Here is a 72,089-nt window from a genome sequence, read left to right on the forward strand (position 1 = left end):
CAGGGATCCCGATGTCTGAGTTTAAACCTCAGAATATTTTTTTAATAATAAATTTATTTTTTATTGGCGTTCAATTTGCCAACATACAGAATAACACCCAGTGCTCATCCCGTCAAGTGCCCCCTTTAGTGCCCGTCACCCCTCCACCCCCACCCCCCGCCCTCCTCCCCTTCCACCACCCCTAGTTCGATTCCCAGAGTTAGGAGTCTTTATGTTCTGTCTCCCTTTCTGATATTTCCTACCCATTTCTTCTCCCTTCCCTTCTATTCCCTTTCACTATTATTTATATTCCCCAAATGAATGAGAATATATAATGTTTGTCCTTCTCCAATTAACTCATTTCAGAATATTTTAAAGTTCATAGAGTTCTCTGTAAAACACAGCTTGGGAGTATCTTACTTTTTTAGGCTATATCAAGAAAAAGCTAGAAGGTGGGCATGTTAGGAAAATATTATAGGTTATCACATAGGCAGGAGTGTTTTTTAGAGTACAAGTACTTAGAAAATGTAGTCATCCAAGACATTTATGGCTTGTAAAATTATTCATCTTTATGCATGTATTTATAATCAGACCCAACTCCGACACACATACCCACTCACCTCTTCATGTATATGTCCTATCATAACAACTACTGATATTAAAAGCAAAGGTTTTAACTTTTTAAAGTCGTAGAGTTTTAGTATTCTTGGTTTTATCTTTTCATTGAACAAATATTAATAAAGGCCTACTCTGCTAGGTACCAGAGATGCAATGACAATTTAGTTTATGTTCTTCTTGTAGAAGATACAGAAAAGAAATCATGGAATTGTAATACTCAATAAATGCTACAATGGCAATTTGTTCTCTTGCTGAAGCAGAAACCTGAATACTGAGCTGTGAATTACTAAGATAGTGAAAAATGTTAGTCTATCAGATCTCAGTTCAGCTGGGTTGTTCGCTCCTTCTCCTTATGTACTTATAAATTCTCCTAAGGTTGTAAAAATGTTTTATTTATGAAATATTGCAGACAAGGGAAAGATAAGACTTTAGTAAATGTTGAAAACTGTGGTTAAAATTTGAAGCTATGCCATGGAACTCATTACACTCAACATAAATATAATTTGAGGTAAAAGAGAGAGCCTGAAAAATAATCTATAGCTATCTCCCACTTTTTGAAATTTTGTGTTACACCACTTTGATTTTATGAAAGACTTACCTTAGTATCTGTTTTTGCTAAATGAAAGAAATCCAAATAGGATATTCACTTTTATGTAAAAATGCAAGAAGCAAAGTAATGTTTAATGTTTGTTTTGTAGCTTGTCATTATACAGGCAGTGCACATGTGGAGCAGTAAGAATGGCACCACCAGGCTCCTTCCCTTGGAACTACACTCAGCCTCTTAGCATCAATCTGTCACAGCTTTCAACTGTCTGTGTGCACCTGTGCTTTATCTCAATTCATTATGTGTATCCACTAGCAAGATGTGTCCTAAGGATCAGAAAAGCCTAAGAGAAGTTATTCAAGGGATTTGGGAATGCTCAAAAATTTTACCATATGAATTAATAGTAAGTGCTTCTTCACTATAAGCCATTTGGCTTACAAAATATTTGATTGGAACACTCTGAGATAGCAGGGGAAACCTGTATTTATAAATTAATAAATTTATAAGGTTCTAAGGTATAAGTAGATATGAATTTCAAGATAGTGTTAAGGATCTACTGTAAGAAAGGCAAATAAAAAGCCACTGTTTTGAATCTTCTAAAAACAAGTCACACAAGAGATCACAGTGGAAATACCATAATAATGATGATGATGGTTTTACTCTTGAGGATATCTAGACACTACTGGCTTAAATATATGAGAATTTATTCTCTGGGTCTTGCTGGCTATTTGGACATTTACCCAAAGAAATGGGTATAGGTCTTTTCTGATATTAGTCATTGAGTTTTGAAAGATTTTGATACAAAGCAATAAGAAATTGAAATACATTTTTTAGTACAAATAATAGCTCCTGCTCTGATTCTGCTATTCACATGTGCCTGATTCTGGTTAAGCCAGTACACACTATTAGATCAACCTCTCCATAGATAATAAATATTAACTCTGGAAAAATATTTTTAAAAACAGAAAGAAAAATATGTAAGAGAATTGGAGAACAACCCAAAGCAGAGACATACTAGAGGGTGTCCACCGTTGGTGGAAGGGGCAGTATTGGGTGAATATCACATTTTTATGGCTTTCAGCCTGAAAGCATGTTTCAATTTTGTGCCATGTCAGGCAGTGAAAACCTACAGTCTTATTGGCATCAAAACCAGGCAGACTTTAGGGCAACCATAGCTAATAGAAAGTGAGGGGGATCCCAGAAAGGAGATAACTAGACGGGGTGACCACAATTTGTTGTTTAACCTATATAAATCCCTGGATGGCCCTTGAATCAGATCGTGTACAACAGACCCCAAGAATCTTAGTTTAGGCTAAAAGAACAATTGCCTGCAAAAAAGTAGACAGAGTATACAGTTTGAGGCCAGCCAAGTTAATTGGCTGCTAAAACACACACACACACACACACACACACACACACACACACACACCAACACTTCAGAAAATAGAACCAAAGCATATTGTTATTGTTTATAATTCATATTGTCATGATTACAGAATACAATATGAAACCACCTGACATATTAAAATGTAGCAAAATATTTATTCTGCATTGGAAAAAAAACCTCCGATCAGTGTTCTGAGATGAAACCCAGATGTTGTGATTAGCAGACATGGATTTCAAACCAGCTATTAAGGATTGAATTGCATTCCCTTCAAAAAGATATATTAAAGTCCTAATACCCAGAACTTCAAAATGTGACTTGTTTGGAAATAAAGTCATCTTAGAAGTAATCAATTTAAAATTAGATTGTGAATGTGAGCCCTAATCCAATATAACCAGTATCTTACAAGGGGGAAATTTGAACAAACGGGCATGCAAATGAAGAATACCATGTGAACATGAAGACTTATATCTATAAACCAAAGAATGCCAAATGCCAGCAACCCACCACAAACCAGGAGAGAGATACAGAGCAGATTCTTCCTCACAGCTCTTACAAGGAACTAAGCTGTTGACACCTTGAACTGTGAGACAATAAATTTTCATTGTTTAAGCCACTCAGTTTGTGATTCTTATAGCAGTTCTAGAAATCAAATACATCTGCTATTATCACTGTGCTCAGAGATGTAAAGGAAATGTTTGTTGAAAGAGAAATTCAGAAATTTCAGCAGAGAAACAAAAACTATCAAAAAAGAATGAAAGAGAAGAACTGAAAAATATAGTATCAGAAACAAAATGAAATCACTAGATGGGAATAACCAAAGAATGAGGTGGGAAAAATTCAGTGAATTTGAAGCTGTAATAAAAATATTTAATATAAAAAGCATAGCCAACAGTATTGAAAAGTAAATGAACAAAGCATTAGGAACACAAAAGAAATGTCTCCGCTTAAATGTAGATAAGTGTTCTAGAAAAAAAGGAGAGACTGGGACAGAAACAGTGTCTGAAGAAAGAACAGGTGATGATTTCCAATTCTTTTTTTAGTTTTTATTGAAGTTCAATTTGCCAACATATAGTATAACATCCATCCAATTCTTGATGGAAGGCATATAAGAAGCTCAGTGAATCTGTCATGGTTAATACAAAGAAAAATTCCTAGTCAAATCATATACGAATTGATGAAAATAAAATATAAAGAATATTTTGAAACGAACTAGAAAAAATGACATATTGCATACAGGGGAACAATGAATAAATGATGATGGACTGCTCATCAGTATCAATGAGTGCCATAAGGTATATCTATATATATCTATATATCTACCTCTGAATGTTTGAGAGAAAGAAAATAATAAAAGTCTTCCTAGAATATATCACTGATAATATTCTTAAGAATGAAGCAAATAACTACAAGTTCACATAAAAGAAAACTAAGAGAATTTTTGCCATGAGTCTAGCACTAGAGGAAATGATAGAAGAATTCCTTCAGACTGGAGGAAAATTATGGTCAATGGAAACACATGTCTTTAGGAAGGGATCATGCATATCAGAAATAGTAAATTTGTAAATAAATATCAAAGGCTTTTTAACTTCTTCTTTTTAACTTCTTGATATACAATTGCATAAAAATTTGATGCCATTATATTGTTGACATGTAAAGTATGTAAATGCAATACATATGAAAGCTAAAACATAAAAGATGAGTTATGTTATAAATTGAGTTATGAATTGAACTATATGTTTGAAATTTTCTACATTTGATGTAGAATGATACAAAATTAACACTAAGTGGACCGTAAAAAAATTGATGTATAATATAATTCCTTCAGCAACCATTATAAAATAGTGCAAAGACCTATAGCTAAAACCAATAGATATGTTAAAATTAAAAAATATTTAAATGCAAAATGAAGTAGCTCTTGCGGTGAGCATAGCATAATATATAGAGAAGCTGAGTTACTATGATGTATACCTGAAAGTAATGTAACATTTATGTCAGTTAAACTCAGATAAAATTTTTTTAAAATAAGTCAGCCAAGTAGGAACAGTAGAACAACAACAAAGAAAGCAAAATAAGCAAATAGAAAACAATGCATAAATCAAGTCATATCAAAATACATTGAGTAGTAGTGGACTGAACGCACTAATGAAATAGAGATCGTCAGTGTATATAAAAGCAAGACCTAATTATATGCTATCCACAAGAAATACATTTTAAATGCAAAGATATAATAGGTTAAAGTAAATAGAATAGAATAGATAGACCTTGAAAATAGTAAGTTTAAGAAGGCTGAAGTGGCTATGTTATCACATACAATAAACTCAAAATAACATATCGTACTGGAAACCAAGGGAGATATAAAAGGGAAATTTTATGTCAGGAAGACATAACAATTATAACAGTATATGTACCTACAACACAACTTTGAAATGTCTAAGGCAAAAATTTACCAAACTAAAAGGAAAAATAAATAATTTCATCCTTGCTGGAGATTTTAACATCCTATCCTCAGCAATTGATAGAATAATAGTATCAAAATAATCAGTGGTCTATACACCGAAAGGAACCTTATGATAGGCCATAAAAAAGTCTCAGTACAGGGGATCCCTGGGTGGCTCAGCAGTTTGGTGCCTGCCTTCGGCCCAGGGCATGATCCTGGGGTTCTGGGATGGAGTCCCATGTTTGGCTCCCTGCATGGGGTCTGCTTCTTCCTCTGCCTGTGTCTCTGCCTCTCTCTCTCTCTCTCTCTCTGTCTCCCATGAATCAATCAATCAATCTTTAAAAAAAGTCTCAGTACATTTAAAAATATTGAAAACTATGATGTAAAATAGATTACTATTAATTAGAACAAAATGGTTTAAAAAACCCTCAAATATTGGCAGATTAATGAATGCCTTTGTAAAATACGAATTAAAGAAGAAATCACAAGGGAAATAGAAAATAATTTCAACTGAATGTTAATAAAAATACAATGTATCAAGTTCTGTGGTACACAGCTAATTAGGCTTTAGAGGGCATTTTAGGTTTTGAGGGCTTATATTAGAAATTTGGAGAGAAATCTATATTTTTAGATGCTTACATGGCATAAAAAAGATATATAATAAATGACTTAAAGTTTTACCTAAGAAGTTAGAAATAAAAGGGCAAAGTAAACTCAAAATTGGTAGCAAGAAGGAAATAATGAAGAGCAGAAATACATGAAACCTAAAACAAACAATAGATAAAATTAATGAAGTTTAACCTTCTGCATTAGACTTCCATTATTAGAATTTAACAGTACAATCCTGTTGGCACTCTAATCTGGGAAGATAAATTTTCCAGGCTCCTGGAATCTGTGAACAAGGGAGAGTGTAGAGGTCAGAACTGGTGCTGAGTGCAAACAGTTAACATGTATCAAGAGAACAGCCATTTCAGTCACAAACGCTAATCTGGCACAAACTCCAGCAACACAGGGACTCTGTTTTGAAATTATAAAATTTTCACTCCTTAGTGCATTGTTAGAAACCACTGACTAGGGCAGCCTGGGTGGCTCTGCGGTTTAGTGCCGCCTTCAGTCCCAGGGCTGTGATCCTGGAGACCTGGGATGGAGTCCCACATCGGGCTCCCAGCATGGAGCCTGCTTCTCCCTCCTCCTGTGTCTCTGCCTCTCTCTCTCTCTCTCTCTCTCTCTCTCTCTCCCATAAATGAATAAATAAAATCCTTTAAAAAAAAAGAAATCACTGACTATTTAATGAATGGCTAGATAATAATAAATAGGATTGTTTCCCTTAGGTTCTCCTATTGGCTATGTCAGCTTGGGTGAAAGGAACAAGACAAACGACATGGTCTTGGGAAACCTGTGTGTGTGTGTGTGTGTGTGTGTGTGTGTGTGTGTGTGTAACTTTAACTGATTGTGAATTTCAAACTTTGATCTGTTCTCTCTTAATGTTCTTTGCCTTAACAGTGGTTTATATAATTTAACAAAAGATGTGACATTTCTATTATTACCAAGAAATGTTAAGTGGAAAGATATTCTGGGAAATAGACTCTCCATAGGTAATCAAAATTACATGAACCCAAAATGTCCAAGTCACTAATTATGAAAAAAGAATATAATTTGATTCAAATATATTACTTTGTAATTGGAAAATACAGACTGTGGTAAGTTTCAGACAGTCAAATCTTCCTACTTTTTTAGGTGATGTATCCATGGGACAGTCATTTGTAACAAGTTTCATTATGACTTTTTCATTTTCCAGAAAGCCACTTACTACAAAATAATAGGTTTTCATTTTCGTCAAGGAAATAATTCATTTGTGATAGGACATGTGTCATGTTGTATAAATTGAGGACATTGAGGGAAAGCAAAGTGATGTGATTTCAGACTTAAAAAATATTGACAGGAACACAAAATGAGTTCTATATTCTTAACTCTTCAAATGTATAATATAGTTAATTATAATTACAGTGTTGTACACCAGATCTCTAGAACTTAATCATCTTGCATAACTAAGACATCATGTCCTTTGGTTAGCAACTCCTCAGTCCTCCTCTATCCCCATGACATTAATCTTGGCAATAATTTAATTGGATGATTATGACACCAAAAACACAGGCAGGAAAAACAAAAATTTAGACAAGTGGGATTAATGCAAACTTAAAAGCTTCTGCAATAACAAAGGAAACAACGGAGTGAAAAGACAGTGTATGGAATGGAAGAAAATATTTGTAAACCACATCAGATAAGGGGTTAATTTCCAAAAGGTGTAAGAAACTATTAAAACTCAAAAGAAAAGAAGACAAAAAAACAAAACAAAACAAAACACTAATAACCTGATTTAAAAATGGGCTAAAGACTTGAGTACACATTTATCCAAAGAAGGAATACAAATAGTGAACAGATATATTGGAAGGATGCTCAATCAGTACTCATCAGAGAAGTGCAAATCAAAATTTTATACCTGTCAAGATGGTGATCATCTATAAAACCCCAAATGTACAACAAAGTACAACTACTGTTGGTGAGGATTTGGGGAAATTGGGATTCTTAAATACTGTTAGGAAAGCAAAATGGTCCAGTCATGGTGGAAAACAATGACAGATTCCTCAAAATAGTAAAAATAGAACTACCATATTATTTGGGCTTTTTTAAACTAATATTTTTATTTTGAGATAATTACAGATTCATATGCAGTTGCACAAAATTATGCAGTTTTTATATACTCTTTACCCAATTTCTTCCAATGGTAACAGCTTGCAGAACTATATTATAACATCACAACCAATGTATTGTTAATGATGCAATAAAGAAACGGAATATTTTTACCACCATAAGGATTTCTCATTCTGTTGTTTTATGGCTACACTTATTTCTCTCCAGTCCTTCACACTTTCACATACTGGTAACAATTGTTCATCATTTCTGAAATTTTGTCTTTTCAATAATTATAGAATAATATGTAATACAATATATAACCTTTTGGGATTGGATTTTTCACTCAGCTTGATTCTTCCGGGTTGTGGGTGTCAGTAGTTTATTTTATTTTATTGCTGAATAGTATTCCATGGTGTGAATATACAACTGTTTAACACTCATTTGAATGAAGGATATCTGAATTGTTTCCAGTTTTGAGCAATTATGGATAAATATGCTAAAAACATTTATGTACAAGTTGTTGTGTGAAGGTAATTTTTTTTTGTATTGATGTGTAGTTGATGAATAATGTTACATTAGTTTCACTTGTACAGCATAGTGATTTGACAATTCTATACCTTATACTGTGCTCACCACAAGTGTAGCTACTGGAGATAATTCTTAATTTCTATGGAATGAATATGCAAGAGTATAATTTCTGAGTTACCTGGTAGTTACATATTTAGATTTTTAAGAAAATGTTAAACTGTTTTCAAGAGTGGCTGTACCATTTCATATTCTCAAAAGCAATGTCTTATTGGTCTAGTTTCTCTGCATCCTCACCAGTGTTGGTTGTTGACATTTTTTATTCTAGCTATTCTGATATTTACATAGTAACATCTCATTGTGGCTTTAATTTGCATTTCCCTAATTGCTAATCATGTTGCATATTTTTCATATGCTTCTTTACTACATATGTCCTCTCTATTGAAATGTCTATAGATATCTTTTGCCCATTCTCTAATCTTTTTTTGATGAGTTTTGAGTGTTATTTGTATATTCTAGACCCTACTCCTTTTTAAATATGTGATTTTCAAGTATTATCTCATAGTCTAAGCTTGTTTTTTAAGCTTTTAACAATCTTTCACAGAGCAGAAGTTTTTAACTTTTATGATGTACAGTTATCATTTCCTTTTATAGATTGTGCTTTTGGTGTCAAGTATAAGAATTCTTTGCCTAGTACTTAGCACTAGATTCTGAAGATATTCTCTTATTATTTTTTTCTAAAAGTCCTTCATTTTTACATTTTCTATTTGTGTTCATGACCCATTTCGAGTTAATTTTTGGATAAAGCTTGAGATTTATACAAAGGCCTATTTTATCTTCCCAAAAGTAGAACTTACACTCAGACTTTTGAGAATGTATGGACAGAGAAAAAGCAGATGAGAGTGCTTACTTAGGAAACACGTCATCATGCAGAAAATGTAAGATCTTGATTTTGAAGGGCATTATCTGTGTCTGATGACTTTAAGTTCAATGGTTAAAGTAAAATTCATATAAAATTCCTTGCTTTGCTTTCTTTTTCAGGGTAATTTTGAGAATAAAATAATGTAATTGATGAAAGATTTGTAAATTGCAAATTCAGTGTTACTTAAAATTATTTTTTGATTGAGTGCAGCAGATCATAGGAAAGAAAGCTGCAATAGGTTAAGGAGTATAGATTTTATCGCAGTTACAGTTATGTTGCATACTTGCCCATCTGTCTATTTTGCAGGAGTCTATGTTTCTCATTCCACCTAATATCTGGCTCTGTGTATATCTGAAAAAATACTGAGTAAAATTTTTTACGAAATTTTTTTATATCTTGATCTGGCAATGTCCTGATCTTTGACACCTAGAATATATTACATTACATGGCTAGGGAGTTGAAGGTTGCTAATCAGTTGACCTTAAGGTAAAGTGATTAGCTTGAAATGTTCAGGTGTGACCAATGTAATTGCAAACATCTTTTAAAGTGAAAGAAGGAACCGGAAGAAGAAGTGGATTCACAGAGACATTTATTTAAAGATGTTATATTGCTTGATGGATGAAGGAGCAATTAATGCAATGCAAGCAATGAAGATACTTCCAAAAAGGCAAGTAATAGATTCTCTCCTTGGATCTTGAGAAGAAATTCAGCCTTCCTAATGTGGGACCCAGGAAATTTAACAAAAATCCCCTACCCCTGGACAAGCAGAGCAGGACTAACTCCATTTTGTGCTGCACCCGCCACCTCCTGTATGACCCCCACATGACCTGCTTATTGCTTAAGGCGCTACCCCACCCTAGTCAAGCTGCTGGGCATACCCTTATCGGAAATCGGCTCATAATAATGTAACCCCGCCTTGTGCCCGCCAAAACTGCCCGCCAATTCTGACCAAAGTAATAGGCCAGCTCAAATGGATACTATAGGGTAAAATGTGATTCAATCGGCCACCTGCATGTGGAACGACTTGACTGCAACTTTCTGTGTATGTTACAATCCCATTGGCCACTGGCCCCTATAAAGCTGGTACGCCTCTTAGTCTCGGGGTCCAAGTCCCTGCTCCGCCGTTTGGGGTATACTTGGACCCAAGCTCGAGCTTGTAAATAAACCCTTGTGTGTTTGCATCGGTGTAGGCTCCTTGGTGGTTTCTCGGATTTGCAATCTTGGGCACAACACCTAACACCTTGATTTTAGCCCAGTGAGACCCATTTTTTACTTCTTACTGCCAGAACTATAAGATAATGAATGTGTGCTGCTTTATGTAACTATGTTCGTGGTAATTTTTTATGATAACAATAGGAAACCAACTCAGTGCTGAATTGTTACTTAACTAAATCAAGTTAATAGGTTATATTTTTTTATTTCCGTGAACTCCCAGAGTACTTTATCTATCCATGTTTCTATCTTTTGTCTCTTGTTTAATGCTGGGTCTCCAACACTTGGTAGGATGCATAGAACATAGTATGTGCTCAAAAGTATGTTGATTGAGTGTATAGATAAATGAACATCTTTCTCATCTTAATTAAGTTCAACATGTTTATTGGGTATCTATTATGTGCCAACCACTGCAGTTTGGGGGTACTGGAGGATTAGAACATGGAATAAGGTACATAACATTCTAGTAAGGGGGATGGATATCAATGACTCTATAATGCAGAGTGGTGAGAAATATGACCAGAACTTTGAAAAATATGTATTGGGTAAATTAAATAGCTGATGATATTTTTTGCTGTCCAGAAGAGAGGAGTTGTATGAAGTTTTCAAGTAGAAAGGACATATGAAATGAATCCTGAAGGATAATTATGTGGCTTTCATAAAGCAGCAGAGGCTTGTTTAGGTAGAGGACACAGCATTTGCAAAGGCACAAAGATGTGAAACTTCAAGGCATATTCAGGAAAGGGTTGGTTGTTCTATGTGGGAGTGTGAGTATATATGTGGGGGAGAAAGACACTATGAAAGAGTTTTGTAAATAAGGTTGAATGCCATTCTGCATAATTTTGATTTTATTCTGAGGACCGTATAGAGAAAGTAATTGCAACATCAAGAGTGATGTAGACAGATTATCATTTTAGAAATATACCACTGACCGCTATGTGGAGGATGAATTGGAGGGGGGACAAGAGGCAGTTAGGGGGCTGTCACGGCAGTCAGGACTCCATGTGATGAGGGCTGAATTACAGCAGGTGCAAGATTGTCAGCGTTCTGCAAGTCCTTTTATTTTTTTATTTTTTTGCAAGTCCTTTTAGCAGTAAGTGTGAGAATTGAATTGAGGGCTGACTGGTTTGGGAGGAGGGTGGTGAGGGAAATGGAGATGTCAAATATGTTTTGAGTTGGGGTGGCTGGGCAGATAATAGAATTGTGATCTGTGATACACATAGTAGAAAGTATAGTTTAAAGGATCAGTACAAATTAATGCTGGAGATATTGAGGTTAACAGCAAGACATGCAGATAAAATATGAAATAGCTATATCTTAGGAATGATATTAAATCTAGGAATATTGATATGAAAATCTCAGATGTTATTATATTATTGTCTTCTAAGTCCATGGTAGTATGTAGAAAGTAAATAGCCTCTGAAACTAGATAGACTCAAACTTAGATACCACATTTACCTCTCATTACTTGGATAAACATAGGCAAATCAACCAACATTTTTATCTATGGAATAAGTACAACAATACTTATTTCAAATAATTTTTTAAATTAAAGCATGTAACATACTACATCAAGTGTATTATATACTCAGATATACTTACTTACTTCTTTTATTTAAAGTGTATTATATACTCAGATATACTTATTTACTTCTTTTACTTAAAGTGTATTATATACTCAGATATACTTATTTACTTCATTTCTAACCCCTTATCTCTTTTACTTAATGTTGAAGTTCTCGTTTAATGGGGTTAATATTTTTATTAACCTTTATATAAGATGAATTGCAGGTGCTCAATAAATGACAGTTGGACTTAATTATTTAAAATATTTTAAACTGGAAAAATCCATATTCACGAAAAATATTTTAAAAATCGAATTGTAAAAATTAGAAGTTAAAGTTTCATCTTCTCTAATCCCACTTCCTATAGGTGAAAATTGTCAATATTTTAGTATAAAAGCGTGCAGATTTTTACTCTGTATATATAAATAGATAATAGATACTTGGATTAGTAAAATGATATTATATTAAAAGGTTTCATCAATTTGCTTTTGTCAGTTAACAATGTATGTATGGTAGAGTTCATGTCAGTATACGCCCCATTCTTTTCATGGCTGGATGTGTTTTACTGTTTGAACATACTATCATTTTTTTTAAAACTATTCCCCTTCTGATGGACATTTGCATTGTTTCTGATTTTTGGATATTACAATGTTGCAATGTGTGGTCTTAAATATATTTCTTTAAACATCTGTGAAAATATTTTTATAGAATATTTTGTCACTTGTACTTATATAACAGTACATGTTCATGGGGTATGCATATAATTTATTTTAATAGAGACTGCTCACATTTCAGGATGGTGATATAAATACTCATTCTTCAATCTTATAATATAGTGCCTAGCTTTCCTCTTTCTTGCCAACAGTTTTATTTAAGAATTGGCCAAAATGTGAGGGACAAACTTGTTCAAATGAAATTTTAATTTACATATTTAAGATACCAGTGAGATTGGGCCTACTTTTCTATTTATTGGCAATTTGAATTTTTTTTTAATCTCTGAGCTTTTTCTTTTAGTTCTTGGTCTGTAATTCATGATTTCATGTTTATTGCTTTCTTAATGTGGCATAAGAGAAAGATTGAGAACGTCTGAGTGTTTCTTTAAAAGAATAGCTTACAACTGTTCTATGTGAAAATGAGCAACCTACTTTGTGATGTCCCATGTCAAGACCCTGAAAGTCACCATTAATAGTGGCATATGTGGCAGTCATTGGTCACTGCACAGAAAATAACCCTGTTGAGTTAAGAATATGCACTTGATTTCCGCTCTTTCTTCTTCACAAAATATTAAGACAAAAGGAAGAGTGATCTTACTGAGCAATTACTTAGTTCCATATTATTGTACACTTTATCTCATTAATATTCTCCTAACCTCATTATTCATAGCATTTTTTTCAGATGAATGGTCAGAGGTGCAGCAGGAGGTTAATTAAGTTTCTCAAATTCACGCATTTTTAATGGTATCTTTGAGCTTAAGTTCTAGGTATTGCCAAAGTCCATATTCTTTCCACCATGACATAGTGCTTCTTAATTAGACAAATTCTAATAATTCTTAGTAGCAATCTCCCTGTATATATATAGTATTGTGGAAACTGCTTAAAGGACAGTTTGATATTTAGCAAAATAAAGGCAGCATGTGGCAGTGAATGCTGCAAATAAGCAGTGCTGTTGTAGCTCAAAAGAGGAAGAGAAAGATTTTAGCAAAGTAGGGCTTTAGCTGAGCCTTGTTGTAGCTCAAAAGAGGAAGAGAAAGATTTTAGCAAAGGTAGGTCTTTAGCTGAGCCTTGGAGAAAGGGCAGGAGCTGGATATATGAAAAGGGGAGGCAAGGCCTTCTAGAGGGGAGTATTGGTTTAGGCAAATATGAGGTGGATCTTATATTATGGTTCCAGCAGTGGACAATGATGCTTTGCAGCTAGTTTTGACCAAAGAAAGCCATGGATGACAAGATCATTATTTTGTGGGTTTTCCTCAGGCATATGAGATATGTTGTGTGTTTAAGCATGCAGTGCTAGCTTTTACCTAGTTCTCAGAAATTCCCAGATGGTGATATTAAATATTACAAGTAGAAGGGGCATTACAAGTAAAACAAATAATTTTTCATGTAGTATCCAACAGAATGAAGAAAGGAAAAGATTTGCCCTACTGCTTTTTCATGTAACTGCCTGGAGGACAAACTTAAATATTTGACAGAAAAGCTGATGGGAAAAAAAAAGAAATTATTCAAAAGTAAATTGAGGACAATAAAACCAAGGTTGCTTCCTGTAGTCATTAGAAATGTGTGTAGAGAAAAGACTATTTCACAGAGATAAGAAAATGGCATTAATGTTTTCTGATACAGAGTCATCAAAATCTATTTAGTTTTTATGGCTAGATAAGTTTCTGACCTTTCAGGAGACTTCAAAGACAGATAAGTGGGTAGATAAAACACCCCAATGGAATTTAATTAAAACTATAATGAACATTGGTTTTGAGTTGTCTGGATGAATTCTCAGCCTCTTGCAGTTTGTGTAACATTGAGAGATTTTGCTTGAGGCAAGTTTGTACATTTGGCTGTGAGATATGTGCTGATTGTGTATTAAAGAAACAAAGTAAATATTCAGGTCTGTTTAGAAGTGAAGGCCCTCTATGTTCTTTGAGACCATAGTGGTAGAAAATGAACTAAAGACAAAGTTGACAGAGTTTCAAAGGTTAAAAATCATAAGATAGTAGTACTTTCATAATAGCTATAATTTTATTGTGTTTATTATGTGTCAGGGATATTATTTATATTCCTTAACTCATTTATCCTTCATAATAACATTATGAGGTAGATAGAGCTTATTATTAACTCTATTTTATAAATGGAGAAACTGAGGTCTAAAATAGTAAAAAGTTTATATAAGTAGTTCATATAAGTTCATATAAGTAGGTGGCCCTGCGGGGATTCCTTTCCAAGTTTGTGTGACTTTGTCATGTCACCCAAATCTTAACTACTTGCTATACTGGTCTTAAACTATGCTAGACATCATCTAGTTCCATTTGGTAGGAGCAGTGGTGTGGAAGATAGAGGACTGGACATAGAGTCATAAGACTTGCGTTTAAATTCTAGTTTGATACTTACTAGTTGTATAACTATCAGCCGAACTGGAATACATGTCCAAGATGATTCAAATATGTGTCTGGTGGTTGATACTGACTCTTAGCTAGGAACTCAACTAGAGCTTATTCATATAACTTTGAATTCAAACAGTTTGTTCCTGAAATGTCAATTACTTCTGTTTGCTTGACAAACTTCTTTTTTTCCCCCTTAAACCCTATATCCTAAGCCTTCATTCCAGAACTATCAGATTGACTTGATCTGATCATCCTTGTAGTCTTTGAATAAATTGTTCATCTCTCTGTTAGAATTCTCATTCTCTGATATTGTAGGTATTGAATTAGAAGTTAATCTATACCAATAGACTGCAATCCCAAGTGTTAAAGTCAAAACTTTCTATTTTTTTTTCTTCGGATAATAGACATTGTCTCCATAATAGGTGTCTGATGAGTGCTGATTTATTAGATCAATCTTCCACTACAGTATTACGAATGGTCAGAAGATTGTTTGTATAGCAGTTACCCTATTTATCCAAGTGAAATAACTGGGTGAAGTCAGAGGGTGAATCACAACATCACACAATTTCCTCATTAAAACAGGATAGAATTTTATACATCTCTATATTTTACTTTTTTCATTAAAGATACACTGACAATAACACTATTTGCTTGCATAAACTGTGAGGGCTTAAGAATTATTTCAAGTACACATTATTTGCTTTATCACACAGATGCAGCTCTATGAATAATGTAGGCAATTCAGTAGAATTTGCTATACCTAATATTGAATAGGAGGACTTCCAGGGAAAGTGGCAGGGTAAGAGGACATTAGGCTTACCTTGTCCCCCAGGTATGCCTAGATAATACCCACATCAGTGTAATATCAAATAGAAGTTGTAAGAATTATTATATCCAGCTAAGTATTTTAGAGGCTATAGTGTTCCTTTTTATGTCCCAAATATTTACTTAAATATACACCTAATGATTAATTCACCATTCATTCATCACAAAAATACCTGTTTAAGTACTCAATGTTTAGGTTAGAGATTAAAATTGAATAACACTATTTTAGAAAGCTCATTTGATAATAATTACCAAATAGGTAAACAGTATAAAAATAGGAGATAAGTGAAATAATGGAGGTAGCAGCATAAATAAAGTATATGACACACAGGTGGCATGATTCTGTTTGAATGTTTAAGGTGATGTGCCACAGAGGATGAGATAATTGAAGTGTGTTTTGAAAAATGAGAGCAAACTAGTAGAAAGAATGAGTTGGTGAGTGAAAAGAGCATTGCAAGCAGAGTAGACAGTAAGGACAGACATGGAGTCACATACATCAGAGACAATCTACTCATGACGCCACTTCTTTAACTTGGGAAGCCATAGAAAGTTTGGGAGAAGGAGATTGCCATGATCAAAAGGTGATCTTGAAGGCAAACATAGATATATTATGGGAAAATGATGACAGGGAGGAGAAAGCAGGGGAAAGCGTTGGGAAGTTATTGCAACATTTTGGGCTGATGGAACTGGGGGAATGATGACATAAGTGTGGGTAATAGACACAGCAAAGCATAGGATTTGCTCTCAGATTGTAAAGTGAGATGAGAGGTACTGAGAGAAGAAGCACACTGTGCTAAACTATAGATCTTGGTGATTGAGCAGGTAATAGTAATATTAGCATAGATTAAATGGGAAGAACAGAGAGAAAGTTCCCTTTTAGAAAATACATTTGGAATACACATTCATACCCATGATTCTACTGCTGCCAGAGATGTTCCACAGCTTTGCTGAGAGGCCAAGGCTTCCTACCTCCAGCATGTAAGCAGGCAACATCTTTGGAAACTGATCCATGAATTTTAGGTAAGCCCAGATGTTATGCCAGTAGGAGCATATTGCAATAGGAATTCACATTTTATCTTTAATTGACACACAATGGCAGCAAATAACATAATTTGCATTCTGGTAATGAAGCCAAGCCAGTACTTGATTTGGAGACAATAGTTTGGGATCTCTATCTGGACATGCAGAGGCTCTTCGCCCATACAAATGAGCACAAATATAGCAGGCAATCTTTAGTGACTAATAATGTCTCCTTTCAGATTCTGAGCAGAGTTTGTTTGCTTGTTCATTGTTTGTTTCTTTTCTGATTTTGGCATGCTGTGTGGCATCACAACCCCCATTCTGCCTGGCTGCAAGAGAATCAAAGCACAGTTAATCAAGTAGAAAATTTACAGATTCACAAAATAAATCTAAATAGACAAACAAACAAAAACAGTGTCTTGTATATATACGGAGATTTGAAGAAAATGTTTTTCTTCTAGGCTGGAATAAAGTGGCATTGTCTTCTCTTAAGTTACTCTATTAAAAAACGATCATAGCAACACTAACAGCCAAGCAAAACAAAACAAAAAAACATAACACTACAATGATATTTCTTAGTATTGTAGTTTTATGATTCAGTCTTATTTGTTGGAACTGATAATAGCTGTTATAATTAAAATGTATAAACATCTGTCCTTATGACACATTAGGAAAAGGCTGATGCTTTTCCCAGTGGTCCCCATCTGAAATCACGGGTAACTCTCCCTGAAGATCCAGCTTATATTGCTCTTGAAGTGGTCCTGATTAGTATGAAGTACTGTTTTAGTCTCTTAGAAGCCTTAGGCCATTCTTATGGTAGGATATGCAATTATCATCCTGCCCAGATTTTTGATAACCTGAGTTTCAAGGGATAAGGACAGAGTGACAAGGAAAGTTGGTTTTCCTAAATCACCTGATGAGTCCCTCTTCTGTCTCCTGCCCCATGTGTATTATTTCTATCTTAGCTTCTCTGCCTAGCATTCCTCAGTGTCTTCCCCACATGTGCATGTCTATGGCTATGGAAACCAGGGCTAAGCCCCAGAAGCTGCCATTGATTCACCTCCAGAATCAGCCCTGGGTTTCTCCCCACATTCTACTTTCAACTTCCTCTCATGTGGATCCCTATAACTACTGTTATAGGCCTGCCCTAGTTGGGATAATGGCTCAAATTTAGCCACCCTTGGAAGTGATGCCTGTCTCTTAACTCCAATATTGCTACCAAGGACACTCTCCTGACCTAGACACCACCTGGCCCGTTTGCTAATCATCACTCCCTGGTTTTCAAAAAGGAGGAGCATCTATATATTATCCCTCCTCTCAAAATCCAGACAGGATGCCTACCTTCCCCTTGAGATCTCTGTCCTTCAGGACCTTGGACTCTGCTTTCAAATCATGACCTCTCTCCCCCAAGTCTGAGTAAGGAATGTTCCATATCCTGTTAACAAGAGCATACTACCTATTTGACTTCCATCATCAGTTCTGGTTTTCTCTTTTTTTAAGTTTAATTTTAATTCTAATTAGTTAGAGCGTTACATTAATTTTAGGTATGCAATATAGTGATTCAACCCTTTCATACATCACCCTGTGCTCATCATAGTAATGTACTACTTAATTTGTCTCATCTATTTAACCTCTCCTCCCCATCACTCTCTCCTCTGGTAACCATCATTTTGTTCTCTATAATTAAGAGTCTCTTTCTTCATTTTTCTCTTTTTTCCCTTTATTCATTTGTTTTTGTCGCTGGAAAGTTTTACTTCTTCCTTACCTATTTATATGCCTTTTATTTCTTTTTATTGCTTGATTTGTGTGGTTAGGATTTCCAGTACTATGTTGAATAAAAGTGGTGAGAATGGACATCCTTGTGTTTTCCTGACCTTAGAGGAAAAGCTCTCAATTCTTTCCCATTGAAGATGATGTTAGCTGTGGATTTTTCATAGATGGCCTTTATTATGTTGAGGTATGTTCCCTCTAACCCTGCTTTGTTCAGGGGTTTTATCATTTTTTTGTACTTTCTGCATGTATTGAAAAGATACTATGGTTCTTATCCTTTCTTATTGATGTGTCACATTGATTTGCAAATATTGAACCGCCTTTGCATCCCAAGAATAAATGCCACTTATTCTTTATTTAAATAATAAATAAATAATGGTGCATGATTTTTTAAATGTATTGTTGAATTTGGTTTCTTAGTATTTTATTTTTAAAAAGATTTTTTATTTGACAGAAAGAGAGCAAGAGAAAGAGAGAACATGAGGCAGGGGAGGGTCAGGAGGAGGAGTAATGGGCTCCTGCTCAGTAGGTACAGAACTTGAACCCAGGAGCCTGAGAACATGATGTGAGCCTAAGGCAGACGCATAACCTACTGAGAGCCACACTGGTGCCTGGTTTGCTGATATTTTATTGAGAATTTTTGCATCTATATTCATCAGGATATTGGCGTGTAGGTTTTTTTTTTTTTAGTGTTTCTTTTTTTTTGTAGATGTTTGTTTTATTGGAGTTCAATTTGCCAACATATAGCATAACACCCAGTGCTCACCCCGTCAAGTGCCCCCTCAATGCCCGTCACCCAGTCACCAAACCCCCTGCCCACTTCCCTTTCCACTACTCCTTGTTTGTTTCCCAGAGTTAGGAGTCTCTCATGTTCTGTCACCCTCACTGATATTTCCCACTCATTTTCTCTCCATTCCCCTTTATTCCCTTTCACTATTTTTTATATTCCCCAAATGAATGAGAACATATAATGTTTGTCCTTCTCCGATTTACTTATTTCACTCACCATAATACCATCTAGTTCTATCCACGTTGAAGCAAATAGTAGGTATTTGTCATTTCTAATAGCTGAGTAATATTCCTTTGTATACATAGACACAGCTTCTTTATCCATTCATCTTTTGATGGACACAGAGGCTCCTTCCACAATTTGGCTATTGTGGACATTGCTGCTATGAACATCGGGGTGCAGGTGTCCCGGCGTTTCACTGCATCTGTATCTTTGGGGTAAACCTCCAGCAGTGCAATTGCTGGGTCCTAGGGCAGATCTATTTTTAATTCTTTGAGGAACCTCCACACAGTTTTCCAGAGTGGCTGCACCAGTTCACATTCCCACCAACAGTGCAAGACGGTTCCCCTTTCTCCATATCGTCTCCAACAGTTTTTGTTTCCTGTCTTGTTAATTTTCCCCATTCTCACTGGTGTGAGGTGGTATCTCATTGTGGTTTTGATTTGTATTTCCCTGATGGCAAGTGAGGCGGAGCATTTTCTCATGTGCTTGTTGGCCATGTCTATGTCTTTCTCTGTGAAATTTCTGTTCATGTCTTTTGCCCATTTCATGATTGGATTGTTTGTTTCTTTGCTGTTGAGTTTAATAAGTGCTTTATAGATCTTGGGTACTAGCCCTTTCTCTGATGTGTCATTTGCAAATATCTTCTCCCATTCTATAAGTTGTCTTTTAGTTTGTTGACTGTTTCTTTTGCTGTGCAGAAGTTTTTTTTATCTTGATGAAGTCCCAATAAGTCTTTTCTGCTTTTGTTTCTCTTGCCTTCATGGATGTAACTTGCAAGAAGTTGCTGTGGCCAAGTTCAAAAAGGATGTTGTTGCCTGTTTTCTCTTCTAGTATTTTGATGGATTCTTGTCTCACATTGAGATCTTTCATCCATTTTGAGTTTATCTTTGTGTATGGTGTAAGAGAATGGTCTAGTTTCATTCTTCTGCACGTGGCTGTCCAATTTTCCCCACACCATTTATTGAAGAGAATGTCCTTTTTTTCCAGTGGATAGTCTTTCCTGCTTTGTCAAATATTAGTTGACCATAGAGTTGAGGGGCCATTTCTGGGTTCTCTATTCTGTTCCACTGATCTATGTGTCTGTTTGTGTGCCACTACCATACCATCTTGATGATCACAGCTTTGTAGTACAACTTGAAATCCGGCTCTGATGCCTTCATCTCTGGTTTTCTTTTTCAAATTTCCCATGGTTATTTGGGGTCTTTTCTGATTCCACACAAATCTTAAGATGATTTGTTCCAACTCTCTGAAGAAAGTCCATGGTATCTTGATAGGGATTGCATTAAATGTGTAAATTGCCTAGGTAGCATTGACATTTTCACAATATTAATTCCTCCAGTCCATGAGCTTCGAATATTTTTCCAGCTCCTTGTGTTTTCCTCAATTTCTTTCAAAAGTATTCTGTAGTTTTTAGTTTTAGATCCTTTACCTCTTTCGTTAGGTTTATCCCTAGGTATCTTATACTTTTGGGTGCAATTGTAAATGGGATTGACTCCTTAATCTCTTTCTTCAGTCTCATTGTTAGTGTATAGAAATGCCACTGATTTCTGGGCATTGATTTTGTATCCTGCCACACTGCCGAATTGCTATATAAGTTCTAGCAATCTTGGGGTGGAGTCTTTTGGGTTTTCTAAGTACAGTATCATGTCTTCTGTGAAGAGGGAGAGTTTGACTTCTTCTTTGTCAATTTGAATGCCTTTTATTTCTTTTTGTTGCCTGATTGCTGAGGTTAGGACTTCTAGTATTATGTTGAATAGCAGTGGTGAGAGTGGACATCCCTGTCGTGTTCCTGATTTTAGGGGAAAGGCTCCCAGAGTTTCCCCATTGAGAATGATATTTGCTGTGGGCTTTTCATAGATGGCTTTAAGCTGCTGAGGAAAATTCCCTCTATCCCTACACTCTTCAGAGTTTTGATCAGGAATGGATGCTGTATTTTGTCAAATGCTTTGTATGCATCTACTGAGAGGATCATATGGTTCTTTTCTTTTCTCTTGTTGATAGGATCTATCACATTGATTGCTTTATGAGTGTTGAACCAGCCTTGCATCCCGGGGATAAATCCCACTTGGTCATGGTGAATAATCTTGTTAATGTACTGTTGGATCCTATGGGTTAGTATCTTGTTGAGAATTTTTGCATCTGTGTTCATCAGGGACATTGGTCTATAATTCCCCTTTTTGGTGGTGTCTTTGCCTGGTTTTAGAATTAAGGTGATGCTGGCCTCATAGAACAAGTGTGGAAGTATTCCATCTCTTTCTGTCTTTCCGAACAGCTTTAGTAGAATAGGTATGGCTTCTTCTTTAAACATTTGATAGAATTCCCCTGGGAAGCCATCTGGCCCTGGACTTTTGTGTCTTGGGAGGTTTTTGATGACTGCTTCAATTTCCTCGCTGGTTATTGGCCTGTCCAGATTTTCTATTTCTTCCTGTTCCAGTTTTGGTAGTTTGTGATTTTCCAGAAATGTGTCCATTTCTTCTAGATTGCCTAATTTATTGGCATTTAGCTGCTCATAATAAGTTTTTAAAATCCTTTGTATTTCCTTAGTATTGGTTATGATCTTTCCTTTTTCATTCATGATTTTATTAATTTGAGTGTTTTCTCTTTTGTTTTTAATAAGGCTGGCTAATGGTTTATCTATCTTATTAATTTTTTCAAAGAACCAACTCCTGGTTTTGTTGATTTGTTCCACAGTCTTCTGGTCTCTATTTCATTAAGTTCTGCTCGAATCTTTATTAACTGTCTTTTCTGCTGGGTGTAGTTTTTATTTGCTGTTCTTTCTCCAGTCCCTTTAGGTGCAAGGTTAGCTTGTGTATTTGAGTTCTTTCCAGTTTTTTGAGGGATGCTTGTATTGCAATGTATTTCCCTCTTAGGACCACTTTTGCTGTATCCCAAAGATTTTGAACAGTTGTATCTTCATTCTCATTAGTTTCCACAAATCTTTTTAATTCTTCTCTAATTTTCTGATTGACCTTTTCATCTTTTAGCAGGATGTTCTTTAACCTCCACGTGTTTGAGTTTCTTTGGAATTTCTTCTTGTGATTTAGTTCTAGTTTCAAAGTATTGTGGCCTAAAAATATGCAGGGAACAATCCCAATCTTTTGGTATCCTATACGTTGAGACCTGATTTGTGATCCAGTATGTGGTCCATTGTCAAGAAAGTTCTTGAGAAGAATGTGTATTCAGTTGTGTTTGGATGTAAAGTTCTGTAAATACCTGTGAAATCCATCTGGTCTAGTGTATCACTTAAAGCTCCTGTTTCTTTGGAGATGTTGTGCTTAGCAAATCTGTCACTTGCAGAAAGCGCTGTGTTGAAGTCTCCCAGTATAAGTGTATTATTATCTAAGTATGTCTTTACTTTGGTTATTAATTGTTTTATATACTTGGCAGCTCCAACATTTGGAGCATAGATATTCATGATCATTAGATCCTCTTGTTGGATAGATCCTTTAAGTATGATATAGTATCCCTCTTCATCTCTTACTTCAGTCTTTGGGATAAACTTTAATTTATCTGATATGAGGATTGCTACCCCTCCTTTCTTTTGAGGACCATTTGAATGGTAGATGGTTCTCCAACCTTTTATTTTCAGGCTGGAGTTTCCTTAGGTTTAAAATTAGTCTCTTGTAGACAGCAAATAGATGGGTCTTGCTTTTTTATCCAGTCTGAATCCCTGTGCCTTTTGATGGGATCATTAAGCCCATTCATGTTCAGAGTTACGATGGAAAGATATGAATTTAGTGTATTCATGACACCTATTCAGTCCCTGTTTTAGTGGATTATTTCTTTGGGCTTCTTCTTTCTTTTACATGATCCCCCTTAATATTTCTTGCAGAGCTGGTTTGGTGGTCACATATTCTTTCAGTTTCTGTCTATCTTGGAAGCTCTTGATCTCTCCTTCTATTCTGAATGAGAGCCTTGCTAGATAAAGTATTCTTGGCTGCATGTTCTTCTCATTTAGGACCCTGAATATATCCTTCCAGCCCTTTCTGGCCTGCCAGGTCTCTGTAGAGAGGTCTGCTGTTAATCTTATTTTTTTTCCCCATATAAGTTAGGGATATCTTGTCTCTTGCTGCTTTAAGGATCTTCTCTTTATCTTTGGAATTTGCAAGTTTCACTATTAAATGTTGGGGTATTGAGTGGTTTTTATTGATTTTAGGGGGGACCTTTCTATCTCCTGGATCTGAATGCCTCTTTCCCTTCCCAAATTAGGGAAGTTCTCAGCTATGATTTGTTCAAATATGCTTTTTGGCCCTCTGTCTCTCTTGGCACCCTCTGGAACCCCAATTAAACATAGATTTTTCCTTTTGACGCTGTCATTTATTTCCCTTATCCTTTCCTCGTGATCTTTTAATTGTTTTTCTCTTTTATCCTCACCTTCCTTCCTTGCCATCAACTTGTCTTCTATGTCACTCAGTCTTTCTTCTACCTCATTAACTCTCATCATTTGGACCTCCAGTTTGGGTTACATCTCATTTAGTTGATTTTTAATTTTGTCCTGATTAGATCTAAATTCTGTAGTCATGAAGTCTTTTGAATCCTTTATGCTTTTTCCAGAGCCACCAGTATCTTTACAATTGTGTTTCTGAATTGGCTTTCTGACATAGAATTGTAATCCAAATTCTGTAACTCTGTGGGAGAGAGTATGTTTCCGATTCTTTCTTTTGTGGTGAGTTCTTCTTTCTAGTCATTTTGCTCAGTGCAGAGTGGCTGTATGAGTGGGCTGCATCAAGAATACCAACCACGAGCTAAAAAAATTTTACCCTAGATGATTCTGCCAAGGTCAGAGACCAGGAATTGAAAACAAACATCAGAATGAAATAAGACAAAAGTACCACTAAAGTGAACAACAAATTTTAAAACAAAGTAGTAAAAAAATAAAAGGCCTGGAATCCTAAAAAAGAGGGGAGAAAAAAAAGAAAAGAAAAAGAAAAAAGAAAAAGAAGAAGAAAAAAAGGGGGGATGGAGACTGGGAGATGGTGGTGGTGAAAAAGTTGTAGTGGAGGGAGAACGTAATCTACCTGAGGGGTCATAGAGGGTGATCTTCTTGTTTTTGAGTATATTAAATTCTGTATGTTAGAAGATGCTCAGTCTCAAATTTATATAAACCAGAAATACTTGTAGAAGGCCCCAACATTGACCACCATAACATAAATGAGATAAAAGAGGGGGACAGAATGGGAATGAGGAATCTCACAGAATGAACCAGCATGGTATACCACTTGGTTCTGGGTGCATACTGGTCATATTTTAGAAGGTATTAACTTCCACCATTGTAGAACAAAATGAGGCAGAGAAAACAAAAAACACAGAACAACAACAACAAAAACATATCTTGTATAGCTCCCAAAATTAAGTTGGGTATGTTGAAGGGAATCTAGAAGTAGAAAATATATCTAGAACCTCTAATTGTAGAAATATGAAAGTCCAAAAGGAAGAATCTTAAAAATGAAGAGGTGGTAAAATATTATAGTTAAGGTGGGAAAAGAAAAAAATTGGAAATTTACAGTCTGATATAAAAATGAGTTGTACTGGAAAAAGGAAGAAAAAAAAAAAAGGAGTAGTACCCTCTGGTTCTATATACTGTTAATCCCTCGACTTCCCCTGGAGTTTTCCAGCACTGCTCGGTCCAGAACTTGTCCTTCCAGCTGGCCTTCTGGGGTAAGGGCCTGCTATGCTGATTCTCAGGTGTGTGCACTTCGGGGGGGCTGCCCCACCCCCTGCCAGGTTCACAGCTCAGTGGGCGCTGTTGACCTCAGTGGGAGCTGAGGCCTCTGTCCCCTGGCGGCCCGCCTCTCCCAGGCACAAGGTGGACACCAGGAGGAACAACCACACTGGTGGCAGCCAGGTCCCCAGCCCTGGAATCAGCTCCCACAGTAACTACCGCAGCTCCTAGTCCCGCAGGGGCCTGGATGCTCTGGGGGGCAGCGGGGGTACTGATCTGCACAGCTCGGGGGTGCCCAGTGGCGGGAGAATCCTCGCTGTCCTATGTCCTCCCGGCTTCCGCCTGTCCCCAGGGGGAGTGCAGGATCCTGGGCTGTGTCCCCCAGCGCCCTGGGCTCCGGGGCCAGCGCGGTTGGAATCGGCTCCCAGGCTGCGCAGCCCCCTCCGCGTGGAGCCCCGCTGGGCGCGCTCCAGCCCTTTACTGAGCTCGGCCGGGGGTGTGGGGCCACCTCCTCTGTTAGTGACCCCGGGAACCTGGGGCTCCACTGCCCCTCCTAGGATCCTGCCCGAGGATGATTTGAAGGTTATCTAGGTAAGTTGTGGGGACAGGTGACTTGGGGACCCTACTCCTCCACCATCTTGCCCCTCCCCCCTTTTTAGTGGTTTCTTTATCTGGTTTTGGCATAAGTGTGATGCTGGCCTCATGGAACAAATTTGGAAGTTTCTTCCTTTTCTATTATTTGGAATAGTTTGAGAAGAATAGATATTAACTTCCTTTTAAATGTATAGTAGAATTTGGGTGTGAAGGCATCTGGTCCGGGACTTTTGTTTTTCTGGGACAATTTTTTGACTACAGATTCAATTTCTATGCTGGTTATCAGTGTGTTCAAATTTTCTATTTCTTCCTGTTTCAGTTTTGGTTACTTATATGTTTCTAGTAATTTGTCTATTTCTTCTAAGTTCTCCAATTTGTTGGCATATAGGTTTTCATAATATTCTCTTGTATTTCCTTGGTGTTGGTTGTTATTATCTATTATTTGTGATTTTATTTATGTGAGTCCTTTCCTTTTTTTCTTGACAAGTCTGGCTAGACTTTTATCACTTTTGCTGGTCATTTCAAAAAAACCAGCTTCTGGTTTCATTGATCTGTTCTATTGTTTTTAATTTCTGTGTCATTTATTTGTGTTCTATTCTTTGTTATATCCTTTTTTTTTTCTGCCAGTGTTTGGTTTGTTACTCTTTTTCTAGCTCTTCTAGGTGTAAGGTTTGGTTGTTTGAGATTTTTCTTGCTCTTGAGGTAGCTCTGTATTGCTATAAACTTCCCTCTTAGAACTGCTTTTGTTACATTCCAGAAATTTTGGACTGTTGTGTTGTCATTTTTATTTGTTTCCATGTACTTTTTATTTCTTCTTTTATTTCCTGGTTGACCCATTCATTATTTAGAAGCATGTTATTTAACCTCCATGTATTTGTGGTCTTTCCAGATTTTTTCTTGTGGTTGATTTACAGTTTCATAGTGTTGTAGTGAGAAAATATGCAGGGAAAGACTTTAATCTTCTTGAATTTGCTGAGAGTTGTTTTATGAACTAATATGTGATCTATTCTGGAGAATATTGTATATATGCACTTAAAAAGACTGTCTATTTTGTTGTTTTAGGATACAATGTTCTGCATATATCTGTTAAATCCATATGTTTCAGTGTATCATTCAAAACCATTATTTCATTGTTAATTTTCCATTTAAAGGACCTGACTGGGGATCCCTGGGTGGCGCAGCAGTTTAGCGCCTGCCTTTGACCCAGGGTGCAATCCTGGAGACCCGGGATCGAATCCCACATCGGGCTCCCGGTACATGGAGCCTGCTTCTCCCTCTGCCTGTCTTTCTCTCTCTCTCTCTTTCTCTCTGTTACTATCATAAATAAATAAAAATAAAAAAAATAAAGGACCTGACTGACCATTGATGTAATCGGAGTGTTAAAATCTTCTACTATTATTGTATTATTATTGATTAGATACTTTATGTTATTAAATGTTTTTTGTATTTGAGTGCTACTAGGTTGGCTGCATCAATATTTACAATTGTGTATCTTCTTGTTGGATTGTCCCCTTTATTATTATACAGTGTCCTTCTTTGTCTCTTTTTATAGTTTTCATTTTAAAGCCTATTTTTTCTGGTGTATTACTACTCCAGCTTTCTTTTGACAATTATTTGCATCATAGATGTTTTTCCATCCCATTACTTTAAATCTGCAGGTGTATTTAGGTCTAAAATAAGTTTCTTGTAGGCATCTTATAGATGCTTTTTTATCCATTCTCTCACTCTATGTCTTTTGATTGGAGAATGTAGATCATTTACATTCAAAGTAATTATTGATAGATATGTATTTATTGTCATTTATTATTTTGTGGTCTTTCTGAAGATTTTTTTCTGATCCTTGTTTTTCTTTCATGATTTGCTGATTTTCTTTAGTATTATATTTGGATTTCCTTCTCTTTATTTTTTGCCTATTTATTAGTTGTTTGTGATATATAGTTACCATTAGGTTTGTATATAACCTCTTCTGCTTATAGCAGCCTCCATTAAGTTGATGTTTGCTTAAGTTGAACCCATTTGTTACCCCATTCTCCCCACATTTTTTTAGGCATATACCATTATATTTTATGTTCTTTGTGTGTTTCTTTCTTGACTGATTTTCTTTTACATTCATTTGTAAAATGAATATTCATTTTCACTGCTTTCCTGTTTCCTACTTTTATGTTGTTACTTTTAGGTTTTCCTTTTCTTTTTTTTTAATTTTTATTTATTTACGATAGTCTCACACACACACACACACACACACACACACAGAGGCAGAGACATAGGCAGAGGGAGAAGCAGGCTCCATGTACCAGGAGCCTGACGTGGGATTCGATCCCGGGTCTCCAGGATCGCGCCCTGAGCCAAAGGCAGGCGCCAAACCACTGCACCACCCAGGGATTCCCCTAGGTTTTCCTTTTCACTTAAAGTGTCCCCTTTAATATTTCTTGCAGGGCTGGTTTAGGGTCCTGGACTTCTTTAGTTTTTGTTTGGGAAACTATCTCTCCTTTTATTCTGAATGATAGTCTTGATGGATAGAGTATTCTTGGATGCAGATTTCTCCCATTTATCACTCTGAATATATTATACCATTCCTTTCTGGCTTGGAAGGTTTCTTGTGAGAAATCTCTTGCCAGTCTTATGGGTTTTCCCAGTAAGTTACTGCCTTTTTTCTTGCTGCTTTTAAAACATTTTACTTTATCACAGTATTTTGCCAATTTAATTACAATATGTTTTGTTATGGCTCTGCTTTTGTTAATTTTGTTTGGGAGTTCTCTGTGCCTCTCGGAAATAGATATTTGCTTCTTTACCCAGATTAGGGAAGTTTGCAGCTATTATGTCTTCAAAGAAATTCTCTGACTTTTTTTCTCTCTCTCTTCTTCTTCTTCTGGGACTTTTATAATACAAGTGTTATTATGGACTCAGTGATTTCTCTAAGTGTGTTCTCATTTTGCACAATTCTTTTTTTTTCTCTTTTGTTCAGTTTGACTACTTTATATTACTCTATCTTCTAGATAATTAACTTGTTCTTCTGCTCCTTCCAGCCTATTATTCCTTCCATCAAGCATGTTTCTCATTTTGTTTATTATGCCCTTTAACACATTGCCTTGCAATGTTATTCCTTATCTCTGTCTTAAGGATCTTCCTAATGTATTCCACTCTTTTCTCAAGTTCACTGAGTATCTTTATGCTCATTAACTTAAATTCTCTATCAGGGATGTTATTTATAACTGGTTTGCTTAGATTTATGGCTGTGGCCTTGTCCTGTTTTGTTTTGTTTTGTTTCATTTGGCATAAATTTCTCCATCTTTTCATTTTGTCTAAATCTCTCTGCCTGTTTCTTTGTGCTAGGAAAGTCAGCTATGTCTGTTGTTCTTGAGTATAATATCTTTATAGAGAAGAGGTTTTGTAGTGCCCTCTAGTGTACCTTACTCCCCAGGGCCTGATGCTTTTGGAAGTGTCTCCAGTGTGTGGTGTGTATTCTCTGCTGTTTTGTCCTGGCTGCTTTATCCTTCAGACCAGTCATCTGCATAGGCTCTATAGAGCCTGTCCAGGATGGTATTTTGCCCCTGGCCTGAATATGGAGTGTTTTAACTAGATGTGCTCTGACCTTTTTGTGAAATGAGACTTTTTGTCACCACCCCTGGTACCAAAGCTCTGAAAAACTCCTGTGTCAGGAGACATGGTGTGAATAGGTTTTAGGGCTAGTCATCTGGGGGAGTGGGCCCCCTGTGATGGAACTGAGGCAAATGTGAATGGGATGGACAGTTCCAGTGGAGCATGGGGCCCTGAGGTTTGGTATAAGCAAGTTATATAGCAAGTGTTGTTGCTGTGTTGCTTCTTGCAGATGGCCTTCTGCTTAGACTGGGGAAAGGGTGCCTGCTAGTTCTTTTGTTCCCAGAGAAACAACTCACTGCTGTCTCTCTGGGATGTCCTCTGAGATGAACAAATAATTTCTCCACTATGTGCTACAGGTACTCTTCAGAGTGCTGTTTTCATGTTGTATATTCTGGGACTATTTGCCCTGCTCTTTCTCCAAGATTAGTGAAATGCTTTCTGAACTCCCACAGAGTCAGCCATGCTGACCTTTAAAACTCCATTCTTTAAACATTGCTATTTGTAAGAACTCACAAAATTTGGCCCTCTCATTTTCCATACCAGTTGCTATGGGGATTAATTTTCCCTTTGCGCTCCTCTGTATACTAGTTTGTCTCTTGCCCTTCTTTGCAACCATAGCTCCCTCCCCACCACAGTGGCCAAGATCCATTTCTCTTCCAAACCACTTCCTGTCCTCCTCAATATGGCCTCTCCTCTACCTTTAGTTACAGAATTTGTTCTGCCACACTTCAGGTCAATTCCTGGGATATTTAGGATGGTTTGGTAGTTATCTAGTGGTATTTGTGGGACAAGGACAGCCTAGGGTTCTCCTACTCTGCCACCATCTTCCCTCTCTCTCCCCCTGATTTTATTTCTCTACTCACTTAATTAGATATTATATAAAGAGCATGGATTTTGGAATCAGAAATACTAGGATGAAAGTCCCATAATTATATTACATGTTTTATTACATAAATGCTTGGAATATTTTTTCTTGTCTGAGTAGCAGTTTCCTTATCTGTTAGGTGGAAAAATAGTGTTTCTTGAATAGACTAGCAAGTAGATTACTTTACCTGAATGATTGTGTCCTCTCCTGAATAGAATGAGTTTATAGATTACTTGGTACCATATTGTTCTACTCTTAATTCCCAGTTGTTTGATTGTTGTCAAATTAAAACAACAATCTTGGAAAACCTCACAATCGGAAAGACTTTTAAATGTCATTGCAATTCAAAATCACTTTGGTGTATAAGTATTAACCTATCCTCTCTATTCGGTGTCCATCAGCCACCATTTAAACACTCTCATCATCAGGAAACTCATTACTTAAAATTTGGAAGATTTTTTCTTCTTCTTTTTTAAAAAAGATTTTATTTATATATTTCAGAGAGTGAGTGAATGAAAGAGCCAGGGGTCAGGGAGAGGAGTAGAGGGAGAGGAAAAGCAGGCTACCTGCTGAACATGGAAACTGACTCAATCCCAGGACTCCAGGATCATGACCTGAGCTGAAGGCAGACAGTCTACTGAACTGCCTGGATGCTCCTGGAAAGTTTTTTCATATTGAGTCAAAACCTGCCTCCTGCTTATAAATTTTCCTTATTTTTATTTATATTGTATTGATTAGTTTGTTTGTTTATTTATTTATTTATGAGAGAGGGAGGGAGGGAAAGCACAAGCAGGGGGAGTGGTAGGCAGAGGGAGAGGGAGAGGGAGAAGAGGGCTCCCTGTGGAGCAGGGAGCTACATGAGCGGCTGGATCCCAGGACTCCAAGATCATAAGCAGAACAGAAAGCTCATGCTTAAAGGACTGAGCCACCCAGGCACCCCTGATTACTTTATTTTAACAACTTCTTTCCACCTAGTTTTCTACTTCTTTTTGTTCATTACCTGTGTATTATGCAAACTTAGATTGGAAATAGAGTCCCTCCAGAAATCATTGTAGATTGGTGAATTCGCTATTTGTATTTTTTACCTTCATAAGTATATGAACCATTTTCAGGGGAATGGGGAAAAAATCACCAAAAACTATGTTTTAAACATTCAATATACAAAGCCATTTGCTATATCCAGAAGAGACAGGATTGATGGACAGGACATGGGGAATTACTGTTTCATAAATGAAAAACAAAAGAGTGGACTTTCAATGAATAAATCACCTTTCCTACAAATTCCTGATAGTATCTAAGAAGTTTGTTTTGCCACAACTATGAGAGCTGAGGGATTTGTTAGGTGGTCATTGAAGTTGTCAGTCAAAATCTAATACAAATGGATGACCTTATGGAGAAGGAAAAGAAAGAGGATATATTAATAGAATCTTAAAACTCTAGAATATTATATCAAGTGGCAATTATTTCTAAGTTTAATTAATACATACATAAGCTTTAAAAACAAATCTTATTCTCTGGTTTTGAATACTTTCTCTGGCAGAGAGCTCATTCTCATATATATAGCAGATTTGCTGATGAATAACAGTTTTACTTCTATTTAATTGTCATGTGGCTTTCTCTACTTTCTGTTTTTAGGTCTCTTTATAAGTCATTCATCCATTCATTCATTCTTATGAACATGTTATTTTCTCCGAAAAAGGTATTTGTTGAGTGCCTATTTTATGCAAAGCCCTACCCTAGCTCTAAGGATGTAATAATAAACAAAATAGTACTGGTTGTTGTGGTGATAGGATTTTGAATATAGTATGAAATCAGTAGTAACTGGAAAATAACATAAAATGCATAAATTAGTTTCAAACCATAATAAGAGCTATTATGTAAAACTACAGAGGTTTTATAAGCTCATAGAAGAGGCCAAACTGACCAGTTCTGATGGTGGTAGTATTCATAGATGTGATGGTGGTGGACAAAACACCTCATGAGGAAGTGACATTTAAAATGAGATCTGAAGAATGAGTCATTGTTAACCAAGCAAGAGTTGAGAGCAGGAATAATTAAGAACCCTTCTGGACAGGGAATTATCTGTGAGAAGAGCTTGAATTGGGCAAGACAAGAGCTGGATGTGGATAATCCTGCTCCCCCTAGGTAGAACACTGCTACTCTCTCTTAATCTTCTTAGTCTGTACATATTTATATCCTTCAGCTATTTCTGACATAACATGACTTACAGAAACTCTCTTTGCTCCTCTTCAGCTATGATCTCACTTGTATTTGTCTTCTTTACATGTGTTCCTAACAACATAGCAGCATGGCAGTCATGTGAATGTGTCAAGAGAAAAGAGCAGTGCCTCTGGGTTTCAAACTGTGGATGGAGGAAGTTATAACTGAAGTCCTACCAAAAACATTGTTAGCCAATATTTATTGGAGTGACCCCAGGAACTCTACTGGGATGGCAAGGCAGATACAATACTCTAAATTTCTCTACCTACCCTTTTCATATCAGTAATACTTCAAAAGGCGAAAAAGAAGTAAAGCTGGTGGATTTGGAATCAGTCTTCAAAAGACTTTGGTCAACATAACTAGCATTTTGATGTAGGGCAAAAGAGAACAAAAGAGCTCTTTTATCTATTTCTACAAGCTCCACATTATAACAATATCTTTTTTGTATTTCATCTTTTTTTCTCTCAACCTGAAGTTCCTTGGGACCTGTTTCTCTTCATAAATAGTTCTCATTCTGGACTGGAAAATGTCACCATTGGCAAAGGATTGCTCTAGGTGGACAAAGTGCCAAGTGGCTCCTGAAGAGCCCCAGAGGCTTCAGCCTAAAGGATAAAAGGCAATATATGAAAGGGAGAAGGTTGATTCTGTAAATAAATTTGACTGGCATTAAGTATTTAACGTGGTGGCTGGCTCCATGAGGGCAGTACATTAAATGCATAATGGCATAGCATCCATTTGGGCTTTACTGTAAATCTGACAAGCCCCAACCAGGCTGCATGGCATTAAATTCTAAGTGGCAAGTTCTGATAGAGCTGTCAGCTTGAGAAGGTTTACTTTAAAGCAAACAGAAGAGGCTGCAGTTTCTTTTATTAATAAAGTCATGCTCAGTTGGAGAAAAGAGGGAAGGCAGTGTGATATTGTCACAAGCATAGGGCTTTGGAATCAGCCTGGGGTTTGGATTAGTTGCCCTGTTACTTATTGCTGTGTAATCCTTGAGCAAATCACTTCACCTCTCTGAGTCTCCATTTCACTAATGAGTATAATGGCCATAATGTATATTTCAGGCTTGCCTTAGGTTTCTCCAGGAAACAAACTTGGGATAGAGATTTATGTTCAGGTAGTTTATTAGGGAGTAGTCTTGGGAAAAGTAGCTTCAGTGGAGTAAGGAAAGTACAATTTACAGAGAAGTTCTTCTCGTTGTTTAACCACTTATAGTAATAGCCATTTTACATTTATAGTTCAATACTTTTTTTAATCTGAAAAGAAGTTATTAAATGTATCTATAGCCTAGATTTCCTGAAATAGAACCTAAGATAAAGTTTTGAGTGCAAGTGGGTTATTGAGGAGTAGTTTCAGATATACTACCTGTAAAAGAGTAAGGGAAGCAGCAGTGGTCAGAGCAACAGACTGATCTTCAGTATAGTTGCAGCAGAGACTCAGCTAATCCCACCGAATGATGTGACACAAGGATGGCATTTCATGGGTGTCTCACATTGAAGCAGAGAATCTGGGTCTTTGTTCACCTTCATCAATAGATCACTGGATGTAGACAGCCTTTGAGGATGGAATTTTGGGTGAGGCAGCTCTGTTGGGACAAGCAAGTTTCAGGGAGGGACTCAGTTCCCAAAAATTATAAACAGACAACATGCCTGGCAGTTGGGAGTTAATCTCAGTTCTGAATAATCTACCACTTGGATCCGCTTGTTCCCTATAATAATAATATAAATAATAATAATAATAATAATAATAATAATAATAATTCACACCATCTACAGAGAGCTTTTTCTAGGTTCTATTTGTTCATTTGCTGGGGGTGTTCATACTCCTTACTAGAAGAAGATTGATGGGATGAAATCTCTTGCAGCATTTCCTGCTGCAGATGCTCTCCAGGCTACAAGTGATATTCATAATTTTCCTCCATTACTATCATTCTAGATTTTCCTGCCACTTAATTAGCATTTTTGCTAGTATCATCTCCAAGATTTTCATGCCTGAGGAATTTTGAGTTCCTATGTATCATGTCTTATTCAGATTATGGCTGCTTCATTTGCTGATAGGCTATCAAAATTGGGCAGAAGAATATCAAGAGGAACTCCACTTGATCACTTGGGCATCAAATGTATTACTTTTCCCCACACTGTTTAATAGCAACTTTACTTCCTTCTGATATCAGTATTAATTACCCTGGCTGGAATAGTAACTTCCCTTCTTTGACCTTTGGGGGTTTTTTTTAGCACAAGGAGTCCAAAATGACTGGGTGGTAGCTACACATAAACTTTAATAGGATGTATTCCCCTCTACAAAGAAACTACAATTGGAGGGACAATTAGTATATATTCATTAGTAGCTTATTGGAAATAGTAGTAAATATAACCAATTAGATTCTACCTTTGATCCAAGACTTATGTATTCCACATACTAGAAATATAATACCTGTATAATAAGTATTGATTTAGGGAATACTCTGCATCTGAAAGGATTGAATCCCATTATTTCAAAGCTATAAACCCAGATATGCCTTCAAAAGGCTATTATTATCTTTCTTTGTCACACTGGTAGCTTAGGGTATATGGCATATGATAGAATCAATGGATCCATTGGAAGTTAATTAGAGACCACTACCATGCTTTCTTTGATGTATCCCTTACTATGATGTGATATTACACAAAATTTTATTGTTGATGAGCCCTCAAATAGAAATGCTGGTTGAGACACTATAAGCAGGAAAGGCAAACTCATACTCCTAATATGGTTTGATTCCAGTTTCAGTGAATTTCGACCTACTCTAATTTGAAGGAGCCCAATATAGTCAATTTGTGACTAATTGGCTGGTGGGTGTCCTTGAGGAAGGTAGCGATACTGGTGACTCAATAATGAGGTCAGTTGATAGAAGTTTGTATATTTAGTAAGGTCAGTTGCAAGATCAGCCTTGGTGACTGAGAGCCATATTCTTGGGTCAATGAATTTTCTTTTTCCTTGATATATGCCTACTGTAATCCTCACTCCATCAGTCCATAAAGACTAGCTGATGTCAACAGGCCATACTCATTCTACCAACTTGCATAAGGCATAAAGAAAGATCAGTGAATTTGACTTGGTGATAGATCAGTAGAAAAATATTTATTCTGAAGAATAAGAAAAAAATACTGAAAGAATTATTAGATTCAATACTAAATAGTATATCAGACATATAAATTTGTGTAAGAAGAGAAAGAATGGGGGCAGAAAATACTTGAAGAAATAATTATTTTTAAAAATTACTAAATAAGGTAAGAAAAATAACAAATCAAGAAGCTTAGGAAAGTATAAGCAGGATGAATTCAAATGAATCCCTCCTAGGTACGTCATAGTCATACTGCTAAAGCCAACAATAAAGAGAAATTCTTGAAAGCTGCTGTACAAAAATATTGTGTTACATATGGGAAACAATGATTGAAATGATACTGAATTCACCTCAGAAATGATGGGAACCAGAAGAAAATGGATGAATGTTTAAATGCTAAAAATTATGAGAATTGTTATTACTATTATTATTATTTTAAAGATTTAATTTATTTATTAATTAGATACACAAAGAGGCAAAGACATAGCCTCCCTGTGGGGAACCTGATAAGAGACTCGATCCTGGGACTCTGAGATCCTGGGATCACGCCCTGAGCCAAAGGCAGACACTCAACCACTGAGTTATCCAGGCACCCCTAAAATTATGAGAATTATAAACAATTTTCTATTCAGTGAAAATATCTTTCACATGAGAATGACATAAAAACATTTCAGATAAAAATAAAAGACTATTGCTAGCAGATTTTCACTGCAAGAAATGCTAAAGAAAGTTTCAGGATGAAATGTAGGTACCATATGGACTCTCCTCTTTATTAGAAGTAACAAAGAACCGTAGGTAAGAAAAAGTAAAATACATTTTTTAATTATTTAAAAGCATATCCTATTTAAAGCAAAAATTGTGAGTTTAAAAAATATAAATATTATATATATGTATATAAAAATATGTGCATATGTATATACATGTGGGTACATGTATTTTACAGCAGCACATAGGTGGAATAAATGTAACTAAAAGTCTTACATTCTATCTGAAGCAGAGCTAAATTAAGTAGACTGTGATTAGTTAGTGATGCATGTAGCTAGAAAGCTAACAGAGAAATTGAAATGAAAAACTGAAAATATTATATTAACAAAAAAGAAAGCCAGAAATGAGGACTACATGAAACAGAACAAAAAGAAAACAAATAAATCATACTAATAATTATATTAAATGTAAACAAACTTAAATTGGGATGCCCATCATCAAATCTGGTGTATTTTTGTAGTGTCCATGGCTTAAGAGTGGATTTTGAAATTTTAAATAGTCAAAAATACGAAAAGAATAATATTTTTTGGCAAAAGGAAAATTTAACAAAATTTAAATGTTAATTTTTCATTGTTTATAACTAAAGTTTTATTGGAACACAGCTATACCCATTGTCTAGGACCACTTTCATGTTAAAATGGCAGAATTGAGTAATTATGAGAGAGAAATTGTATGGTATATAAAACATAAAATAGACAGGATACCTGGGTGGCTCAGTGGTTGAGCGTCTGCCTTTGGCTCAGGTCATGATCCCGGGGTCCTGGGATCAAGTCTCACATCGGGCTCCTGGCAGGGAGCTTGCTTTTCCCTCTGCCTGTGTCTCTGCCTCTCTCTCTCTCTCTCTCTGTCTCTCATGAACAAACAAACAAACAAATAAATAAATAACACAAAATATTTACTATTTAGCTGTTTGTAGAAAAGATTTGCTGATCCCTGGACCAAACAGTCAAATTAAAGAGGAGAGATTAACAGATTGGATTAAAAGAAAAACCCAACCATGTGCTATCTACCTTTGATAAAGAGAAATGGACTGAGATGAAAAGAATGGATGAAGAAATATCATACAAAAAGTAACCATAGGTAAGCTGCAGTAGCTGTATTCAAGTCAAACACAATAGACTTCAAGATAAGGAGTACTTAGATAGTAACAGTAATAATAACAACAACAATAATAATAAATATTATTTTTAGTGGAAATGCTGGGAAGATGAGTACATTTATTCATTCATTCGTTCATTCATTCATTCAACAGAGAAAGAGGGAGCACAAGCAAGGGGAGTGGCAGGCAGAGGGAGAAGGAGAGGCAGGCTCCCCTCTGACAGGAAGCCAGATGTGGGGATTGATCCCTGGACTCTGGTCATGACCTGAGCCAAAGGCAGACACTTAACTGACTGAGCCACGCAGGTGTCCAATAAGGAGTACTTTTAAAAAGTGATATTCTGTAATAATAAGTTGGGTAGTCAATCAGAAATACCTAGCATAATAAATGTATATGCACCTAATAGTTTTTAAATACTAGAAGCAAAAATTTATATAATTTAAAGGGAGAAATAGACAAAAGTACACTAACAGTTGCTCTACTAGTAATTGAACATATATACTTGATAGAGCAACTATCAGATATACACTGATGATACAGAAAATCTAAGTAATCCTATCAAAAACTTAACCTAATTGATATTTATAGATGACTACATTTAAGGAAAGCAAACATATGTTCTTTTCAACTTTGCACAAAACCTTCACAAAAATAGACCATATAAAAGATTGTAAAATAAGTTTTAATGAATGCAAAGTTATTGAAAGCATATAAATGTTTCCTGAATACAAATGAATTAAGGTAGAAATCAGTAACAATTTGATACATTAAAACAGTGATACATTGGGGATCCCTGGGTGGCTCAGCGGTTTGGTTCCTGCCTTAGGCCCAGGGTATGATCCTGGAGTCCTGGGATTGGGTCCCGCATTGGGCTCCTTGCATGGAGCCTGCTTCTTCCTCTGCCTGTGTCTCTGCCTCTCTCTCTCTCTCTGTGCCTCTCATGAATGAGTAAATAAAATCTTTAAAAAAACAGTGATACATAAAACATCTAAATGTTTAAGATTAACAACATACTCATAAATAACATGGACTAAATTTAAAAATCACAAAGGAAATTAAAAGATATTTTGATTCAAATGATTAGAGAAATGTAAAAATTATGGAGCATAGCCTAATTTGTGCTAAAAGGAAAATGTATAGCTTTAAATGTTTATATTAGAAATAAGAGGGACACTTGGGTGGCTCAGTGGTTGAGCATCTGCCTTGGGCTCAGGTCGTGATCATAGGATCAAGTCCCACAGGATCTAGGATCCTCTCAGGGAGCCTGCTTCTCCCTCTGCCTATGTCTCTGCTTTTCTCTCTGTTTCTCTCATAAATAAATAAAATCTTTAAAAAAATAGAAATAAGTCCTTAAACAAGCAATGATATAATTTTCCTCCTAAGAAAATAGGAAAATATTAGCTCAAAGTAAATAAAGAGAAATAAATAGAATAAAAATGAGAACAGAAATCAATTAAATAGAGAGACAAAGAAAAGTTATAAATTTAGTTCTTTGAAAAAATTAAAAATCAATAAAAAATCCTCACAAAGTGACCAGAAATGAAAGAGAAACATCATAAATTGGCAATATCAGTTACGAGGGAAAGAGTTACATGAGGGATTCTACCAATTTTAAAAGATAAAAACTTAGACAACTTTAATGAAATATTTACATTTCTTGAAAAATACAGTTCGTTAGAATTTATATAGGTAAAATACAAAATATGAATTAAAGAAATTACTTATCAAAAACCCATAACATAAAGAGGATTCCAGCTGCATAGGTCTTCTCCGGATGAATCTATACAACAAATAAAGAAAAAAATACCAAAATTACATGTATTCTTTCAGAAATAAAGTAGAAAGGAAAACTTCTCAACTTATTTTATAATGCCAAGATGATGCTGATACTAAAACTGGAAAATACATTAAAAGAAAAGATATTGGGGATCCCTGGGTGGCTCAGCAGTTTAGTGCCTGCCTTTGGCCTGGGGTGTGATGCTGGAGTCTCTGGATCAAATCCCACACCAGGCTCCCTACGTGGAGCCTGCTTCTCCCTCTGCCTGTCTCTGCCTCTCTCTCTTTCTCTCTCTCTCCCTCTGTGTGTGTGTGTGTCTCATGAATGAATAAATAAATCTTAAAAAAAAAGATATTGTATATGGATGAATGTGAGAAAAGAATCCCTCAAAATCCTAGAGAGGAACACAGGGTAGCAAGCTCTTCAACCTCAGCCACAGCAACTTCTTGCTAGATACATCTCCAAAGGCAAGGAAACAAAAGAAAAATAAACCATTGGGACTTCATCAATTAAAAAATTTTCTGCACAGCAAAGGAAACAGTCAATAAAACTGAAAGGCAACCTATGGATAGGCAGAAGATATTTGCACATGATCCTCCAGATAAAGAGCTAGTATCCAAGATCTATAAAGAACTAATCAAACTCAACACCCAGAAAAGAAAATCCAGTCAAGAAATGGGCAGAAGACATGAACAGACATTTCTCCAAAGAAGACATACAAATGGTCAATAGACATGTGAAAAAATGCTCTGCAACACTTGGCATCATGGAACTACAAATCAAAACCACAATGAGATATCACCTCACACCAGTCAGATGGGAAGCAACAAATGTTGGCAAGGAGGTGGAGAAAGGGGAACCCTCTTACAATATTGGTGGGAATGCAACTGGTACAGTCACTCTGGAAAAGAGCATGGAGTTTCCTCCAGAAGTGAAAAATAGAACTACCCTATGACCCAGCAATTGCACTACTAAGTATTTACCCCAAAGATACAAATATAATGACTCAAAGGGCACCTGTGCCCCAATGTTTGTAGCAGCAATGTTCACAATAGCCAAACTGTGTAAAGACCCAAGATATTCATCAGAAGGTGAATGGATAAATATGTGGTGTGTATCATACACGCCCCCCCACACACACACACACAGAGTAGAATATTGCTCAGCCATCAGAAAGGATGAAATCTTACCATTTACATTGATGTGGATGGAACTGGAGGGTATTAACTGAACAAAAACAAATCAATCAAAGAAAGAAAGACAATTATCCTATGGTTTCACTCATATGTGGAATATAAGAAACAGCATAGAAGATCATAGAGAAAGGGAGGGAAAACTGAATGGTAAGTCATCAGAGAGGGAGAAAAACCATCAGAAACTCTTAACTATAGGAAATAAACTGAGGGTTGCTGAAGGGGTGGTGGGTGGGTGGGTGGATGGAGTCATTGAGTGATGGGCATGTGATTTAAGCACTGGGTGTTATATGCAACTGATAAATTATTAAACACTACATATGAAACTAATGATGTGCTATATATTGGCTAATTGAATGTAAATAAAAAGATTGAAATGCATCAAAAAATAAAAAATAATACCTCTTGTGAATATAGATGCAAAAAGTAGAATATTAATAATTTTCATCAAATGACCTCTAATGACCAAGGGAAATCTATCTTGGGGACACAAATGTGATTTTTTCATTTGGAAATAAATCAGCATAACATACTGCATTAACCAAAAAAGGGAGAAAAATATGATTTTCTCAATAGTTGCAGTAAGGTTATTTAACACAATTCAGTGCCCATTAGATGAAAACTCTACATAATCAAGGAACGCCAGAAAACTTTCTCAATCTAGTAAGAAGTATCTACAAGCAAAACAAAACAAAGGCTATTTATTATACTCAGTGAAATATTGAACACTTTCTCCCAGAGATCTTTTCAAGACAAGAATGCCTGCTTTTACCATTCCTCTTCAACATTGTATTATGCTAGAAGGCCTAACCATTACAACAAAGCAAGATAAAAAGTCATAAATGTTGAAAAGGAAAACTCTCTATTTAAAAGTGACATAATGTTTTATGTAGAAAATCCCAAAGGAATACAAAAACAACCTACAAGTACTAAAATTTAAATTAAACAAGTTTTCAAAATACAAGGTTGATATTAAAAAATATTTCTTAAAAATATTTCTTTCTGTATACTTATAACAACAAATTGGCAAATATACATTTAAAAACCCATTTAACATAGCACTGACAATTTAAAAAATTGACTGACATTTACGTTGTTAATTGATTTTAAATAAAAGATTCAAACTATTGGGAAAAATATCCACAGGTCGTGTAGAAACAACTGAAAAGCCATATGGGAAAAGAAAATCCTAGCTTACATGAAATTAAAAATTATTCAAGACTAAAACATAGAAGCTAAAACAATGAAATTTCCAGAAGAAAATACATGTACATATCTTTGGGACCTAAGATTAAAGAAATAATAACCATTAAAATGATGAATTATATTTTATCAAACATAAAAGCTTCTGCTTATTTAATTTAGTATTAGGGAAATGAATAGAAAAGCCACAGATAGGATAACTGCAAAACATATATCTCACAGAATACTTTGCAATTATGTGACAAACTCCTATAACTCAATATTAAAAACAATTCAATTATTTTTTTCTCCTTTTCCCTTCTTTTTTAGAGGGAGGGATACAGAGAGAGTTTTGTAGGGAGAGGCAGAGGCAGTGGGAGAAGGAGAGAATCTCCAGCAGGATCCCCAAGCAGGGAGCCTGACATGGTGCTTGATCTCACAATCCTGAGATCATGACCTAAGCCAAAATCAAGATTTGGATGCCCACTTAACTGAGCCACTCAGGCACCCCAATCAATTCAATTATTAAAAATGGACTAAAGACTTCACATTTCACATAAGATGATCTACAAAAACACCAATAATCTAATTTAATAAAAGCTACTATCTTTAGTCATACAGGAAATACAAATTAAAACCACAAAGAAATACCTCAATATACTCACTAAAATGGCTAAAGTTAAAAAGACTTGTGATATAAATGTTAGTGAAGAGCAATGAAAACTTTCCTTTCTGTTATAGGCATATAAAATTATAAAATCACTTGAGATAAATGGCAGTCTAAAAAAAATAAATTTAAACACATGCTTATTCTTTGACCTAGCAATTCTGTTTCTAGGTGTTAACCAAGAGAAAGAAAAAAAGGAAAACTTAGCTCCAAAAGATTTTTACAAGAATATTCATAGCAACTTTATTAATAATACCCCAACCTGGAAACATGACTATCAAAAGGAAAACTGAAAAAAAAAAAAAAAGTAGTATATTCACATCATGGAATAGTACATAGAAATTAAAAAGGAAGAAAAACACAAATAAAATCTCATAGGTGTTATGCTGAAGAAATCATATCACACATGAATGAGGATATACTCTATGCTTTCATTTACAAAGAACAAGAAGGAATAAGATAAAATGGAAAATAAATGTACAGAGTTGTGTCAGCAGTAGTAATGAACTCTTTTCCTTGCTTTATCACTTGTATTTGTATGAAATAGATGAAAAGAAGGCTGTACAAGGCAAAGTACTGGTAGTGTCCTGAAGCAATAGTGAGTTAGAACTTGTTCTACTTGATGTCTGTATGTTATTTCCTTTTATAGTAGTGTTTTTGGTTAATATTACAGAAATATTAATAAATTCTCACTTGTTTCAATTACAGGTGATTGGAATGACTTTGATAACATAGAGCCATGTGGATTCTAGGAGTAGTCAGATACTAAGAATTAGACTGAATAAAGAAATCTGAATGTGCAAATGTACTCATTAAATTTGATTACTTTCACTAAGTCACATTGCCTTCTAGGTAGGATAGACGTCTTTGATTATATCTTCCTCATTGTTGATATCATACTATGATAAATTAATTGAATTAAATTATGTGTTTTAAGCAGATGAAGAACTCTTTTACTTGGCAGAATATTAGTGTATATTAGGACTAGGTGAGGGAGAAAACAACTATGTGCCTTGTTCTCCAGTGTCTTCTCAAATTACTGTGTCCCATATAATTCCCACAACCACCTTGTGAAATGGAAAATTTCCCATATACTTTAACTTACACAGAAGAGCCTTTGAACTTTTTATAATAGCCTCAAGAATGTTTTATTTAAACTCACTTCCATCCATATCAAAAATCTTATTCCTCCTTCTCACCACTGCACTTACTCCATATTTTATTTTGTTCAGGCACTGTATGATATTTTTCTTTTCCTTACCATGGCATAGGTGCAGTGCTTAGCTGACCATATTTGTAAAAAGGCCTAATCTCATAAATTGGTTGAGTACTCATGAAGTACAAGATACAGATAGATGATGTTATTTTCCTTGGTTATTCTTCTTGGGTTTAAGAACATATTTTTACTTTGATGAACATGATCTCTCCTCTCTCTCTCTCTCTCTCTCTCTCGGCTCCAGTCTATTAATTGAACAACTCTTTTTTGAGTACCTATTCTGTGAGAGGCATTTTTTAAGTTCCCATTCTGTGGGATTTTAGTGATGAAGAAAAGACAAGACTCATGCTCTCACGTAGCTTGCATTCTATTGAGAGGATGCAGAAAATAAGTAAATAAACAAATGAACAAGATTTTAACTTCTGGAAAGTTTTAGGGAAAAAAATTGTAGGTGGCAAAAAAATAAAGTTGGAAATGGGGGAAGCTTCCTTAAAGTGGATGAATAAGCCTTTTTGAGGAGGTGAAACTTGAATTGAGGACTGAATAGTAAGTGTGACTGTTGGTGCAGAGATCTGGAGGAAAAAATTTCAGACTCTGGGAACAGCACACCCAAAAATCTCATATTATAAGTGAACGTTTGAAGAATCCTTTGAAGGGCAGTGTGGTTGGAATTCATTGAAATGGGAAAAATTGGTAAAAGACGAGTCTGGGAATATAAGAAATATACAGATCATTGATTGGAATTATTGGAGTGTTTTAAGTGTGTGGGTAACATTATCTGATTCATTATTGAAAAGCATGAGTATAGATAACAGGAGATTATTGACATAGCTCAAGTAGAAGTTAATGATGGCTCTAGCTAATATAGCAATCCAAAATAGGGAGAGTCTAACACACTTTAGGAGGCCAGTGCCTTATCCATTAGGTGGAGCTGACAAGTCTAACACATTGAAAGACAATGCTGACAAACAGTTGATGATGATTGGAACAAAGGCGAGTATATTTTCTAAATCATGGACCAGAATCATTTTATATGGTTTCTTTTAGTGATTCAAGGACCAGTCTGTATTTGACGTTTCCAGTTTGTGTTTGTATTATAGGAGTGAAAGTGACACAGCCCCTAACCTAAAGTTGCTGGACTTCACCTTAGGCTTACTTAATCTCATGCAGGAGCCTGGGAATCTGAATTTTAGCTCACATGAGCCACTAGTGTGCTAAATACACACCTCTTCTCTCAATGTAGAAGTGGTGGGGAGGAAAAATAGAAATGGAACTTGTGCAGTTCCAAGAAAATCAGAGAAGTTGGACTGGATCCTGCTTACACTGTATTGCAGTGAGAGTTCTGAAGGGGTAAAATAATTGAGAGAGAACAAGTAATTTATTTGTTGAATTATTCATTGGATTACTGTAGGTGACTGTTAGAGGTAGGACAGTGACAGAGCCCTAATAAAAACAAACAACGCAACACAACAAAATTGAGAGGGAGAGTTTTTGTTTTGGGTAATAATAGTGTATCTTGTATCAGACTAACTTGCCTTCACCCAATAATTAGAATCTCTGGAATAATATCTATTCTAAAAAGCTATTATTTAGGGGGCATTGGAGAGCAATGCAAAGCAGGCTCTGATGGCTGTTATGATTATGATATTTGTGTGGAAATGCAAAAGAAAAGAAAAAGAAGCAACTTGCCCCAAACAAAAACTAAAATCGCTAAAATGAAAGACAACAAGCTAATGAAGTTACATTATCTAACTTTAAGACATGATGTGAAGCTACAGTAGCCAAGACAGCATCATAATGATATAAAAATATTTATATTAATGAAATAGATTTGAGTTTACAGAACATAGTCATCATAAGTTGTACAACTGATTTTTGTCAAATAGACCAAATCAATTGGACAAGGGAAAGAAAACTTTTTTCAACAGATGGTGAACAATTATATATATATATATATATATATATATATATATATATATATATATATATTTGGCAATATATAATTATATATATATGGCAATATGTAATTATATATATTATATATATGAGGCAAAAATGAACTTCATTCTCTCCCTACTGCCATATACAAATTAAAGTCTAAAAGAAAGACATAAAACTTATATGCAATTTACACCTCAATAAAGCTAGGGAGGGAGGGGGAAAAAACAGAAGAAATGTCAGCAAAATGGTGAAATAGTAGTTTTCAGCCCTCATCCACCCCCAGATGGTTTTTGAAAATCACTCACAGATGGGAGTACCTTTGTGGGAGCTCAGGAGTTCAGAAGAGAGATTGTAGCACTCCATTGGAACAAAAAATCTGAGAATAAACACATTGAAGGAGGTAGCAAGAACAATTTCACTTCATTTGCACCACTCTCCCTCCATAAGACTGAATAGCACAATGCTGAAAGAGAATTCTCAGTTTGAAATTTCTTCCATGGGAAAGTGAGAGCTTGGTGAGCTCCCTGCTTCCAAAGCTAGGTGGAAGTTAGCCCAGGAGGTCCACTTCCATCTCATCCCATCCCAATCATTGAGGAAATTGGTATATCTGAATAGTCTGGAGCAGCTAGGATCAAGGAAAATATACAGGGTTCAGAGCAACCAAATCATAGAACTCAGATAAGGGCTGCATTTTCTACTAAACACCTTGTGACTCAATCAGTCTCTCACCTATTCCCCTGCAGATTCCTCAGCTAGTTTACACATGTCACTAGCACACCACTTACTCCTCTTCCTGGGAATCACTGCCCTTTATGAACCTCCATAGATGGCCAAACACCTGCAAATCATGCGCACACGCACACACACACACACACACACACAGCTTGACTTTGATGGACTATGAAAAGGCACATGACCCTCAACACTTCATTATACTGATGTAGGGAAAATAAATAGTAGCTGACTTTGTTAGATTAAGAGAAGTTGTACAAACTTAAAACTTCCCCAATAAAAAGGCATACTAACTAACTTAAAACTCCCCCAACAAGTGGAATGGAGCATGTGCCTCCATAGAAAAGGTCTGTGAGGGATCCCTGGGTGGCTCAGCGGTTTGGAGCCTGCCTTCAGCCCAGGGCCTGATCCTGGAGTCCCAGGATCAAGTCCCACATCGGACTCCCTGCACAGAGCCTGCTTCTCCCTCTGCCTGTGTTTCTGTCTCTCTCTCTCTTTCTCTCTCTCTGTGTGTCTCTTGTGAATAAATAAATAAAATCTTAAAAAAAAAGAAAAAAAAAAAGAAAAGGTCTGTGCAACCCCCAGAATTCCTAGATGGCCCGAGTAATGAGGGTCTTTCTCTTTTGGAGCTAGTCTTTTGGAAGAGGTAACCTCTTCAAATGCAAAGAGAGCAGCAAGGCTTCAGGGAATGAAAAATCAGGGAAGTATGCCATCAGACAGTAATTTCCCAGTAATTGAACAGAAAGAATTTGGGATCTATGAATTGCTTGATAAAAATCCAAGATAGTTTTTTTTTTTAGTTGCTCAGTGAGCTACCAGAGAATGCAGATAGAATCTATGAAACCAGGAGACAATACAGAAACAAGACAAGAAGTATAACAAAGATATAGAAATCATAAAAGAGAACCAAACATAAAAATCGTAAGATCATAAAATAAAATGGTAAAAGTGAATTGGAGATGATGAATACAATAAATGAAATGAAAAAAATGCAACAGAGGGCTTCAACAACAGACTTTATCAGAAGAAAAAGAATCTATGAACTCAAAGATAGGTCATTTGGAAGTATCCAGTCAGAGGAGAGAAAAGAAAAAAAATATTAAAAAGAGTGAAGAAAGCCTATGTAATTTATAGGAAACCAATGAGAAAAATAACCAATACATTATAGAAGTTCCCAGAAGAGACCGAAAGAGGCATGCAGTTTATTAAAAGAAATACATACAAGAAATATTAAAGAGGAATCTGTGAGTGGAAAGAAAAGATCATAAAGAGGAGTAAGAAAATTAGGAAACACAAAAGCAGTAAAAATTAAGTATAGCTTTACAGATCAATCAAGGGATTTACAAAATATAAGGATGTAAATTATGATACCATGTTGTAGAGGTAGGTGGGGAGAGAAGTTAAGAATGGGTCCAACTTCATTGACCATATAGTTAATATAGATTATTCTACATGTAAAGGATTATATACAAACCTAATGATAACAACACATCAAAACTCAGTAATAGATAAGCAAAAAATAAGGAGAAAGGAATCTAAATTTGTCACTAAAGAAAGCCAGCAATCATGAGAGACAAGACCAAGAGAAGAAAGGAACAGAGAACAACTACAAAAACAACCATAAGACAAATAACAAAGTGGCAATAAAGATGTACCTATCAATAATTTCCTTGAATATAAGTGGACTAAATGCTCCAATCAAAAAACATAGAGCAATAGACTAGATAAAAAAGCAAGGCTCATCTAAATGCTTCCTAGAAGAGACTCATTTCAGACCTAAAGGCATAAGCAGATTTAAAGTGAAAGGATGGATAAGAACTTATCATCCAAATAAAATGGAAAATAAAGCCAGGTTAGCAATACTTAAATCAGACAAAATGGACTTTAAAACAAGATTATAACAAAAGACAAAGACAGTAAATAATCCTAAAAGAAACAATCCAACAATAAGATATAACAATTGTAAATATTTATGCAACCAACCAACACAGGAGCACCTGATTATACAATGTAGTCAATAACAAACATAAAGGAAATAATCAATAGTAATACAATAATAGTAGGGAACTTTAACACCCCATTTATTTCATTGGATAAATCATCCAAAGAGAAAGCGAGGAAACAGTGGCTTTGAATAACACATTGGACCAGAAGTATCTTTTATTTTTTTTATGATAGTCACACAAAGAGAGGCAGAGACACAGGCAGAGGGAGAAGCAGGCTCCATGTACCGGGAGCCCGACGTGGGATTCGATCCCGGATATCCAGGATCATGCCCTGGGCCAAAGGCAGGTGCTAAACCGCTGCGCCACCCAGGGATCCCAAGGACCAGAAGTATCTAATACAAATATATTCAGAACATTCCATCCTAAAGCAGCAAAATGTGCATTCTGTTTGAGTGCAAATGGAACATTCTCCAGAATAGATTACATATTATGCCACAAAGCAAGACTCAACAAATTAAAAAACACTGAAGTCATACCATGCATCCCTTCTGACCACAACACTCTGAAAGTAGAAATTAATCATGAAAAGATCTGGAAAGAACACAAATACTTGGAGATTATTAAATAATATGCTATTAAACAATGAATGAGACAACCAGAAATCAAAAAGGAAATAAAAAATATGGAGAGAATTTTGAAAATGAAAACACAATGGTCCAAAATTTTTGAGATGCAGCAAAAGCTGTTCTAAGACAAGTTTATTGGCATACCTCAAGAAGGAAGAAAAATCTCAAATAAACAACCTAACCTTACTCCTGAAGGAGATAGAAAAGAAGAACAAACATCAAAAACAGTAGAAGGAAGGAAATAATAAAGATTAGAATAGAAGTAAATAGAAACTAAAAAGCCAAATCAAAACAATAGAGCAGGAGATCAATGAAACAAACAGCTGTTTCTTTGAAATCATCAATAAAGGGATGCCTGGGTGGCTCAGGGGTTGAGCATCTTCCTTTGGCTCAGGGCATGATGCCAGGGTCCTGGAATCGAGTCTCTCATTGGGCTCCCTGCAGGGAGTCTGCTTGTCCCTCTGCCTATGTCTCTGCCTCTCTCTGTATGTCTCTCATGAATAATAAATAAAGAGGCGGAGCAAGACCAGGAAGACTAGGGTCCCCAAGTCACCGGCCCCCACCAACTTACCTAGATAACTTTCAAATCATCCTGAAAACCTACGAATTTGGCCTGAGATTTAAAGAGAGAACAGCTGGAATGCTACAGTGAGAAGAGTTCGTGCTTCTATCAAGGTAGGAAGACAAAAAAAAAAAAATTAAGAAATAAAAAAGCATCCAAGGGGAAGGGGCCCCACGAGGAGCCAGGCTAAGGCTGGGGCAAGTGCCCCAGGACAGGAAAGCCCAGTCCCGGAGAAGGAGGAGCTTCACCAATCTTCCCAGAGGGAAAGGCACTCACCTTGTGCCTGGGACTGAGCAGGGCCTAAAAGAGTAGGGGCCTCACAGGATAAGCAGCTCCTACTGAACCCTGCACCTGGCAGGGGGCGGGGCAGCTCCCCCAGGTACACACACCTGAGAATCAGCACAGCAGGCCCTCCCCTAGAAGATGAACTGGAAGGACAGGGGAAGAGCAAGTTCTTTTTTTATTATTTTTATTTTTATAAATTTATTTTTTATTGGTGTTCAATTTGCCAACATATAGAATAACACCCAGTGCTCATCCCGTCAATTGCCCACCTCAGTGCCCATCACCCAGTCACCCCCAACCCCCGCCCACCTCCCTTTCCACTACCCCTAGTTCGTTTCCCAGAATTAGGAGTCTCTCATATTCTGTCTCCCTTTCTGATTTTTTCTCATTTTTCTCCTTTCCCCTTTATTCCCTTTCACTATTTTTTATATTCCTCAAATGAATGAGACCATATAATGTTTGTCCTTCTCCAATTGACTTACTTCACTCAGCATAATACCCTCCAGGTCCATCCACGTGGAAGCAAATGGTGGGTATTTATCATTTCTAATGGCTGAGTAATATTCCATTGTACACATAGACCACATCTTCTTTATCCATTCATCTTTCGATGGACACCGAGGCTCCTTCCACAGTTTGGCTATTGTGGACATTGCTGCTAGAAACCTCGGGGTGCAGGTGTCCCAGCGTTTCATTGCATCTGTATCTTTGGGGTAAATCCCCAGCAGTGCAATTGCTGGGTCGTAGGGCAGATCTATTTTTAATTCTTTGAGGAACCTCTACTATGGAAAGATATGAATTTAGTGTCACCATGATACCTATTCTATCCCTGTTTGGTGGATTATTTCCTTGGACTTCCTCTTCATTTGACAGAGTCCCCCTTAATATTTCTTGCAGAGCTGGTTTGGTGGTCACATATTCTTTCAGTTTCTGCCTATCTTGGAAGTTCTTGATCTCTCCTACTATTCTGAATGAGAGCCTTGCTGGATAAAGTATTCTTGGCTGCATGTTCTTCTCACTTAGGACCCTGACTATATCCTGCCAGCCCTTTCTGGCCTGCCAGGTCTCTGTGGAGAGGTCTGCTGTTAACCTAATACTTCTCTCCATAAAGTTTAAGGATCTCTTTTCTCTTGCCACTTTAAGGATCTTCTCTTTATCTTTGGAATTTGCAAGTTTCACTATTAAATGTCGGGGTGTTCAATGGTTTTTATTGATTTTGGGGGGGGGAATCTCTCTATCTCCTGGATCTGAATGCCTGTTTCCCTTCCCAAGTTAGGGAAGTTCTCAGCTATGATTTGTTCAAATACACTTTCTGGTGTCTGTCCCTTTTGGCGCCCTCTGGAACCCCAAATAAACGTAGATTTTTTCCTTCTGAGGCTGTCATTTGTTTCCCTAAACCTTTCCTCATGGTCTTTTAATTGTTTTTCTCTTTTTTCCTCAGCTTCCTTCCTTGCCATCAACTTGTCTTCTATGTCATTCAGTCTTTCTTCTATCTCATTAAGCCTCGTCATTAGGACTTCCAGTTTGGATTGCATGTCATTTAGTTGTTTTTTAATTTCTGCCTGATTAGATCTAAATTCTGCAGTCATTAAGTCTCTTGAGTCCTTTATGCTTTTTTCTAAAGCCACCAGTAGCTTTATAAATGTGCTTCTGAATTGGCTTTCTGACACTGAATTGTAATCCAAATTTTGTAACTCTGTGGGAGAGATACTGTTTCTGATTCTTTCTTTTGTGGTGAGTTTTTCCTTCTAGTCATTTTGCTCAGTGCAGAGTGACTAAAAACAAGTTGTTTTGGAAAAAGGAGAAAAAGAGAGGAAAAATTAAAGGGGGGAAACAAACAGAAAACAAAAACAAGGAGGGGTATCCTCTGATTGTATATACTGTAAGTCCCTAGACTTCCCCTGGAACTTTTCCTGACTGCTTGGTCAAGAACTTGCTCTTCCGAGAGGGGGCAAGATGGTGGAAGAGTAGGGTCCCCAAGTCACCTGCCCCCACCAAATTACCTAGATAACCTTCAAATCATCCTGAAAACCTACGAATTAGGCCTGAGATTTAAAGAGAGAACAGCTGGAATGCTACAGTGAGAAGTGTTCATGCTTCTATCAAGGTAGGAAGATGGGGGAAAAAAGAAATAAAGAAACAAAAGGCATCCAAGGAGGAGGGGCCCCGTGAGGAGCCGGGCTAAGGCTGGGGCGAGTGTCCCCAGGACAGGAGAGCCCCGCCTGGAGAAGCAGGTATTTCACCAATCTCCCTGGAGGGAAAGGCGGTCTCAGGGAGTTGGAGCAGGATCCCAGGATGGGCGGGATGCCGTCAGGCTTCCTGGGACACTAAGAGAGGACATGCGCCCTGGGAGACAGCGCCCACCTCCCCCGGCCCAGCTCCCTAAAGGGCTGCAGGGCCCCCACGGCTGGACCCGGGAGCAGCTCAGAGGCGGCAGAGGCAGAGGTTCCACGCGTAGGGAGCTGCACCGCCAGGAGCGGGATTCCAGCAGTGCAGGCCCAGGAGCACAGGGGGCCAGGGACACAGCCCAGGATCCGGTGCTCCCCCTGGGACAGGCAGAGGCTGTGTGCAGAGGCACAGGACAGCAAGGACACGCCTGCCGCAAGCTGAACTGATCAGCGCCCCGCCCCTGGAGCATCCAGGCCCCTGCAGACTGAGAGCTGGGTAGTTACTGCGCGAGCTGATTCCAGGGCTGGAGAGCTGGCCGTTGCCACTGATGTTGTTCCTCCAGGGGCCTCACAAGATTAACAACCCCCACTGAGCCTCACAGTGGCCTCACCAGATAAACAGCTTAAACATCTTTGACTGAGCCCTGCACCAGGCAGGGGGCTGAGCGGCTCCCCCAAGTGTTAACACCTGAAAATCAGCACAGCAGGCCCCTCCCCCAGAAGACCAGCTAGACGGACAGGGGAAAAGCAAATTATTGACCAAGCAGCACTGGAAAGTTCCAGGGGAAGTGGTCAGATTTACAGTATACAGAATCAGAGGATACTCTCCCTTGTTTTTTGATTTCTTTGCTTCCGCCCACCCGTTTTATTTCTTTTCTTCTCTTTTTTCCTTTTTTCTTTTACTTTTCTCCTTTCTCTTCTCTCTTTTTCTCCTTTTCCCAATACAACTTGTTTTTGGACACTCTGCACTAAGCAAAATGTCTAGAAGGAAATCCTCAGCTCAAAAGAAAGAATCAGAAACAGTCCTCTCTCCCACAGAGTTACAAAATTTGGATTACAATTCAGTGTCAGAAAGCCAATTCAGAAGCACATTTATAAAGCTACTGGTGGCTTTAGAAAAAAGCATAAAGGACTCAAGAGACTTCATGACTGCAGAATTTAGATCTAATCAGGCAGAAATTAAAAATCAACTAAATGACATGCAATCCAAACTGGAAGTCCTAATGATGAGGCTTAATGAGATAGAAGAAAGACTGAATGACATAGAAGACAAGTTGATGGCAAGGAAGGAAGCTGAGGAAAAAAGAGAAAAACAATTAAAAGACCATGAGGAAAGGTTTAGGGAAACAAATGACAGCCTCAGAAGGAAAAAAATCTACGTTTATTTGGGGTTCCAGAGGGCGCCAAAAGGGACAGACACCAGAAAGTGTATTTGAACAAAGCATAGCTGAGAACTTCCCTAACTTGGGAAGGGAAACAGGCATTCAGATCCAGGAGATAGAGAGACCCCCCTCCCCAAATCAATAAAAACCATTGAACACCCCAACATTTAATAGTGAAACTTGCAAATACCAAAGATAAAGAGAAGATCCTTAAAGTGGCAAGAGAAAAGAGATCCTTAAACTTTATGGAGAGAAGTATTAGGTTAACAGCAGACCTCTCCACAGAGACCTGGCAGGTCAGAAAGGGCTGGCAGGATATAATCAGGGTCCTAAGTGAGAAGAACATGCAGCCAAGAATACTTTATCCAGCAAGGCTCTCATTCAGAATAGTAGGAGAGATCAAGAACTTCCAAGATAGGCAGAAACTGAAAGAATATGTGACCACCAAACCAGCTCTGCAAGAAATATTAAGGGGGACTCTGTCAAATGAAGAGGAAGTTCAAGGAAATAATCCACAAAACAGGGATAGAATAGGTATCATGGTGACACTAAATTCATATCTTTTCAAAGTAACTCTGAACGTGAATGGGCTTAATGATCCCATCAAAAGGTGCAGGGGTTCAGACTGGATAAAAAAAAGCAAGACCCATCAATTTGCTGTCTACAAGAGACTGATTTTTAGATGTAAGGATACCTACAGCCTGAAAATAAAAGGTTGGAGAACCATCTACCATTCAAATGGTCTTCAAAAGAAAGAAGGGCTAACCATCCTCATATCAGATAAAGTTTATCCCAAAGACTGAAGTAAGAGATGAAGAGGGATACTATATCATATTTAAAGTATCTATCCATCAAGAGGACCTAACAATCATGAATATTTATGCTCCGAATGCAGGAGCTGCCAAGTATATCAATCACTTAATAACCAAAGTTAAGACATACTTAGATAATAATACACTTATACATGGAGACTTGAATACGACACGTTCTACAATTGAGAGATCTTCTAAACACAACATCTCCAAAGAAACAAGAGCTTTAAATGATACACTGGACCAGATGGATTTCAGAGACATTTACAGAACATTAATCCAAACACAGCTGAATACACATTCTTCTCAAGTGCCCAAGGAACTTTCTCCAGAATAGGCCACATACTGGGTCACAAATCAGGTCTGAACCGATACCAAAAGATTGGGATCGTCCCCTGCATATTCTCAGACCATAATGCCTTGAAATTAGAACTAAATCACAACAAGAAGTTTGGAAGGACCTCAAACACGTGGAGGTTAAGGACCATCCTGCTAAAAGATGAAAAGGTCAACCAGGAAATTAAGGAAGAATTAAAAAGATTCATGGAAACTAATGAGAATGAAGATACAACCGTTCAAAATCTTTGGGATGCAGCAAAAGCAGTCCTAAGGGGGAAATACATCGCAATACAAGCATCCATTCAAAAACTGGAAAGAACTCAAATACAAAAGCTAACCTTACACATAAAGGAGCTAGAGAAAAAACAGCAAATAGATCCTACACCCAGCAGAAGAAGAGAGTTAATAAAAATTCGAGCAGAACTCAACGAAATTGAGACCAGAAGAACTGTGGAACAGATCAACAGAACCAGGAGTTGGTTCTTTGAAAGAATTAATAAGATAGATAACCATTAGCCAGCCTTATTAAAAAGAAGAGAGAGAAGACTCAAATTAATAAAATCATGAATGAGAAAGGAGAGATCACTACCAACAGCAAGGAAATACAAACGATTTTAAAAACATATTATGAACAGCTATATGCCAATAAATTAGGCAATCTGGAAGAAATGGACGCATTCCTGGAAAGCCACAAACTACCAAAACTGGAACAGGAAGAAATAGAAAACCTGAACAGGCCAATAACCAGGGAGGAAATTGAAGCAGTCATCAACAACCTCCCCAGACACAAGAGTCCAGGGCCAGATGGCTTCCCAGGGGAATTCTATCAAACGTTTAAAGAAGAAACCATACCTATTCTCCTAAAGCTGTTTGGAAAGATAGAAAGAGATGGAGTACTTCCAAATCGTTCTATGAGGCCAGCATCACATAATTCCAAAACCAGACAAAGACCCCACCAAAAAGGAGAATTACGGACCAATATCCCTGATGAACATGGATGCAAAAATTCTCAACAAGATACTGGCCAATAGGATCCAACAGTACATTAAGAAAATTATTCACTATGACCAAGTAGGATTTATCCCCGGGACACAAGGCTGGTTCAACACTCGTAAAACAATCAATGTGATTCATCATATCAGCAAGAGAAAAACCAAGAATTATATGATCCTCTCATTAGATGCAGAGAAAGCATTTGACAAAATACAGCATCCATTCCTGATCAAAACTCTTCAGAATGTAGGGATAGAGGGAACATTCCTCGACATCTTAAAAGCCATCTACGAAAAGCCCACAGCAAATATCATTCTCAATGGGGAAGCACTGGGACCCTTTCCCCTAACATCGGGAACAAGACAGGGATGTCCACTCTCACCACTGCTATTCCACATAGTACTGGAAGTCCTAGCCTCAGCAATCGGACAACAAAAAGACATTAAAGGCATTCCAATTGGCAAAGAAGAAGTCAAACTCTCCCTCTTCGCCGATGACATGATACTCTACATAGAAAACCCAAAAGACTCCACCCCAAGATTTCTAGAACTCATACAGCAATTCGGCAGTATGGCAGGATACAAAATCAATGCCCAGAAGTCAGTGGCATTTCTATACACTAACAATGAGACTGAAGAAAGAGAAATTAAGGAGTCAATCCCATTTACAATTCCAACCAAAAGCAAAAGATACCTAGGAATAAAATTGACCAAAGAGCTAAAAGGTCTATACCCTAAAAACTACAGAACACTTCTGAAAGAAATTGAGGAAGACACAAGGAGATGGTAAAATATTCCATGCTCATGGATTGGAAGAATTAATATTGTGAAAATGTGTATGTTACACAGGACAATTTACACATTTAATGCAATCCCTATCCAAATGCCATGGACTTTCTTCAGAGTTGGAACAAATCATCTTAAGATTTGTGTGGAATGAGAAAAGGCCCTGAATAACCAGGGAAATATTAAAAAAGAAAACCAGAGCTGGGGGCATCACAACGCCAGATTTCAGGTTGTACTACAAAGCTGTGGTCATCAAGACAGTGTGGTACTGGCACAAAAACAGACCATAGATCAATGGAACTGAATAGAGAATCCAGAAGTGGACCCTTAACTTTATGGTCAACTAATATTTGACAAAGCAGGAAAGACTATCCACTGGGAAAAAGTCTCTTCAATAAATGGTGCTGGGAAAATTGGACATCCACGGGCAGATGAATGAAACTAGACTATTCTCTTACACCATACACAAAGATAAACTCAAAATGGATGAAAGATCTCAATGTGAGACAAGATTCCATCCAAATCCTAGAGGAGAACACAGGCAACACCCTTTTTGAACTTGGCCACAGCAACTTCTTGCAAGATACATCTATGAAGGCAAGGGAAACAAAAGCAAAAATGAATTATTGGGACTTCATCAAGATAAAAATCTTCTGCAAATTTCACACATGAAGACTTAGACATGGCCAACAAGCAAATGAGAATATGCTCTGCATCTCTTGCCATCAGGGAAATAGAAATCAAAACCACAATGAGATACCTCCTCACACCAGTGAGAATGGGGAAAATTAACAAGGCAGGAAACCACAAATGTTGGATAGGATGCGGAGAAAAGGGAACCCTCTTGCACTGTTGGTGGGAATGTGAACTGGTGCAGCCACTCTGGAAAACTGTGTGGAGGTTCCTCAAAGAGTTACAAATAGATCTTCCCTACAACCCTGCAATTGCACTGCTGGAGATTTACCCCAAAGATACAGATGCAGTGAAACACCGGGACACCTTCACCCCAAGGTTTCTAGCAGCAATGTACACAATAGCCAAACTGTGGAAGGAGCCTCGGTGTCCATCGAAAGATGAATGGATAAAGAAGATGTGGTCTATGTATACAATGGAACATTACTCAGCCTTTAGAAACGACAAATACCCACTGTTTGCTTCGAGGTGGATGTACCTGGAGGGTTTTATGCTGAGTGAAATAAGCCAATCGGAAAAGGACAAACATTATATGGTCTCATTCATTTGCGCTATATAAAAATTAGTGAAGGAGAATAAAGGGAACAGAGAGAAAATGAGTGAAAATATCAGTGAGGGTGACAAAACATGAGAGACGCCTAACTCGGGAAAATGAACAAGGGGTAATGTAAAGGGGAGGTGGGTGGTAGGTTGGGGTAACAGGGTGATGGACACTGAGGTGGGCACTTGGAGGGATGAGCACTGGGTCTTATGCTAAATGTTGGCTAACTGAACTCCAATAAAAATATTTTAGAAAATAGAAAAATAAATAAAATCTTAAAATCATAATAAAATTGATTTAGCCAGACTAAACAAAATCAGAAAGAAGAAAAACAAATGACACCATGGAAATACAAAGGATAATGAAAAATTATATTTCAAAAAATTGGACAGCCTAGAAACTAGAAATTCCTAAAACACATAACTTCAAAAAATTGAATTAGAAAGAAAAGGAAAATTTGAACAGACTGATTACCAACAGTGAAAATGAATCAGTAATCAAAACACTACCAGCCAACAAAAGTCCAGGACCAGTTGACTTCACAGGTTAATTCTACCAAATATATCAGGAGAATAAATACCATTCTTCTCAAAGTATTTCAAAAAATAGAAGAGGAAGGAAATCTTCCATTTTTGTTTTATGACGCCATCATTACCCTGATACCAAAAACAGAAAAAGATATCACAAAAAATATGAAAGAACCACAGGCAATATCTGTTATAAACTTATATACAGAAACCGTCAACAAAATAGTATCAAACTGAATCCAATACACTAAAAATAATCATTCACCACAACCAAGTAGGATTTAATCCAGGAAATCAAGGGTGGCTCAATATTCAAAAATCAATCACAGTGATACATCATATCTATGAGAGAAAGGATAAAAACCATATGAATGCTTCAGTAGATGCAGAAAATACATTTGATAAAGTACAATATCAATTCATGATAAAACTCCACTATAAAGTAGGTTCAGAGGGAATATAATAAAGGCCAAATATGAAAAATTCAGAGCTAGTCAGTAGTGAAAAACTGATCACTTTTCCCATAAGATCAAGAACAAGGCAAGGATGCCCCCTCTCACTACTTTTATTTAAGATAGTGTGGTGAGTTCTAGCCACCACAATCAGACAGCAAACAGAAATAAAAGGCATCCAGATAGAAGTAGAATTTTCACTCTTCAGAGACAATCTGATACTATATATAGAAAACCTGACAGACTCGACTGAAAAACTGCTAGAATTGATATAGGAGTTCAGTAAGTTTGCAGGATACAAAATCAATGTATACCAATCCATCATATTTCTAGGCACTAACTATGAAGTAGCAGAAAGAGAAATTAAGAAAACTGTCCCATTTAGAATTGCACCAAAAATTGTAAGACCTAGGATAAATTTAATCAAAAGAAAGACCTGTACTCTGAAAACTATAAAATATTGAAGATGACAGAAATCAGGGGAAAGATATTCAATGCTCATGGATTGGAAAAATAAATATTGCTAAACTGTCCATACTACCTAAAGCAATTACAGATTCAATGCAATGTCTGTCAAAATACCAAACATTGGTTTTTCAGAGAATTTAGAACAAAGTACCCTAAAATTTGTATGGAAACAAAAGGACCTAAAATACCCAAAACCATCTTTAAAAAGAGTAAAACTATAGGTATCAGAATCCCAGATTTCAAGTTATAATATAAAACTGTAGTAATCAAAACATATGGTACTGGCACAAAAATAGACATATAGATCAATGGAACAGAATAGAAAATTAGGGGAAAAAAAACACCTCATAGTTACATAGTCAACAAATGTTCCACAAAGGAATGAAGAATTTGCAATGGGAAGAAGAACATCTCTTCAATGAATGGTCTGGGGAAACTGAGCAGCTACATGAAAAGGAACCTGGACTACTTTCTTACACCATACAAAAAATAAACTCAAATTTATTTGAAGGACCTAAAAATGAGACCTAAAACCATAAAAATCCTTAAGGAGAGCATAGGCAATAATTTCTCTGGCACTGGCTATAGCAACATTTTTCTAGATGTGTCTCCTAAGACAGGGAGCAAAAATAAACTATTGGGAGTACATCAGAGTAAAAAGCTTCTGCACAGCAAAGAAAATAATCAACAAAATGAAAAGACAACCTAATGGAATGAGAGAAGATATTTACAAATAACATATCCAGTAAAGGGTCAGTATCCAACATATATAAAGAACTTCTATGACTTAACACAAAAAATCCCAATAATCTAATTAAAAAATCGGCAGATGATATGAATGATATTTCTTCAAAGAACACAGATGCCAACAGACACACAATGGAAAGGGAAGGAAAAATAAAATAAGATGAAAATTGAGAGGGAGGCAAACCACAAAAAACACTGAACTCTATGAAAGAAACTGAAGGTTGCTGGAGGGGAAGTGAGGGTAGATGGGGTGAAGGAATAATTAAGTGATGAACATTAAGGAGAGCATTTGATGTAATGAGCACTAGGTGTTATATGCAACTGATGAATCACTAAATTCTCCCTCTGACCCTAAAACAAAAAATAAAAAAAAAGAAAAAAAACCCTGAAAGCTTATAGCCCAGGAGAAAGTGAAATGAGATATTTAAAAGTGCTGAGAAAAGAAAGAACAAAAACAAAAACAAAACAGAAAAAACCTCGTGACAAAGAATGCAATATATGGTGAAGCTGTCCTTCGGCAATGAAGAGATAAAGACTGTCCTAGAAAAACAAAAGATGAGGGAGTTCATCAGCGCTAGATCTATTTTGTAAGAAAGAGTAAAGAGAGGTCTTTAAGTTGAAACAAAAGAACACTATTAAGTAACATAAAAACATATGAAAGTAAACTTTACTGGTAAAAGAGGAATATGTCAATATTTTGAGTACAATAATATTCTAATGGTGGTATATAAATCACATTGAGCTGTAATATAAAAGTTTAAAACAAGAATTATAGAAGCTATAAAGAAGTATAGCTATTATAATTTTTGATGGATACAAAATATAAAAATATTTATATTTTGACATTAACATAAAATGTAGTAGGAGGTAATAGTGTACTTTTTGAAGAGTTTTTGTATGCAACTGAGGTTATCAGTTTAAAATACATTCTTATGTAAGCTTCGTGGTACCCACAAAGAACAAATCTCTAACAGCTACCCAAAAGATAAGAAAAGGAAATCAAAACAGAGCAATGGGAAAAAAAATTCAACCACAAAGGAAGACATATACAATGGAATATTACTGAGCCATTAGAAAGGATGAATACCTACCAATTGACCAGATGGAGCTGGGGGATATTATGCTAAGTGAAATAAGTCAATCAGAGAAAGGCAATTATCATATGGTTTCAGTCACATGCAGAATATAAGAAATAGTGCTGAGGACCATAAGGGAAGGGAAGGAAAACTGAATGGGAAAAAAATCAGAGAGGGAGACAAACCATGAGAGACTCTTATGTCTGGGAAAAAAACTGAGAGTTGTTGAAGGGAAGGTGGGTAGAGGCGTGATGGGTGTGAAGGAGGCATGAATATGATGAGCATTGGGTGTTACAAGCAACTGATGAATTATTGAAAACTACATCTGAAACTAATTATGTACTATATGTTGGCTAATTGAATTTAAGTTAAGAAAAATAACAACACACAAAGGAAGACAAAGGAAGAAAGGAACTACAAACTGGAAAAAATGTAAATGGTGAAAGTATGTCCTTACCTATCAATAATCACTTTAATTTTAAATGGATTAATTAAATTAAATTCATAATTAGTTACATTCTCTAATCAAAGACAATGAGTGGTTGAATGGATTAAAAGAGAAAACCCAAAGCTATGCTGCCTACATGAGGTTCATTTTAGCTGCAAGGACACTAGTACTGGAAGTGAAGGTGTGGAAAAAGATATCCCATGCAAATAGCAACCAAAAGAGAACAGGGGTGCCTATAATTACATCAGAAAAAATAGACTTTGGTAAAAATCTCTCTCAAGAGATAAGGCTATTATAAAATCAAAGTGGGGTCAATTTATCAAGAAGATGTAGCAATTGTAAATACATATAACCATCAGCATATTGTCTGAATGTGTAAAACACATTGACAGAACTGAAGGAAGAGATAGACAGCAGTACTTTAAACCCTACTGTCTATAATGGATAGATCATCCAGACAGAAAATCAATAAGGAGACAGTGGCCTTGGATAACATTATGGATGAAATGGACATAACAGATACATGCAAAACATTTCATTAAATAGCAGAGTACACATTTTTTTTTTCACACATTCTTCTTAAGCACTCATGAACACCCTTTAGGGTGGATCATATATTTGCCACAAAACAAGTCTTAACAAATTTAAGAAAAATGAAATGCCAAGTGTGTTTTCTGACCACAAAGATGTGAAACTAGAGACCAATAACAGAAAGAAAATTGGAAAATTCACAAATATATGGAAATTAAATAATACACTTTTAAACAAATAAAAATAAATATTTTGAGACCAATGAAAATGGAAATACAGCATACCAAATTTTAAAAAGATTTTATTTATTTGAGAGAGAGCATTACATGAACAGCAGGAAGAAGGATAAGCAGGCTCCCTGCTGAAGAGGAAACCTGATGTGAGGCTTGATCCGAGTCAAAAGTAGACACTTAACTGACTGAGCCACCCAGGGATACAGCAAAAGCAGTTCTATAAGGGAAGTATATAGTGATAAATGTCTAAAATTAAAAAAAAGAAATATTTCTAGTAAACAACCTAACTTTATCCTTTAAGTAACTGAAAAAGAACAAAACATACTCAAAATTAGCAGAAGAAAATAAATAAATGAAACAGAGACTAGGAAAACAGCAGTAAAGATCAACAAAACTGAGAGCTCATGTTTAGAAAAGATAAACAAAATTGACATACCTTTAGCTAGATGTACTAAGAAAAAATAGAGAAGAATCAAGTAAATAAAATTATAAATAAAACAAGATATTACAACTGAAATCAAAGAAATAAGGATTATAAATGACTACTATAAGCAATTATATTTCAATGTAGGATAGACTATGTATCTAGGATAACCTAGAAGAGAGACAAATTCCTAGAAAGATATAATCTACCAAGACTAAATCAGGAAGAAACAGAGATTCTGAACAGGCCAATAGCAAATAAGGAGAGTGAAGGAGTAATTATAAAACTCCCTCAAAAATAAAAGCCCAGAATCAATGGCTTTATTGGTGAATTCCACCAAACATCTAAAAAACAATTAATGTCAGTCCTTCTCAAACTCTTCCAAAATATTCGAAACAAGGGAAGACCTCCAAACTCATTTTATGAAACCAGCATATCTTGATACCAAAGCCAGAGAAAGGTACTATAAGAAAAAAATTAGAAGCTAATAATATGAATGAATATAGATGCAAAAATCTCCAACAAAATACCTGCAAAACAAATTCAGTAGCACATTAAACAGATCATAGGGATCCCTGGGTGGCCCAGTGGTTTAGCGCCTGCCTTTGGCCCAGGGTGCGATCCTGGAGACCCGGGATCAAATCCCACGTCGGGCTCCCGGAGCATGGAGCCTGCTTCTCCCTCTGCCTGTGTCTCTGCCCACCCCCCACTCTCTCTCTCTCTGTGTGAGTATCATAAATAAATTAATTAATTAAAAAAAAAAACTTTAAACAGATCATACACCATGATCAAGTGGGCTTTATCCTTAAGATGCAAGGGCTAGGCATTCACCATACGCAAATCAGTCAATGTGATATACCACATTAACAGAATGAAGATAAATTTCCAAGTTATCACGATAGATGAAGAAAAAATATCTGACAAAGTACACAGTCCTTTCATAAGAAAAATTTTAAATAGGTACAGAATTAATAATGGCCATATGACAAGCCTACCGGTAACATACTCAGTGGTGGAAGTTTGATAAAAGCTCTTTTTCTGATATCAGGAATAAGCAAGGATGCCTGTTCTCATCATTCCTATTCAACATGGTACTAAAGTCATAGCCAGATAAGTTAGGCAGGTAAAAGAAATAAAAGGCATCCAAATCATAAAGGAAGAAGAAAAATCGTCTGCTTGCTGATATCATAATACCATATACTGAAAACACTAAAGACTCCACCACAAAAGAATTAGAACAAACAAACCCAATAAAGTTGTGGGATACAAAATTAGCATGCAAAAATCAGTTATGTTTCTATACACTAACAATGAATTATTCAAAAAATGATAAAATAATTCCATTTACAATAGCAGCAAACCAATGAAATACTTAAGAAAAATTTAACCAAGGAGTTGAAAGCTCCGTGCATCTGAAAACCATAAAATAATGATGAAAGAAATTTAAGAAGACACAGATAAATGGTAAGATATTACTTATTTATTGGACAGAGGAATTAATATTGTTAAAATGTTCATACTACTGAAAATTATCTACAGATTCAAAACAATACCTGCAAAAATTTAAGTGAAAATTTTCACAGAAATAGAAAGAATAATAAAATTCATATAGAACTGCAGAAGATCCTGAATAGCCAAATTAATTTTGAGCAAGAACAACAAAGTAGGAGACATCATACTATGTGATTTCAAAATGTGATACAGAGCTACTTTAATGGAAACAGTATGGTATGGCATAAAAACAGACATAAACCAATGAAACAGAATAGAAAGCCTAGAAATATAGTCAACTGATCTTCAACAAGATGTGAGTGTACACATATATATTTATATATAATATATACGTATATTTAATGTAATATTATTCAGCCATAAAAAAGAAAGAAATCCTGCCACTGTGATAGCATGGATGAACTTGGAAGACATTATGATAAGTGAAATAATCCAAACAAAGAAAGACAAATATTTCATCATTTCACTTAATATATGGAATCTAAAAATGTTGAACTCATAGAAGAGAATGGTGGGTACAAGAAACGTTGAGTGGGAGAAATGTTGATCAAAGAGTACAAGTTTCAGTTATGCAGATGAATAAATACTGGAGACCTAATATATAGAACAATGACTATAATCATACCATATAGTATACTTCAAATTTGCTGAGACAGTAGGTCATAATTGTTCTCACTAAAAGAAAAACAAAAATCAGTAACTACATGAGGTGATAGATATGTTAATCAGTGAATTGTGGGAGTCATTTCACTACATATGTGTATATATATATTTGTATATGTATGTGTATATATATATAATCAAAACATCACCTTGTTCATTGTAAATATATGCAATTTTTGTGTCTCAGTTACAACTTAATAAATTTCAAGAAGAATGAAAATTCAAATCTGAGACTATCAGGCTTTTGGGGGAAAAAGGAAAATGACTATAAACTGGAGGTATTAAAGGTTTCTTAAAAATTAGAAGAACTCCAATAACCATAAAAGAAGAAATTTATCAAGTGAATTCACTAATGTTACATACTTCTGTTCATGAAATACACCATTTGAAATGAATAGACAAGCCACAAAGTAGAACATAATCATGAACAATATATCTGGCAGAGGTCTTATGTTCAGAATACATAAGGAATTCCTATAACTCAGTAATAAAAAGACAAATAGTCCAGTTGAAAAGTGAGCATGTAACTTGAACAACCACCTTATAAATTACAATAGAAGATATATCAATTGCCAATAATTCTCTAAAAATTCTCATCATTAGTCATTAGGGTAATACAAATTAAAGTCACAATGTGATGTTACTTTACCCACTTGAATGGTTAAAATGAAAAAACAAAAGAATTCAAATTGTAACACCTATCAGTGGTAAATGTAGTTGAGACTATGGAGCAATTGGAACTTTCAGAAATTGCTCATGGGAGTATAAAATGGTACAACCATTTTGGAAAGTTCTTTGGCTTTTTTAAAATTAAATTTAATTTTTTTTATTTCTATGAAGCCAAACACACAGAATGCTCCCAAGATTTCCAGAGTCAGATGTACATGTCCTATGAAGTTGAAATTCCTTCCCCTTAATTGTTATTAGGGTCTATGAATATAATGGAGAGTCACTCCTTTGATTAGGTTACTTCATATATGATTAGAATGAGATTCATCTATTGGCTTTTATAATTTTAGCTACATTGTCTTGAGTTGATGACGTGGCTAAGACCTGTGAGCATCCTGTAGGAGTTAAAAGTAACCTCTTGTTGACAGCCCCAAGAAAATGGGAACTTTAGTCTTAAAACTGCAAGGATTTGAATTCTGACAATAACCTGGATGATCTTAAAAGGACTCTCAAGCTTCAGATGTGAATACAGCCTCAGCCAACATCTTGATTTCTGTCTTGCCAGACCAAAGCAGAAAATGCAGTTGTGCTGTGCAGAATCAAACTTATAGAAATAGTAAGATAATAGCTGTGTATCATTTTATTTATTTTTATTTTTTATTTTATTTTTATTTTTTGTGTATCATTTTAAACTGCAATATTTGTAGGAATGTGTTAACCAGCCATAGAAAACTAATGCATATTTGAATTTCCATCTTTATCATCTTTCTCCCTGGCAATGTGATATTCAAATTGTAAAGCCTTGTTTGGTATATCTGTAAAGAAGTGAGTGAAGTGGCCCATCAGATTGTAATTAATCCTGATCTCCACAGAGTCAAAATACCAGACTTACAAATCACAGCGTCCTTGTTCCAAAGTCCTGTATTTCTTATATATGTATGTCTAATTTGATTCACATCCCAAGCAAGACTTTGTAATTAATTTTTCTGGGTTCCCACCTCCACCAAAAATATGTTGTTCTGAATTATGTTTTTCCTGTTTCTATTATCTCATATTGTTCTCGAACGTGGAAACTCATTTACCTATTCCTAACCCAGGGATCTAATTCCTCAGATCTCTTTCTTCTATTTCTCCGTTCTTGACGGTACATTAAAAAAAATGTAGGGCAAATTTAGAAACATTTCAAAGATTAGATTCATTAAAATGACCAAGCATTTTATTCATGAAAATTGGAATATGGGCAGATTGATTTTAGGCTAGGATCCAAAATATCTTACTCAAATATACAGATTAAATTAATATGCTTTTAAATTACTCCTCTGAGTTATTCAGCTTCCACTTCTCTGTCCGGGGCTTAGTGGATAACTGAATACCAATTTCCAACAGGAACAAAAGGTCATCAGTGAAAACTTTTTAGAAAAGTGCTATTATCACTACTTCTCCACTTTCAATTGAGACTTTTGCTCAGGATCGTCATTAAACAATACTTTCTGTTAAGCTATATTTCAGACAGATTAATGTGATTCTGTTCATATTCTATCCAATTTGGATCAGGGTTTTGGCTGGATTTTTGAGGTGTTGCATAATTCAATCACTGGTTTAGCTGAAAGGGTGCTGGAATAGATGCCAGAGATCTAGATTTTGATTCTCATTTTACTATGCATTTTTCCTTTGATAGGATTAGTCAGAATTGTAATTTATTGTTGCGTTGATTTATTAAATATCTAACAAAGTGAAGTTACACGAGGTCATGAATATGACTCCCTTGTTTGCAAGTGTGTTTCTAATAGACAGTATATTGTTATTTATCTGAATGGACATAGTCTAATTGTTGACATGAATTAAATAGCTGTTGACTTAATTAAAGCATTTCAGGCACCAAATTAGGTGTTCTTTTGTTATCTAATTTATTTCTCACAACATTTTATAGAATAAGGAATAAATATCCTATTCAAAGATTTCACAGAATTATTCCTTGATCATGTTGTGTTTGTAAACAAAATTCAAAACCAGATCTGTGGTGCCAGCTTGCCAAGGCTAGGAACATAGGCATTAACTTTGTTAAAGAATTTAGCCATGGGTCTAAGTGACATTCTTTTCTCTTTCAACAAGATCAGATGAGAATATGGAAAGTAGAATTTTATGATGGTCCTACAAGGTTTCTAATTAGTTCATGTGCCCACACTTTCTCCCAGTTATTCAACTGAACACTAATGTAAATAATTTCTGTGAAGGAATTTTGCAGAAATTATTAAGTCCCCAAATAACTTAACTTTAAAATAGGGAGATTATTCAGGTGAGCTTGACTTAATCTCATGAGCCCTAAAATCAGACTCTACTCTTCCTATGTGCAGAAATGAAAGTCCAAGAGATGTGCACCAGCTGGCCTTGAAGAAACCAAACATTTCTGTTGCAAACAGCCTATGGGGCTCTTATGACAGGGAACTATGGGCAGCCTCAAAGAGCTGAGTGAGCTAGGTGTTAGAATGTAAACAGTAACCTTTGTCCTATAGCTGCAGGGAAATCAGTTCTGTCAACAACCAGTGAGTCTAAGAGACAAACTATATGCCCATATGAGAACTTTAGTACTGGCCAATTCCTTGGTTTCAGCCCGATGAGACCATGAACAAAGTCCTAGTTTAATGTGCTTGGATTTCTGATAGAAAGAAATGTGAAACAATAAATGGGCATTGTGGGGTTTTTAAAAAGGTTTTATTTATTTATTCATGAGAGACAGAGAGGGAGGGAGAGAGAGAGAGAGAGAGAGAGAGAGAGGTAAAGACACAGGCAGAGGGAGAAGCAGGCTCCATGCAGGGAGCCAGATGTGGGACTGGACCCCAGGACTCTAGGATCACACCCTCAGCCGAAGGCAGATGCTGAACCGCTGGGCCACCCAGGGATCCCCATAAATGGGTATTGTTATAAGCCAGTACATCTGTGGTGATTTGTCATGAAGTAATAGAAAAGCAATAAATAGGGAATGCTTTCAACTTATTGAGAATTGTCCCGGGAGTTGTAAGCACTGATTTGTTTTCATGCCATATTAGAAAAATGGGCAATGAATGGTGCCAATGACATATAATGGAAATTTGCATCTTTAGATAGAACCATCTCAGATACTATTAAACAAATATTAGATACTCAATAAGTTTTATGAAATAGATGAGAGAATGTTAAGGATGAAGCCACTTTGAATTATATTCAAAAACAACAGGAACAATGATAACTTGCATTTTATTAAAAAATGAGAATATACCATTTTCATCACATCATATGTACTATTAACACTATCAGAATGACTTATCAAGATGTTAACCTCCATAGTGTGACTAATGTATAGCTTATTAGGTTTCTCTACTGTAAAATTACTGGATTTTTTTCTGGCTTTTCATATTGTACTTTTTTGGAAGGAAGTCACTCAGCAACGTACACTTAAGAGATGGAAAATTATGCTCTACCTTCTTGAGAGAAAGTATCATCATAAATCATCTCTGTGGTCTTCTATCTAAAAAACCCATAACTCTAGTCCAATCACCAGAATACCCCCCTTTCCAATCAATTTAAGGACATTTTATTAAATATCTGATCAGTACTCTTCAAGGCTATCAAGATCATTAAAAAAAAAGTTCAACAAGATGGTCATAGTCTAGAGGAAACTAAGGAGCTGTGAAAACTAAATTTAATGTGATATTGTGGATCACTAGAGCAGAAAAGAGAAGTTAGATAAAAACTAAAGAAATCTGAATAAAGCATGGATTTTTAGTTACTAAAAATGTATCAATATTGTTTAATTACGTATTACAAATGTTCTATATTAATAAAAGATATTAAAAGAAATTGGGTATAACATAAATGGGAGTCTGTGTACCATCTTTGCAATTTTATGTGTTGATAAAAAAACTATTCTAAAATGAAAGCTGATTATACTCAGTCTAATGAGAAGACAAGCCACTGTCTGGAAGAAAATATTTGCAAAAGACATGATAAAGTGTTGTTATACAAAATTTAGAAAGAACTCAAAACTCAGCAATGATAAAAAAACAACAACAACACCCTACCCACTTGAAAAGTGGTCCAAAGACCTTAATAGACACCTCATGAAAGAAAATATGCAAGGTGGCAAAAAGTATTGGAAACGTACCACATCATGTGTCATCACAATGCAAATTAAATCGTGAAATGCAAATTAAAACAACAGTGAGATACCACCATATGTATTTAGTAGAATGGCCAAAATTCAAAACACTGACAAAATCAAATATTGATGAGGATATTCCCTTCATTTGGGGAATATAAAAATTAGTGAAAGAGAATAAAGGGAAAGGAGAGAAAATGAGTGAAAATATCAGTGAGGGTGACAAAACATGAGAGACCCCTAACTCTGGGAAATGAACAAGGGGTAGTGGAAGGAGAGGTGGGTGGGGGGTTGGGGTGACTGGGTGATGGGCACTAAGGGGGACACTTGGCAGGATGAGCACTGGGTGTTATGCTATATGCTGGCCTATTGAACTCCAATAAAAAATTAAAAAAGAATAAAAATAATTTAAAAAAAGATATGGAGCATCAAGAGCCCTCATTAATTGTTGGTGGGATGCAAAATGATACAGTAACTTTGGAAGATAATTCAGCAGTTCCTCATAAAACTAAACATACTCTTACCATCCTATCCAGTAATTATACTACTTGGTATTTGTCTACATGAATTGACAACTTATGTCCATACAAAAACCTGCACACACAATTGCCAAAATTTGGAAGCAGCCAAAATATCCTTTAGTAAGTGAATGGATTAAAAAAAAAATCTGTGGTACATCCAGACAATGGAATATTATTTAGCACTAAAAAGAAATCAGTTATTGAACCATGAGAAGACGTTGTTAACTTAAATGCATATTACTAAGTGAAGCCAATCTGAAAAGTCTACATATTATATGAAATCAACTATATGACATTCTGGAAAAGGCAAAATTTTGGAGAAAGTAAAAAAGTCAGTGGCAACCCAAGCCTAGATGGAAGGAAGTGATGAATAGGTAGAGTACAGAGGATTTTTAGGGCAGTAAAAGTATTCTGTATGGTACTACAATGGTGCATACATGTCATTAAATATTTCTCAAAACCTATAGAATGTCCAACACCATAATGTAAACTATGGACTTTAAATGATAACAACATGTTAGTATTGGATCGATTGTAAGGAAAAAAAAACCACTGTTTCAGTGCAGGGTATTGATAGTGTGGGTGGTTGTATGTGTGTAGACAAGAATTATATGGGAAATTTCTATATTTTGCAGTCAATTTTTGCTGTGAGCCTAAGACTGCATCCCAAAATACAGTCTATGAAAAATAAAACAAAAGTGTATTAAACTAAAATTATCAAGAGAAAACCAGGAGTATGATTTAAGCCTGTAAAAGAGTGAGAGAGTATTGGGTCTCTGATTGTGAATTCCAGTAATGCCAATTACAGAGGTAGGGGAGGGAAGGGAGAGATGGTGTGGAGATGAGTGGCAGGGAGGGGAGGGGCGGTAAGGAGAAGGGACAGGGACGGACAGAGTAAAAAATGAGATGAGATTGGGAAGTAGAAAAAGTAGGGCTAACATTGGGAAAATTTTATACCCTCTCTTAGCTTCAGATTCCCCTTCTGTAAAATCCATATTCCAATGGATTAATAAATGATATTATATTCTTCTTTGTATTATTATTATTTTATACATTTCACATGAGAAAAACATTACAAAGACTTATAACAAGTAGAAGTTTTGTAATCTCACAAAACTATTTACATAGTGTACTTATTTCTTAATATTGGAATTAGGCTTAAACACAGATGTGTAAAGGTATAGAAATTTAGAGTTAGAATTAATACTGAATACATACCATTATGGGCCTAGATTATTTTAAAGAACATATAAACTGGGACAAGTAACCAGAATGCCTGACTGAATTTGGCTCAGAGAATAAATAAATCTGTCTCACATAATGATGAAAGCAGAGTAGTAGTTGGAGGGAGATCATGTCAGGACTCTGAGTCTACTTTTCGATGTTTCTTTTATGTTCATATGTTGAGCTCGGTAACAACTTGACTCCAGCAGTCCTGGTCATTAAATTTAAAATCATTATCCAGAGAAACAAAGACTGTCTGACGTTCCTGGATCTCATTTCTAGGAAGAAGAAACCTTTCCCAGCAATCACACAGCAGATTTGGAGCTCATGTCTATTTTTTCACTAATAACTGTCGAGGGCAACAGCTTTATCGTAATTGGCAAAGACTAATCCTCTGATGTCTCTGAGCTTTGGGGAGTCATGGTCTTACTATCTCTTTGACCACATGTTTGGGGGAGCAACAAACATAAAAAAATGAACTTACAGTGCAATAAATACAAATGCACAACGTAATAAGGGCAACAAACAATGCCCTTCCAAGTTTGGCCTTCTAAATATACTTAAAGGCAGGGTAGATACATAATATCTAGTTTATTTTGAGCAACTCAATTATTTTTTTTCTGAAAAAAAATACACATTTGTGAAAGAATGATGAGACAGAATATAGTAAGAAATGAGAGTCTTGTAGTAAGTCCTGGCCTCAAAGTTAATTTACTCAAGTGAAAAAAAATAGCAGCAAAGTATGCTAGAAAAGCTTTATCATCAGAAGTGGATAATTTGAGTGGCTGCACTTACTTTTAGTTACTTTCACCTTTATAAGCTGGAGTACTATCCATGTAAAACAGGGAAGCTTATTACAATTACAACTGAGCATTGCTGGAATAATCTAAGACATAATACATATGAAGGTATTTTTAAATACAAATGAGAGGAATCATTGCTAAAATTAGACTGTTTTCTTTTCCTATTTTGTTTTTATTGAATCAGCATTTTATTCCTCAGGTCAGTACATTTTATCCTGAAACAATTGTGTGAATAAAAGGCATAAATTGTCATACCAGTTAAAGGCATAATAGGCTTTTTGATTACATTGTTTTAGCACTTTTCATT

The 72,089-nt window shown here is 36.1% G+C and overlaps 1 long non-coding RNA gene across 1 annotated transcript; it reads left to right on the forward strand.

The window, feature by feature from the left end:
- Positions 1 to 7,817: 7,817 nt before the first annotated feature.
- LOC118351873 (uncharacterized) lies at positions 7,818 to 43,129 on the forward strand. Its single transcript, XR_004808051.1, has 3 exons — positions 7,818 to 7,906; positions 37,317 to 37,490; positions 43,037 to 43,129. It is a non-coding gene; the product is annotated as an uncharacterized LOC118351873 (long non-coding RNA).
- Positions 43,130 to 72,089: the final 28,960 nt, after the last annotated feature.

The sequence above is a fragment of the Canis lupus genome, chromosome 21 (assembly GCF_003254725.2).
Source record: "Canis lupus dingo isolate Sandy chromosome 21, ASM325472v2, whole genome shotgun sequence".
Taxonomy (NCBI): Eukaryota; Metazoa; Chordata; class Mammalia; order Carnivora; family Canidae; genus Canis; species Canis lupus.